This window comes from Oncorhynchus keta, chromosome 35, assembly GCF_023373465.1.
Source record: "Oncorhynchus keta strain PuntledgeMale-10-30-2019 chromosome 35, Oket_V2, whole genome shotgun sequence".
In the NCBI taxonomy this organism is placed as follows: Eukaryota; Metazoa; Chordata; class Actinopteri; order Salmoniformes; family Salmonidae; genus Oncorhynchus; species Oncorhynchus keta.
In genome coordinates this window covers 25,897,089-25,969,177 of record NC_068455.1, presented here as the reverse complement: position 1 = coordinate 25,969,177, position 72,089 = coordinate 25,897,089, and the positions used below count along the sequence as shown (strand labels likewise).

The following is a 72,089-nucleotide window of genomic DNA, read 5'->3' as shown; positions in this document are numbered from 1 at the left end:
CATATCTGGACAGCATTCCGTGTCAAAGTGACATGACAAAGTTTGTTAAGACATGAGCTGGTTTCTAATACTGGTTGACTTACTACAAGAACAATTTAGGATTTTTCTCAAATAAAATAATATTTACAAAGCAAATTCACTGAAGCATAGCCTACTGTATATGTAAGCTAGTGAGGGTGCCCAGAGTACCAGCATCCAGAATGACCCGGTCTTGATCAATCCAATCATTCAGTGACTAACTTGGTACTGTTATCACAGACTTACATGACATGTAATAGTAGCCCAGGCTACAGAGAAATGCATCATCCGTCTGCTGTAGAACCTTATCTGTGTCTGGCAGGCCTCTCTGGATTTATCTCTAGAGGTCACTGAGACCCGAATAGGCTTACCCAGGCACTGCTATTGAGCAATAAGGGGTGAGCCGAAATGGACACCCAATATAGGTGCACTACTCTGTAACACTCTGTACTCTCTACCCGTACAGGACAAAACACAGGAATATCACATTTACTTCAAAGAAGATAATTTACAAAGATCACATGAAAACGTGTTTTTGGAACACTTCGAGTGTTAAGCCTATCAGACCTATTAAACCCTACTAAACCCCACTCACCTCCTATTCCAAACCAGGTCTACAACCAGGACAGAGGGACATAAGTAACACTGTTCACTTTAGTGAAATACTGATTGTTTGACCCCGATCCCTCTTCAAAGTTTCTTCTTCGAGATTCCTTGAAAGAACAGATGGACCACGTTTCCATGCCGCCATCGGCTCAATGCTTGCTTTCTGAGACTTTGGGGTTGGGAGTAGGCTAGACGTTACCCCTCTGGGAAATCTAAGAATTTGGTCATATGGAAACATTGGCAGTGGTGTAAAGAACTTAGGTAAAAAATACTTTAAAGTACTACTTAAGTTGTTTTTTGGGGCATCTGTATTTTAATTTACTATTTAGATTTTTGACAACTTTTACTTTACTACATTCATAAAGAAAATAATGTACTTTTTACTCCATACATTTAGCCTTACACCCAAAAGTACTTGTTACATTTTTTTATGATTAAGACAGAAAATGGTCCAATTCACGCACTTATAAAAATAACATCCATGGTCATCCCCACTGCCCCTGAGCTGGTGGACTCCCTAAACACAAATGCTTCATTTGTAAATTATGTCTGAGTGTTGGAGTGTGCCCCTGGCTAGCTGTATTATTTTTAAAAACAAGACAATTGTGCTGTCTGGTTTGCTTAATTTACTTTCCCTTTTGATACTTAAGTATATTTTCGCAATTACATTTACTTTTGATACTTAAGTATATTTACAACCAAATACTTATAGACTTTTACTTGAGTAGTATTTTACTGGGCCTCAGGTTGAGGGCTAATTTATTCACCAGACATTTATCTGCTTGTTTAGAATGCCAGGTTCATGGGATATGGAGTGTACAGCCATAGCGACCCTGAGTTGAGGCAAAGGAATGCCCCACTCAAATTTGATAATGGTGTTGGAGTCGTGCGTGGCCACGCAGTCATGGGTGAACAGGGGCTATAGGATGGGAATTAGCTCTCACCCCTGAGGGGCCCTCGTGTTGAGGATCAGCGTGGCAGATGTGTTGTTGCCTACCCTTACCACCTGGGTGCGGCCCGTCAGGAGGCCCAGGATCCAGTTGCAGAGGGAGGTGTTTATTCCCAGGGTCCTTAGCTTAGTGATGAGCTTGAAGGGCACTATGGTGTTGAACGCTGAGCTGTAGTCAACAAACAGCATTCTCACGTAGGTGTACCATTTGTTCAAGTGGGAAAGGGCAGTGTGGAGTGCAATGGAGATGGTGTCATCTGTGGATCTGTTGGGGTGGTATGCTAATTGTAGTGGGTCTAGGGTTTCTGGGATGATGTTGGTCATGACAAAACACCCTTTCAAAGCACTTCATGGCTACAGGCCTGAGTGCTATGGGGTGGTAGTCATTTAAGCAGGTTACCTTGGCGTTCTTGGGCACAGGGACTATGTATGGCGGTCTGCTTGAAACATGTAGGAATTACAGACTCAGTCAGGGAGAGGTTGAACATGTCAGTGAAGACACTTGCCAGTTGTACTCAAGAGCATGCGCTGACCATGTCCTGGTAATTTGTCTGAATGTTGACCTGTTAAAAAGGTCATACTCCCCTTGGCTACGGAGAGTGTGATCACACAGTCGTCTGGAACAGCTGGTGCTCTCATGCATGCTTCAGTGTCACTGTCTCCATGCTCGGCACAGTGAAGGCAAAGCTTAACACTACAGCATACAATGACATTCTAGACGATTCTGTGCTTCCAATTTTGTGGCAACAGTTTGGGGAAGGCCCTTTCCTGTTTCAGCCTGACATTGCCCCCGTTCAAAGGTCCATACCGAAATGGTTTGTCGAAATCAGTGTGGAAAAACTTGACTGGCCTGCACAGTTATACTGAACTTTGACTGCAATCTTTTCCCTAAGGGAGGATTTAGCATTTGAATGTTAACTTGACCTTCCAATTACTTGTGAATGTTGTTCCTATTTCACAATATGCATCCTCATCTCACCTTAACAGTACACCCAAACTACCTGTTAAAGAACACACACTGTTATTGTGCCTTGAATAACTATCCTGGCTGGAGGTCTGCATTGCATGTTTAGTGTTGTATTGGCCATGCCAAGAACACCCAGTGGCCAGTTTGTTAGGTTAAAAAAAATGGTTTGCTCCTACATACAGTGAGTCAGGTGGCTTGCTATATAAAGCAGGCAGACAGGCATCAAGGAATTCAGTTACTGTCCGATTGAACATTCAAATGGGCATAACGAGTGACATAAGAGACTTTGAGCATGGTATGATCATCGGTGCCAAGCACGCCAGTTCCAGTATCTCAGAAACGTCCGACCGCCTAGGCTTTCAATGCACAACCGTGTCTTGGGTTTACAGAGAATGGTGTGACAAACAATAAACATCCAGTCAGTGGCAGTCCTGTGGGCAAAAACAGCTTGTTAATGAGAGGATGAAGGAGAATGGCAAGAATTGGGAAGGCTAACAGGCGGGCCACAAATAGGCAAATAACGGCGCAGTTCCAACAGTGGTGTGCAGAACGGCATCTCGGAACGCATAACTCGTCATTTTTTGTCACGGATGGGCTATTGCAGCAGACTACCACACCGGGTTCCACTCCTATCAGCTAAAAACAAGAAGTGGCTCCAGTGGGCACGCGATCACCAACACTGGACAATTGAGGAGTGGGACAACATTGCCTGCTCGGACGAATCCTGGTGTCTGTTGCGTCATGCTGATGGCAGAGTCAGGATTTGGTGTAAGCAGAATGAGTTCATGGCTCCATACTGCCTGGTACAGGCTGGTGGAGAATGTTTTTCCTGGCACACGTTAGGTCCCTTGATACCAATTGAGCAACATTTCCATGCCCCAGAGATTTCAGGCTGTTCTAGAGGAAAAGGGGGTCCGACCCAGTACTAGATGGGTGTACCTAATAAATTGTGTATATCTCCTGTGAGTCTGTGGTGTAAACAGTTTGCCTACGTGTCACACATACTGACACAAGGTCACAATGCTCTAAAGTTGACCCACATTTCCTTATTTTTTTGTCTCTTCATCTATCCCTCTCTTCCCACTAAGTAGTAGAGCTCTGTTGAACAAAACAAGATTAGTCTGAGCTGGGACTGCTGTCACAACAACATTAATTGCATCCACACATGGACTGCAATGGAAAAGAGGCATGAACTTTTTCACAAGTCTTAACATTAGAGCCAGATCAAGACAACATGGATACAGCCATGGAGCGGCAGGTAGCACAGTAGTTACAGCGTTGGGCCAGTAACCGAAAGGTTGCTGGATCAAATCCCAGAGCTGACAAGGTAACTGTTGTTCTGCCCCTGAATAAGGCAGTTAACCCACTGTTCCCCGGTAAGCCATCATTGTAAATAAGAATTTGTTCTTAACAGACTTGCCTAGTTAAATAAAGGTACAATAAAATAATTGTTAGGCTACATTATGAAATGACTATACATTTACAAAGCAATTGCCTGATTTGATAAAATAATGAAGTCTGATCTCAGGCAGGTAAGATGAGATCTTATGAGGTGAGCCAATTAATGCAGTCTGACCTAATGGTGTGTTTGACTATTGCTGAGTGTGGACTGCAGTGTTCCCATCTTTGCACTCAATAACTCTCAGCCTCGTGTGTACATCATGCTCTAGTAACATATTAGCTATGACACTGGGTGACTAGTTAAAAGCTCCTTTGTAATAAACATCTTAGAATATGATAATTTGGCAGAAACCTTTACCCAATGTGATCATCTTGAGCCGAAGTAGAATTAGTTGTTTGAATGACCAACTATTATCAGCCCTGCATTAGTTGTACAATGTGTTAGACAATCATTTAACCTTTCCCCTTTGCTAATGGAATACCCTCAGTTGCAGTTTGGTTAGATACTACTTGCTTTTATCATTCTCTCCCTCTCATACACACGCTCTCTCTCTCTCTCTCATACACACAGACACAGATCTGGGAGAGTGGGTAGCTGATCTAGGTCATTCCTATTGCTCTGGTGACTATATAATAAAATAAGGCATGAAAATAAACACAGCACATTTAAAGAGAGACTTCACGCAACACAAAAGCTTCGACCTAAAACTGTTAGGGTTGGATTTTCCACCCGGAAATTTTCCTCTGCTCCAAGTTGCGATTGCTTATGAAACCCGAGCAGGAATCATTGTGTGTACACACAATCACATGTACTGCATAAGTCAATGGATGACGCAGGGCGGCGGTACTTATCCAATAGTGTTGTTGTATGCAATGTTAATTGGTGAAGAATAAAGTTGAATCGAGATTCCTTGAAAGAGATTGTGAAATGATTGTACAAAAACACACACACTCAAAACACATCCAAGCATAAACACAGGCACACCCACATAGACACAAACATCCACAAGGGTACACTGACCCAGACCACACATATACCCATCTATTCCGAACAAAAATATAAAACATGTAGGTCCCATGTTTCATGAGCTGAAATAAAATATTCTAGCAATTTATCATACGCACAAAAAGCTTATTTCTCTCAAATGTTGTGCACAAGTTTATATCCCTGTTAGTGAACATTTCTCATTTGCCAAGATAATCCATCCACTTGACAGTTGTGGCATATCAAGAAGCTAATTAAACAGCATGATCATTACACAGGTGCACCTTGTGTTCGGGACAATAAAAGACTACTCTAAAATGTACAGTTTGTCACACAACACAATGCCAACACAATGCCACAGATGTCTCAAGTTTTGAGGCAGAGTACAATCGGCATGCTGACTTCAGGAATGTTCACCGTGGTTGCCAGAGAATTTAACGTTAATTTCTCTATCATAAGCTGCCTCCAACGTTGCTTAGGAGAATTTGGCAGTACGTCCAACCAGCCTCACAACAGCACACCACGTGTAACCATCCCAGCCCAGGACCTCCATATCTGGCTTCTTCACCTGCGGGATTGTCTGAGACAAAGCCACCGGGACAGCTGATGAAACTGAGCAGTATTTCTGTCTGTAATAAAGCCCCTTTGTGAGGAAAAAAATAATTCTGATTGGGGAGCCAGGACCAGCCAGTGGGTGGGCTCATGGCTGCGCCCCTGCCTAGTCATGTGAAATCCATAGATTAGGCTCAAATGTATTTATTTCAATTGACTGAGTAAATTGACTAAGTAAAATTGTTTAAATTGTTGCGTTTATATTGTTGTTCAGTATAGTACCAGGTCGGACCCCCCTTTGCCTACAGAACAGCCTGAATTCTTCGGGGCGTGGCAACGAGGCTCAATTGTTATCAAGGGACCTAATGTGTGCCAGGAAAACATTGCCCACACCATTACACCACCAGCCTATAACGTTAACACCAGGCAGGAAGGGGCCTTGAGTTTAGCTGATAAGAGTGCAACCCGGTGCTGTCTACTGCAATAGCCCATCAATGACAAGGACTGACGAGTTGTGTGTTCCGAGATGCCGTTCTGCACACCACTGTTATACTGTGCTGTTATTTGCCTGTTTGTGGCCCGCCTGTTAGCTTGCACGATTCTTGCCATTCTCCTTTGACCTCTCATGAATGAGCTATTTTTGCCCACAGGACGGCTGCTGACGGAATGTTTTTTGTTTGTCGCAACCTTCTCAGTAAACCCTAGAAACTGTTGTGCATGAAAAGCCCAGGAGGGCAGACGTTTCTCAGATAACTGGAACCGGCACGCCTGGCACCGACGATCATACCACGCTCAAAGTCACTTAGGTCAATTGTTTTGCCATTTTGATGTTCAATCAAACAGTAATTTAATTCCTTGATGCCTGTCTGCTTTATATAGCAAGCCATGGCCACCCGACTCACTGTTTGAAGGAGCAATACATTTGTGAATGGGGTGGTGTACCTAATAAACTGGCCAGATTATATATACATTATATTTGTACTATAGGGTTTAGAATTGGATCCCCCTAAAGATAACACAACTCTTTATTACCACTCAACAATGAGTATGCCGCTGGACAAACACATCTGCTGTAGGAATTCAGCACAAATTCAATTTATTACAATCCTGCTTCAGCTCGCTTTTTAGCATGCAACAGTGAGGGAAAACAGTATTTGATCCCCTGCTGATTTTGTACGTTTGCCCACTGACAAAGAAATGTTCAGTCTATCATTTTAATGGTAGGTTTATTTGAACAGTGAGAGACAGAATAACAACAACAAAATCTAGAAAAACGCATGTCAAAAATATAATAATTTGATTTGCATTTTATTGAGGGAAATAAGTATTTGACCCCTCTGCAAAACATGACTTAGTACTTGGTGGCAAAACCCTTGTTGGCAATCAGAGGTCAGACGTTTCTTGTAGTTGGCCACCAGTTTGCACACATCTCAGGAGGGATTTTGTCCCACTCCTCTTTGCAGATCTTCTCCAAGTCATTAAGGTTGAGGCTGACGTTTGGCAACTCGAACCTTCAGCTCTCTCCACAGATTTTCTATGGGATTAAGGTCTGGAGACTGGCTAGGCCACTCCAGGACCTTAATGTGCTTCTTCTTGAGCCACTCCTTTGTTGCCATGGCCGTGTGTTTTGGGTCATTGTCATGCTGGAATACCCATCCATGACCCATTTTCAATGCCCTGGCTGAGGGAAGGAGGTTCTCACCCAAGAGTTGACGGTACATGGCCCCGTCCGTTGTCCTGTCCCCTTAGTAGAAAAACACCCCCAAAGCATAATGTTTCCACCTCCATGTTTGATGGTGGGGATGGTGTTCTTGGGGTCATAGGCAGCATTCCTACTCCTCCAAACACGGGCATGTACAGTGGGGAGAACAAGTATTTGATAACCTGCAAAATCGGCAGTGTTTCCTACTTACAAAGCATGTAGAGGTCTGTAATTTTTATCATAGTACACTTCAACTGTGAGAGACGGAATTAAAACAAAAGTCCAATCACATTGTATGATTTTTAAGTAATTAATTTGCATTTTATTGCATGACATTAAGTATTTGATCACCTACCAACCAGTAAGAATTCCAGCTCTCACAGACCTGTTAGTTTTTCTTTAAGAAGCCCTCTTGTTCTCCACTCATTACCCGTATTAACTGCACCTGTTTGAACTTGTTACCTGTATAAAAGACACCTGTCCACACACTCAAACAAACAGACTCCAACCTCTCCACAATGACCAAGACCAGGGAGCTGTGTAAGGCTATCAGGGTAAAATTGTAGACCTGCACAAGGCTGGGATGGGCTACAGGACAATAGGCAAGCAGCTTGGTGAGAAGGCAACTGTTGGCACAATTATTAGAAAAGTTTGCCAATGACCATCTGGATGATCCAGAGGAGGAATGGGAGAAGGTCATGTGGTCTGATGAGACAAAAATAGAGCTTTTTGGTCTAAAATCCCCTCGCCGTGTTTGGAGGAAGAAGAAGGATGAGTACAACCCCAAGAACACCATCCCAACCGTGAAGCATGGAGGTGGAAACATTCGTTGGGGATGCTTTTCTGCAAAGGGGACAGGACGACTGCACCGTATTGAGGGGAAGATGGATGGGGCCAAGAGCATTGAAGATGGGTCGTGGCTGGGTCTTCCAGCATGACAACAACCCGAAACACACAAACAGGGCAACTAAGGAGTGGCTCCGTAAGAAGCATCTCAAGGTCCTGGAGTGGCCTAGCCAGTCTCCAGACCTAAACCCATATGAAAATCTTTGGAGGGAGCTGAAAGTACGTATTGCCCAGCGACAGCCCCGAAACCTGAAGAATCTGGAGAAGGTCTGTATGGAGGAGTGGGCCAAAATCCCTGCTGCAGTGTGTGCAAACCTGGTCAAGAACTACAGGAAACGTATGATCTCTGTAATTGGTTTCTGTACCAAATATTAAGTTCTGCTTTTCTGATGTATCAAATACTTGTCATGCAATAAAATGCAAATTAATTACTTAAAAATCGTACGTGATTTTCTGGCATCTCAAGGTCCTGGAGTGGCCTAGCCAGTCTCAGACCTAAACCCATATGAAAATCTTTGGAGGGAGCTGAAAGTACGTATTGCCCAGCGACAGCCCCGAAACCTGAAGAATCTGGAGAAGGTCTGTATGGAGGAGTGGGCCAAAATCCCTGCTGCAGTGTGTGCAAACCTGGTCAAGAACTACAGGAAACGTATGATCTCTGTAATTGGTTTCTGTACCAAATATTAAGTTCTGCTTTTCTGATGTATCAAATACTTGTCATGCAATAAAATGCAAATTAATTACTTAAAAATCGTACGTGATTTTCTGGCATCTCAAGGTCCTGGAGTGGCCTAGCCAGTCTCCAGACCTAAACCCATATGAAAATCTTTGGAGGGAGCTGAAAGTACGTATTGCCCAGCGACAGCCCCGAAACCTGAAGAATCTGGAGAAGGTCTGTATGGAGGAGTGGGCCAAAATCCCTGCTGCAGTGTGTGCAAACCTGGTCAAGAACTACAGGAAACGTATGATCTCTGTAATTGGTTTCTGTACCAAATATTAAGTTCTGCTTTTCTGATGTATCAAATACTTGTCATGCAATAAAATGCAAATTAATTACTTAAAAATCGTACGTGATTTTCTGGATTTTTGTTTTAGCTTCTGTCTCTCACAGTTGAAGTGTACCTATGATAAAAATTACAGACCTCTACATGCTTTGTAAGTAGGAAAACCTGCTAAATCGGCAGTGTATCAAATACTTGTTCTTCCCATTGTATATGTGCTTTCTTGAGCAGGGGGACCTTGTGGGCGCTGCAGGATTTTAGTCCTTCACAGCGTAGTGTGTTACCAATTGTTTGCTTGGTGACTATGGTCCCAGCTGCCTTGAGATCATTGACAAAATCCTCCTGTGTAGTTCTGGGCTGATTCCTCACCGTTCTCATGATCATTGCAACTCCACGAGGTGAGATCTTGCATGGAGCCCCAGGCCGAGGGAGATTTACAGTTCTTTTGTGTTCCTTCCATTTGCGAATAATCGCACCAACTGTTGTCACCTTCTCACCAAGCTGCTTGGCGATGGTCTTGTAGCTTATTCCAGCCTTGTGTAAGTCTACAATCTTGTCCCTGACATCCTTGGAGAGCTCTTTGGTCGTGGCCAGGGTGGAGAGTTTGGAATCTGATTGATTGCTTCTGTGGACATGCATCTTTTATACAGGTAACAAACTGAGATTAGGAGCACTCCCTTTAAGAGTGTGCTCCTAATCTCAGCTCGTTACCTGTATAAAAGACACCTGGGAGCCAGAAATCTTTCTGATTGAGATTGTTTTTATTCGGTCTCTCACTGTTCAAATAAACCTACCACTAAAATTATAGACTGATCATTTTGTCAGTGGTCAAACATTAAAAATCAGCAGGGGATCAAATACTTTTTTCCCTCACTGTACATTCTCTCCATGCGTGACTTCAGAGATCACACGCACACCTCATCGCTTTGGTATTTCCTTCGCATACACACATGCCATTAAGTTGACTATGCCCGAGCCACTATTTCCCAACCATCCCATGATGAGCACGCATTGTCTTCAATTCAGGTGCTCCTGGCATGCGATGTTAGTGTGAAATTACCAAATATTTATTTTGTTAACCCCACCCTCTTGCTCTAAACAATCTCTGAAGTTCCAGTGTTATTCATTTGGGGAGGAGTGTGTAGGGGGGTGTGGAAGTGTGTCAATGGGATGTTAGAACTATTCATTCATTGGGAAAGGGAACAAACAGGAATGGAGGATGTTCCATTAATTAGTCCCCCAGTCACACAAAACGTGAGACGTGTTGTGTTGTTGGGGGTTGGCGCGGATACCAAAAGTAAACTTGAAGCGAGGAAAGGAGGCCATTTTAGGCTATTGGCATCTAGGCCATCTCCTCCCACTATACTGTACAACCTCCCTCCCTCCTCTTCCAGTAACAGTTCCTCACCCAGGGCTATGCACATGTACAGACATCTGTTTGATTCACTATTCAGTGTGTGACCTAGTGTACAAAACATTAGGAACGACTGCTCTTTTCCATGACATAGCTTTCAGTCTATGATCCCTTATTGATGTCAGTAAGTGTCGATGAAGGGGAGGAGACAGGTTAAAGAAGGATTTGTAAGCCTTGAGACACAGATTGTGTACGTGTGTCATTCAGAGGGTTAATGGGTAACACAAAATATTTAACTGAACTGGGTATGGTAGTAGGTGTCAGGCACACCGGTTTGTGTCAAGAACTGAAACGCTGCTGGGTTTTTCAAGCTCAACAGTTTCCCGTGGGTATCAAAAATGGTCCACCTCCCAAAGGACATCCAGTCAACTTTACAACTGTGGGAAGCATTGGAGTCTACATGGGCCAGCATCCCAGTGGATCACTTTCAACACTTTATGGAGTCCATCCCCCAACAAATTGAGGGAGTTCTAAAGGGCGGGGTGCAACTCAACATTAGGAAGATGTTCCTAACGTTTGGTATACTCAGTGTATATGTGCCATTCAGAGGACAAACGGGCAAGACAAAAGTTTGAAACGGAGTATGGTAGTGTCAGATACACCAGTTTGAGTGTTTCAAGAACTGCAACGCTGCTGGGTTTTTCATGCTCAACAGTTTTCCGTGTGTATCAAGAACGGTCCACCACCCAAAGGACAGCCAGCCAACTTGACACAACTGTGGGAAGCATTGGAATCAACATGGACCAGCATCCCCGTGGAACTCTTTTGACACCTTGTAGAGTCCATGCCCCAACAAACTGAGGATGTTCTGACGGCAAAGGGGGGGTGCAACTCAATATTAGGAAGATATTCCTAATGTTTTGTATACTCAGTGTATATACACACACTAACTAAGTGTGTGTTAGGCTGAAAAACCTTAATGTTTCTCAAGTCTATCTGTGTGTGTAAGGCGGAATGTTTATCTCTATGATCATTGCCTGAACGCTTGTCCCAAGTCCCATTGGGGTCATGACAGGTCATGAGAACCATTAGGGGTGACGGTCAAAGCAGCTCACGACACTGCACTGACTATAGTTCAGAATCTGTGCTACCAATGATGCCAGCTAAAGTATATGTATCTAGACAGACTGTCACGAATACCAAGTGATAGATTTCACCTTTGGGGATCGATAAAGACTATTCACCAATCAACAACTCCTAGAAAGCAGCCTCACACACCAACAATCATTTTGAAAGCACAGCAATGCACATTTGCTCAATGCTCAATAGTATGTACGCATACTCAAATTTACAAAGCTGCACCAGTAACTCAGTCGAAGGTAGAAAACGACTGTTTAAAAAAAGAGTGGAGGGGAGCTCAATCTAATTTCACTTCTTGACACGTTTGTGGTCCATCCTTGTTTAACTCAAGTTTTATTTTGAGGATAATTCATGAATTTGCTTTGCTGCAAGGAGGCTATTCAGTCAATGGTTAAAACCAGATCACAGTGAAACAGTCAGGTTGGATTTTGTGACACTTGACTGGACATATTCAACCTTTACTACCAATCCATGCCACCCAGTCCACTGTAGTGGGCCATGAGTTGCATAAGGAAGCCTTGTGCAGGCCTTTTCTGCCAACTCAGCATGTCTCCCTGCCCTGGTTGACGGTCACAATGCTTTCATCTCTGAGCCATCCCTCCCTGGGCCTTTCAAGTCAGAGTCATCAAAGTTAGATTTGCGGTATGGCAGGGACAGAGCGGAAAAGCTATTTTTTTCATGGGATATATTTTGACTACTTAACGGTGCGTAGGGGTCGAGCAGTTTGGGTTCTCTACTGGCGACGGAGGGCAGCAGTGGAGGTAGGAGAGATGCCCAGACGGCAGTGAGATCATTCTCTCCAGCCAAATGCCATGTTGGAAAGTTGGTAAAAATGCTCCACATCAGCACATTTCGCTCCACCCATCCTTCTGGAAGAGGAGTTGAGACAAAAGAGGGATCAGAGAGTGAGAGATGGAGACAAAAGTGTTTCCCTCCAAAAAAGCTCTCTCCCTCTCTTTATGAATTACTACATGTTTTACAGTCTTGGAAGACCTTATTTACATTGGGGAAAATTCAGACCATTATGCAGCATTTTAATTGCATGGCTTTACAACTTGCAGCGATACATTTTTAGATACATTAGCCAAATTGGATGACAAGGCAAAGAGTAACATGTGTGCTCTCTAAAATGTTTGAATAATATTCCTCGACTTTTCCTGTTTCCTTAATGAAATGCCTATGTTAAATATTATTAGTCACTATCGGTAGCGACCATAAGTAATAACTATGTATATTTTACTGCCAATTTAGTTTATGTTCCCTTCTCTACATTTGTATCATTCCATTGTTTTATTTAGCCTAACTTTTGTTTTCTCTGTAAACGCTGTCACGTCCTTGTGGTTGTGGCTCAGGATCAAGTAATAGTGTATACTGTTTAACGAAGGCTAAATACAAATTTAAGTAAAAATGCAGACTTATTAAATCCTTATGGAGCACAAACCATTACTTTAAACTTGGCCCACGTGCAAGACTTGGCACATCACTGAGGGTAATTAAGGTATATTTGTCATACTATTCTCCATAATATAATTATATTGTAGGCTATACTACTTCCAACAAACTACATGTGGCAATTTTCTAAATGAATCAAACCACCTTTCTTTCGTTTGTGCGTAAAGGCTCTATTTTTCCATTAAGTGGGATTCATGATTATTCCCTAAACTTAAAATCTGACTCTTTTTAAATCTAAACATGAGTTCTGAAATGGAGACAAATGTGCATGTTTCATGGCTCTCCCTCTATATTCTGAAAGCATTCTGTAGTCTATATTCAAGTCTTGTCACAATCAAATGAAAAAGGTACACCATATTTAAAGGGATTGCTTCAGAGAAATGAACAGAAAAACTAAGTTAATAAAAACTCCTTGCTAATAAAGACCACCCATTAGGTTTGTTTTCTGGGGTCAAATTCAATTTATTTAGTGTGCGCAAGGGAACCATGCCCTAGGAAAGGCGTAAAATGTCCTACGTCTGAATCGGTCTCATTGGGATTTGTCCACACACCTATACGCATAAGTAGGCTACACATTTCATTCTTCAGCATTTCCAACATTCCCACACAATGTCACTGCTAATTACTTGGGCACGGGCTGAAGTTTACATAGTGCCAAGAAAGGAACACCAGAGCACCCTTGTCATTTGAACCCTGGATTGCTCATTAAACCAATAAAATTATCCATATGCTCAGAGGACCTGACAAAGAATGGTCAAGTGATGATGAAAAAAACTACCCAGGGTCAAAAAGCAGTCAGAAGCAAAAATGTTATGTTTTTCCTAAAAATCACCCTCTCTCCCCTGGCCCCTGCTCTTCACTTTACACACCAACGTCAGAGCTCAGATGGTGACGTGTGTGAGGTCGCTTCTCAGAGAGGCCTATTCAAGCACACAGTGGAGGGGATTACTCTGTGAAAGCAGCCCCACCTCGGCTTCTTTTGTCTGGACGGCTTTGGCCCGCTGAAGCAGTGCATGCTGGTAAAAATGCCCATTTTGGTTGCCCGAGGAAGTTACTGCTCGTCTTGCTGTGAATGAGTCAGTGTGGCAGTAGTTCAAGAGATATAACCTTTATTTAACTAGGCAAGTTAGTTAAGAACAAATTCTTATTTAAAATGACATGGGTTAACGGCGTTGTTCAGGGGCAAAACAACAGATATTTACCTTGTCAGTTCGGGGATTCGATCCAGCAACCTTTCAGTTACTGGCCCAATGCTCTAACCACTAGGCTACCTGCCGCCCCAATATATATATATATATCATGATTTGGTGATTCGATCAAATACTATTCCAATAAATTAATGATGGGATTGTGGTGAAACAATCTTTCACACATTGTTTGGAAGCTCGTTTGAACGTATTCAAAGGAGACACATCCCACATTTTCAAACTGTCATCTTAGGTTAAATAAAGCATGAATTCATTAAGCAGGTCAGTTAATTGGCAGATGGAGTATTCAAAATAACACAAAATTACAATTGTAAGCAGTAGGCATACAACTGCCAAAAAAGGTCAGAGGTAACAGATTAATACAATGCTCGGAGCTGATTTTAGACAGCCTAAACAGAAATGCATCCTATTGGTTATTTATGCATTTTCCTTTCTTTGTAATATCTTGGAAAAATAGTGATGTGCTACAGGAAGTGCCAACTTAGCTTGACCCACTTCCTGTGGCCTAGATCTGGCGTATCCACGGTGATGGTTTTGTTGAGCGAAAAAAAGGATCCTGCCAAAACAACAAGCGTGACCCACTGTCCAGACCTGAGAAAGATAGACTAACCATTCCCACATCAATCAGTTAGCTGTCTGAGGAGAAGTTATCAAACAACAAACACAACCTCAGGCCTGAATGAAATAAATTTCTCCAAAGTTCACTTTTTAATATCTCAGTTGACAGCTTGAAAGCGCCTCTTATGCAAGTATGATTGGTCACCCTCTCACTTTCTTTCCCTCTTTTCTTGCCAAACAATGACAAAAAGTAGGCCGGGGCGATCAGCTATGTGACCCTCTGACAGCACAGAACAGTGGTTAAGATCCAAAAGGCTAGGGAAGCTACTGCATCTCCATTGTCCAGATCCAAATCATCTACCCACTGCCCATGCACCCCTAACCACCATCCCACACAACTGTGCCATGAAGAAAGAGTCCCCTGTTCTTCACCAACTGAAATGTATGTCATTATTGTATGAAAACCACAAGCCTCAACTCCTCAAAGACACTCAATATCCCTCATTATTTCTGTATCTGACTGCACTCATTTTTTTCAGCTTTACTATACACATGACTATATGGTCAAGGCCTTCCTTTTGAATGATACCATTGAATCTTGAGATATGCTTGCATAACTTGGACGTTTGAGTAAATGCATTGACGTCAATAGGAGATTTGCAGACATTTAAGAGTTAGGAAGTTGATTTGTCATAGTAGATAATTGATTGTATTTTGCATTACATGTTACACATCTCACTCTGCAGCAACCAACAATGGAGACTAGAAGGCATAGCATAAACTTTCTTTAGACATCTAATATTTGGATTACATTTGTATGTCATACTCCACTCACGATGAGCTGGGCAAAGTAAAATGAGTTTAACAATTCTTGGTGGGACTAGTGAGGGTAGAGGGTCAAGCACCAAACAGGCGGGAAGGAAGAGCAAGGGAGGCAGACGGTGCCTAAAAGCCTCATGGTTTGAGGCCCCAGGAGGCAGCAGTGTTTTCGGGAGGTGGTCGGGGTGAATTGCACAGCACCTCCTCCCATTTCAAAAAGGCCAGGGCAGGAGACAGGTGGGCCAGCCAAGTGTGAACCAGGGGGATGAGAGGTCAAACGGAGAAAGCTACTTCCAAGAATTGGGGCTCCATGTTCTCAGGACTTGTCTTCACCTTTTTTTCCTCTTCCCTTCTTTATTTTTTAATCTGTCTGGACTGGAATGAAATAGTGGCTGTTTAATATCCACAGAAAGTCATACCAAGGAATACTTATGTCATACCAAGGAAGTAAAATATATTTGTGAAGCCCTTTAGAGTTGTTGGACATGACAGTGGATGGACATGTATTTTCGGGTGCTAATCATTATAAATGGTATGTCAGTTAATAAAATACAACTTTCCCCATACAACTGAGACCTTGTGTCCAACTGTTGGACTTATTTGTGGATAGCTTTTTCCAACATAGAACTGCATCCCCAGAGATCATAAGGCCACATGTTTTGTGTCAAGCACAGAGCATAACACAGACATGTTCAGTCTACAGGAAAATTAGGATTGTGAAGTAAAAAAAGAACACAGTGAATGACAGGAGCTTCTCATGGACACACATCAAAAACACATTTTTACTTTGTCATTATGGGGTAGTGTGTGTGTAGATGGGTGAGAACAAAACAATTTAATAAAATGTTGAATTCAGGCTGAAACAAAATGTGGAATAAGTCAAGGAGTATGAATACTTTCTGAAGGCACACACAAAAGTGCACATACGTGGATGCACAAATTGCATACACCACACAATCACAACATTTTGCAATCAATAGATAATACACACTGTATCCTTTCATAGCAGCTCCACCAATATATCTTCATAACTGTGTTACAGGACAGGTCACAATCGATCAGCTCACTTTTGCATCACAACCTCTCGACTCCCAGACGGTAAAAAAGTGTCATTCTGCCACAAATTAAGTTGGGAAATGGCTGTGAGCAGCTGCACAAAATACATGATTCAAACAGATTTTGAATCATTTGACTTTGGGATTCTTAATCTCAGTAGTGTCACAGAGTAGTTCCACTACCTCTACCTCAGTAGTGCCCCCTGCCTCTACTCCCACCCCTCCCTCTAAATCCCCCTCTACCTCTCTCACTCGACAGGTGTCCTGCGGACCTCCTCAGCGTCTTCCTCTCCTCGTGGTGATCGCGCTCTGCCTGCTGCCGCCTCTGTTGCTGCTCCGACTGAAGGAGATCATTGAGAACGGACAGGAAGAGAGAGGAGAGGGAGGCAGAGAGAGAGAGACAGAGATACATGATAGTATGATTAAGCGACCTTGTGCAAAAAAAAATAGCTTTTCTATTGTCAAACCTGTAATCAATGTTGACCTTGGCACTGCTTCCTCCAGCTCACGCTGTAGTCCAGGGGATTTACCCAGCAGACCCTCATCAGTCTCTCTGCACGTGACAGAGCCTTACCCAAACCTAGCTTGGCCTTGCACCATCAGTGTCCCGTGCAAAACCAATGGTATTGTTTTTTAAAACTGCAATATCCATGCAACTTATTGATAATTGAAGCATGTTTCGAAGGGTGCTGATACAAGATACAAATACAAGACACAAGAGTCGGTCGCTGACTGATTTGGGAGTTCAACCTTTATCTGGGGTTATAACACAAAGCCTAAACAGTAAAAAATTATCACGATCAAAACACGGCATTTCCTGTGGCATTGGTCCTCTTCTGCATGCACCATTACAGATTATACACAGTGGCTACACTGCAGTGTCAACTTTAACCGGTACGTTCGTATTTTGTGTAAACATCTACGTTTGGGAGAACAGACTGATGGAGGTAAAATGTCAATGACAAGCTCTCTGTTACTGTTACTGAACCCAGGATTAGCAGAAATCCAGATTAGTCAGTAGTCAAATGGAAAGTTGACCTCACCAACCCACACACTCACGTTCCTCATGAATCATTCTGACTGGACTACAAGTGAGAAGAAAATGAAAAGGACTCTGGATAAAAGAGACTGCTCCATTTGAAAAGACAGGACTGTGAAGGCAGCATTTGTTGTACACAAATCACACATTGTCCCTTTCAGTGGCTTATTATGCAATGGTGTCACTTTCATGGCTTACCTTCTTGAGGGTGAAGGTGAGACACCTGTTTCCTATACTGCTTTCACATAGGACTCCCGGTATTCTGCCTGTAAATAAATTGGGCAATGTTTCTTTCAAACAGCCCTATTTTACTTCTTTCTTGTCTGTATTCACCTTTTATATAGCCATTGCTTTTGCCGGGAAGGAGCAAGAGGCATTAAACTTTGACCCGGTTGTTGTAGTCAGTTTATAGTCAGACCCGCCACTGCTTTTCTCCGGGCGGGCAGAGAAAGCAGAGCAAGGTGGGTGGAAAGGACGGAACAGGCAGAGCAGTGACTGTATGCTTGCATGATAGTCCATATCTCCAATCATCTTTGCTGATAGTTGGTCTAATTTAGTATGTATGGTAAAGCTTCAACCCTTAGCTACCTCTTCCAATTCAAAAGAGCCAAAATGCATCAGAGGATAACCCGTCAGCCCGGTTTCGGTTGGGTCATTATAATTAAAAACGATGCATTCTAAAATAAACCACGCACATGCCTCACATGCTTGCCTTTGTTGAGTTTAGGCCATAAGTTAGCAGTTTGCCTACTTGTATTTGGATACTCAAAAAGTTGTCAGATATTTTCTGGTAGGCTAATTATATGAGCTAGACAAATAAATCCATGATTAATTAGTTAATGAAGGTCCTAAGAAACATAAGACTAATACAATACATTTTTTAAAGAATTGAATAGCATATTTTGAGTTGAATTAGGTTACTATGTTACAACCCATGGCTACACAGACCATTGTCTGAATTGTGGGTGGGCCTGGCTCCCCAGTGGGTGTCCCTATGCTCTCCCAGGCCAACCCATGGCTGTGCCAATGCCCAGTCATGTGAAATCCATAGATTGGGGCCTAATGAATTTCCTTCAATTGACGGATTTCCTTATATGAACTAAGTCAGTAAAATCATTGAAATTGTTGGATGTTGCATTCATATTTTTGTTCATTAGAGGATCAAAGGTCAAAGAGGGGTAGAGTGAATAAAGTAAAAATAAATAAAAAGGCATTTATGCCAACAATAACTTGTTTTTTGTAATTGCCCTGAAATCTTTGCAAATTGTAAGTGTTGAGAGTGGGGTGCACTACAACTACTGTGCTACTATTTACCATTTAGTCTTATTTCACTCTAAAATAATAGCTTTTTAATGAGTTTGAAGCACAAGAACCAAGTAGAGGGTGTTTTACATAATGGGAGGTAACCCTTGGGACACCCTTCCCTTCCTATATTTGACCCGTGTCCTCATCTTTCCTGCTGCATGTGTCCACCTGTCAATACAGTGATGGATGTGACAGCCTCTCTCAGGCTGTGACCAAGGCAGGCCATACGTCTCTGTCTGCTGCAGAGAATACAGCACAGTCAGACACCTTAAGACACAGTCACATGTTTCCCTGCTAATCATTGTAAGGGAAAAAAAATAACTACTCTATATACCATGTCCATGTGAGGGTTGGTTATTTGTGCTGATTGACAGTAACAATGTGAAAATGCTTGGCATTTGATGCAATCACTGTAGTACTACTCCATGCTTGCTTTAGATTGTGTGCTGTGACGTTCCGTGGCATCTATTCAAAATGTTATGGTTCAGAGGTTGTTCCGAGACTAGAACGTCGCAAGAAGCTCACTGGATAAAAGAAAAATGAAACTCGACTCACTTCTGCAACTTCTGCTTGCGGGCCACGTCCCCGAAGCTGCGGAACTCCTCATCAACCTTAATCTGGAAGAATCGGGGCTTCTGACCCAGTTTCCTGCCCTGAGCCTGGTTCTGGGTGGAGTCCTGGTCAAGCAGGGTCCCGTCACTCCTCATATATGAGGCGCCGCTGCTCCCTGACCTCGTCCACCCAGCTCTTATCGTCATCAGAACTTTATATAAAATATTTTGGGCACTCAGTTTCCCACACCAGTGAGCTCTAGACAGACACAGCTGTAGGCTATTCCGCAAGGGATAATAAGTAATCAGGTAGGCTTATCATATTACGTTTACACCTGATCAGAGCATGACATTTTTTTCCCTTTCACGCCGAGTGGTTATTGAAAGAGAGCTGTAAAGATTTTTTAAATAGGCTATGTTGAGGAACTATTGTCATTATATATGCCATTTAGCAGACGCTTTTATCCAAAGCGACTTACAGTCATGTGTGCATACATTCTACGTATGGGTGGTCCCGGGGATCGAACCCACTACCCTGGCGTTACAAGCGCCATGCTCTACCAACTGAGCTACAGTCATTCTCAATGGACTTAGTTAACTTGCTGTTTGAAGTATAGAAAATATTACCTTTGAGAAGCACCACAGTGCTAGTGAGTTAAGACAATCAGAAATACTATCAGATCCCCAAATGGGCATATTTAAATGCCTACATTTGCATGCAGGCCCAGTAGCCTAGGCCTACTTCTATGTATAATCAGGTGCACGTCCTTACTCAAAATTGACAGGTGTGTGTGTGTGTATATATATAAAAAAAGATGACAATTCCTAAATTGAACGAAATAAACCAAAACTTGCTCCTCACAAGTGTAGCCAAGGTTGTGCAGTCCGCAAACAACGTGTTCGCTCCGACAATAAGAACAGTAAAAGACTGTAATAATAATAATAAATCTATTGAATGAAATAACCATAACCTAGCAAACATTGTAGATTAGAAATTATGTGAATTAATAGTAAATGGTGATACTACTGGTGTGCCATCCCCGTAGCCTCCACAATTAATTAGTCCACTGAGACAGGAGTGAATCAGATAGGTGTCTTGTGTGCCATAAACAAAATATACACATATTTGTAACTGCTCGAAAAAGAAAAATATTGGTCGACCAACAGCCTATCGACCAAACAATCGACCAGTCAACTAAATGGGGTCCGCCCTAGATCAGTAGCATGTGAAACCCGAGTGTGTGTGCACATGTATTTGCTCCTACCTTGCCCTTCTTCCTGGCAGACAGTTCCTCCTCATTGTCTCTCTCCTCCATCAGTTTGAGAGGCAGCTCTTTGTTCACCTTCGGTCTCAGCAAAACTGAACATTCATACAACACAACACACAATAAATTAGCTATATACACTTCTTAAATAACATTGTCTGTATCACCATGTCCTTCAATAAACAATAAAACGTACACTACATGAAAATTAGTATGTGAACATCTCATTCCAAAATCATGGCCATTATTATGGAGTTGGTCCCCCCTTTGCTGCTATACAGATCATTCAGAAAATATTCAGGCACTGACTTTTTCCACATTTTGTTGCGTTACAGCCTTATTTCTAAAATGGATTCAATTCCCCCCTCAATCTGCACACAACACTCCATAATGAACACGATGGTCACTCTGACAGAGATCTAGATTTCCTCTGTGGAGATGAGAGAACCTTCCAGAAGGATATTCATCTCTGCAGCACTCCACCAATCAGGCCTTTACGGTAGAGTGACCAGACGGAAGCCACTCCTCAGAAAAAGGCACATGACAGCCTGCTTGGAGTCTCAGACCATGAGAAACAAGATTCTCTGGCCTGATGAAACCAAGATTGAACTCTTTGGCCTGAATGCCAAGCGTCACATTGAGAGGAAACCTGGCACCGTCCCTACATGAAGCATGGTGGTGGCAACATCATGCTGTGGGGATTTTTTCAGTGGCAGCGACTGGGAAACTAGTCAGGATAGAGGGAAAGATACAGAGGTACAGAAGGTACAGAGAGACCCTTAATGAAAACCTGCAACAGAGTGCTCAGGACCTCAGACTGGGGTGAAGGTTCATCTTCCAACAGGACAACGACCCTAAGCACACAGCCAAGAAAACTCAGGAGTGGCTTCAGGACAAGGCTCTGTGTTCGAGTGTCCCAGCCAGAGCCTGGACTTGAGCCAGATCGAACATCTTTGGAGAGACCTGAAAATAGCTGTTCAGCGACGCTCGCCATCAAACCTGACAGCGCTTGAGAGGATCTGCAGAGGAGAATGGAAGAAAGGCCCCAAATATAGGTGTGCCAAGCTTGTAGCGTATGAATACTTTCCGAATGCAATGTAACAGCCTCCACTCTTCTGGAACATTGCTGCGGGTACATGGTTCCATTCAGCCACAAGAGCATTAGTAAGGTTGAGCAATTAGGCCTGGCTTGCAGTCGGCGTTCCAATTCATCCCAAAGGTGTTTGACGGGGTTGAGGTCAGGGATCTGTGCAGACGTTGCTTCCAGAGGCAGTTTGGAACTCTGTAGTGAGTGTTGCAACCGAGGACAGACGATTTAGATGCGCTTCAGCAGTTGTGTGGCCTACCACTTCGCGGCTGAGCCGTTGTTCCTAGACGTTTACACTTCAAAATAACAGCACTTACAGTTGACTGGGGTAGCTCTAGCAGGGCAGAATTTTGACGAACTGATTTGTTGGAAAGGGGCATCCTATGACGGTGCTACGTTGAAAGTCACTGAGCTCTTCAGTACGGGCCATTCTATTGCAAATGTTTGTCTATGGAGATTGCATTGCTGTGAGCTCAATTTTACACAACTATCAGCAACGGGTGTGGTTGAAATAGACAAATCCAAGGGGTGTCCATATACTTTTGGTGATGTCATGTATTTTAGAAAGGCCTTTTTTCATCCTTGTCTGTCTGAATGTATTATATTTTTAACAGTCACAGAGTAGGATATCCCACCTTGATTTGTACTCTCTGCGTCCTGGACTCCTATCTTTTGGCAAATCTTGTCCTTGCGATACTCATCGTAGGCAAATGGATTGGCCATGGTCTTCACCTGGACATGTCACACAAAACGTATTTAGACACACAACTAACATCGACAATCAACTAAGAATATGCAGTTATACACACACAAATAGGAAGACAAACACACACACACCCCCCTACCTTATGGTACAGTCTGATGTCCATGAAGAAGCAGTGCATGTAGGCCCGCAGTAGATCCCACGAGGTGAGACAGACCTATAGTTGAACACAGGGCAGGTAACATTACAAATTGTATGTACATTAAACATGCATATTTCCTGAACAGCTACATTATACATTTGTAAAATTATTGATGATTTATTCATTTTATATATAGCTCTGTATTCATTAAAATTCATTAAATTAATTTAAATATTTGTACTCTTTCCAATTGGCTGACATGCCAAGGACAGTAAGGCTTAGTAATTAACTGTGAAGCAGGCTGTTTGAATGTGCTGGAAGAAAATGACATGACTGTAGACAACTCAAGTTTTTTGCCTTGAGGCTGTGTGACATCAAGGCTGGTTTCTGCTCCTTTCTGCTAACATAGCTATTTGGTAAGAAACCTTTTGAGAGAGTTTAGATAAAGTTGCGTAACATCAGTCTCCAGACATCATTCCTTCAACACTGAATGAACTTGTTAGTGACTGGCATGAGGCTTTTTGGTCCCTGTAAGACCACTTTAGTTCAGGAATGTGTGGTAGTTGTGGTACACAAGGACTGTGTGTGTTTGTGTGTGTGGTAACCAGATAGAGTAAGATTTCTGGGGAAAGAGGGGTTCTATCTGCCCCGCAGCAGGTCTGTTACATAACAAGAACACATTTCACAGCTGCAGTGAACTGAATTCCCCTCCCCCCTCGTCCCTCTCCTCCACCCCGGTCTCTCCTTCCCTCCCCAATAACCGCCTTTCTCCTCCAAGTCATTTGATCTCTTTAGTGCTGACCCAAGCATTCCTCTGTTTTTTCAACCCCCTCTGTTCTTCGCCCCTTCATCTTTCCCTATCCCATCTCTTCATTTCTCTCTCCATTCTGCCAGTGTTTCTCTTTTAGGCGGGACGGGTAAGCCTGGAGTGTATTCATTACGTCGATTCTGTTGCAAAACATTTCTTAAACGGAAGCAAACGGAACAGTGGGGGTGACCTACCTTCATTTTAACAAAATAAACTTTTTTAGTTGCAAAAATGTGTACACCCCTGGCCTAGCAGTGTTGCCCCAACCTGCCTAAATACAAATGCAAAATGGCCTCCACTGAATGAAAAGTGTAGTCTACACAGCCCTGGAAGGTTCCTAGGCCCCAAACCTCTAAGTAATAGGCACGTGTATTTCTGTAGATTTGAGAGGAACAAATAGATAATAGGTAATATGCCAATAGCTCTACCTCCACCTCCCTCTCACCCAGGTTCTCCAGGTCCTTGCGGGTGACAAACTTGTAATCATCGTAGATGGTACTCTCAGGGCTCTCCTTCAGCTCCTCTGTCAGGTTGTCCAGAAAAGAGCACCAGCGAGGAGCAGGCCCCAGTGCCTACACAGGGACAACATGTAGGGGAGGATGGAGAAACAAGAACAAGGGATGAAGTGAAGGAGGGACAAGGAATGAAGATTCATGGAACATTTGAAGAACTCTAATTCAATACATATCTACTGTTCTTGAGGGCTGGTAAGGGAGGTAGGTGTTGGCAACGTTCTTATGGCTAGGTGTAGTTTCTTGCACCTATCCAATCCTCTAAGGGCTCTGAGGATGAATCAACAAGAATTGCCTACGTTACCAGATTGGAATCACCCCTTTACTTAAGATAATTGAATGCTACTGAGTTCAATCCAAACTGACTTCTGTTTGTCTATAAAATCAGAGCTCAAAGTCTACGGAATGTTCACTTTGCTGGATTGATTCCCTGAGCTGACAAGGTAAAAATCTGTCGTTCTGCCCCTGAGCAAGGCAGTTAACACACTGTTCCCCGGCGCTGAAGACGCGGATGCCGGTTATGGCAGCCCCCCGCACCTCTGATTCAGAGGGGTTGGGTTAAATGCGGAAGACACATTTCAGTTGAATCCATTCAGTTGTACAACTGACTAGGTATCCCCCCTTTCCCTCAATGTAATCACTGACGAGCCAATGGCTAATGTTAACTTCAAAATGTTTCCCTACTGTTCTAAAAGACAGCTAGAGAGGCATGCGTTGAAGGCTTTGCACACAACTCGAGTTAAAAACCGAGGGAGAAATAAACTCTCAGGAACTGGAATCATAAACCAAACAAGTTGACAACTGTGTTGGTTACCATTGATGTTCATAGCACACAACTTTGTGTGATATTTGAGGTTACCCGAGTGAAAAATGTAGCTATTTATTCAGGGCAGTTTGAGCACTGCTGTGTGAATGTTTAATATCGGCCGCTGAAGTATTCTAAAACACCAATAGCAAAAAATATAACGCGTTTGCTGTTAACAGATAAACACATTTCCTAAGTTCAGTATTAGCTTTCTTTTGGCCCAAACACACGCTAGTTAAGACCTTGTTGTTCTGTAGCTCAATACCACAGTGATCTAATCAGTGGTTGATGAATGGGACAGTACTTAGAAACTAATCATGTGACAGGGTCGACATCTTTCAAAGCAGACTACTTTACAGTACACACACACACACATCTTCCTAAACAGAGACTACTTTACAGTGTACACACACTTCTCCTAGAAGAACTGAAAAGCTGGTATAGGGGTAGGCACAAGACGACCTGTTGCTGAAGAACATTCACAACCCAACAAGGGCAGCTTTCTAGGTGAAACCAGGTGGGCAGCTTTCTAGGTGAAACCAGGTGGTCAGCTATCTAGGTGAAACCAGGTGGGCAGCTTTCTAGGTGAAACCAGATGGGCAGCTTTCTAGGTGAAACCAGGTGGGCAGCTTTCTACGAATAGCGCCCTTGGTGTAGCTTTTTTGCGGACCATGAAAACCAGCCAAACCAAACTAAACAAATGAATGTCTCAAACATTAAAGCCCTCAAATAGAGATCGTCCTTTCGTGCCTTCTCTATACTGCCTTGGTCTGTTTGGTTTCAATTCTCACCCTGGAGTAAATCTCTCATGGGAAGATTTGACTTTCAAACCAAACCTGCGGCACACTGAGATAGGCAAAACTAGCCTGAGGGAGTGTGATCATCTTGGGGTCTTCATTGGCAGTATAGAGCATACCTGTGATGTTAAAATAAGAAAAAAAGCGTGAGATAAGATAACGATATAGACAGATCATTTTAAGATACTGAAGTTAGCAAAGTAATAAACTAAGAAAGTGGAACTGTACAAATGCGTCTGCTGGTTTTGTTCGACTCCAGTTAAAAACCCTAACTGCATGTACACGCAGAAAACAAAGTCCACATACGCATAGGATGACAGTAGTACGTTTGCAGGCAGTAGACTAGACAGGGACAAGTTGACAACAGCAAAAGAACCAAAAAGTCTTGCTGGGTTTTAAAATGTATGTTACCATTACTGACAAAAGCCTAGCTTGCTCATATCTTCACCAGACCACAAATCATTCATATAAATGGTTCTGGGGATTTGCTAAAGATGTGAAATTACAGGTGATTATATCCTGAATGTATAAAGCAGACAATGGGCATTTTTGTACAGCTCCATTCTTAGCAAAGTAATAAACTAACTCTAACTCCTTAAGAACTCTAAGACATCCTGCCACAATGACTACCGCTATGTGGCACTCACATCTGTAATCATTAAGTGCTTTGAAAGGCTGGCCATGGCACACATCAACTTCATCCTTCTCTCAACATCAGCAAGACCAAGGAGCTTATTGTGGACTTCATGAAACAAGGGCGGGTACACACCCCCATCTACAAGGCCGCAGTGGAGCCAGTCAAGAGCTTCAAGATCTTCTGTATCCACATCGCTGACTTATCATGGTCCTCTCACACCAGCACAGTCCCTCAGGAGGCTGAAACGATTTGGCATAGCCCCTCAGATCCTGAGGAACTTTTACAGCTGCTGCATTGAGAGCATCCTGATTGGTCATATCACCGTCTGGTATGACTGCTGCACTGCCCTCAACCCGAAGGCCCTACAGAGGGTGGTGAGGACGACGCAGCGCATCACTGTGGGTGAGCTCCCAGCCATCCAGGACATATATGCCAGGCGGTGTCTGAGAAAGGGCTGAAAATTGGCAAAGACTCCAGCCACCCGATACATGGACGATTTTCCATGCTCCAGTGCGGTAGACGGTACTGGTGAATCAAGGCTTAGACCAACAGACTACTAAACAACTTCTATCCCCTGGTCATAAAAATCACTAACAACTACTGCGCCGCCTCACACCAACACTGCTGCTAAAACTATTATTGATTACTACCATTACACTGCTGTTTACTGATTGCCATTAGTATCTATTTATCCTACTACTGGTTACTATTACTGAGTGTACAAGATATTAGGAACAGCTTTCTAATATTGAGTTGCACCCCCCTTTTGCCATCAGAACAGCCTCAATTCTTTGGGGCATTGACTCTACAAGGTGACGAAAGCGTTCCACAGGGATGCTGGCCCATGTTGACGCCAAGCTTCCCACAATTGTGCCAAGTCGGCTGGATGTCCTTTGGGTTGTGGACCATTCTTGATACACACGGGAAAATGTTGAGCGTGAAAAACTCAGCAGCGTTGGATTTCTTGACACACTCAAACCGGTGCGCCTGGCACCTACTACCATACCCCATTCAAAGGCACTTAAATCTTTTGTCTTGCTCATTCACCCTCAATGGCACACATACACAATCCATGTCTCAATTGTCACAAGGCTTAAAAATCCTTCTTTAACCTGTCTCCTCCCCTTCATCTACACTGATTGAAGTGGATTTAACAAGTGACATCAAAAAGGATCATAGCTTTCACCTGGTCAGTCATGAAAAGAGCAGGCGTTCCTAATGTTTTGTACACTCAGTATCGGTCACACACTGAATAGTGAATCAAACAGATGTCTGTACATGTGCATAGCCCTAGGGGAGAGAGGGTTACTGGAAAGAAGAGGGAGGTAGGTAGGACAGTATAGTGAGAGGAGATGGCCTAGATGCCAATAGTCTAAAATGGCCTCCTTTCCTCTCCTTCATGGCCAGTTATGAGTGAGAGAACACATGGGAAGCTATAAGTGCCTCAAGTAGAGTAGTAGCTGGCAGAGCACTCCGGACGCTTCAAGTTTACTTTTGGTATCCGCGCCAACCCCCAACAACACGTCTCACGTTTTGTGTGACTGGGGGACTAATTAGTGGAACATCCTCCATTCCTGTTTGTTCCCTTTCCCAATGAATGAATAGTTCTAACATCCCATTGACACACTTCCACACTCCCCTACACACCTCCCCAAATGAATATCACTGGAACTTCAGAGATTGTTTAGAGCAAGAAGGTGGGGTTAACAAAATAAATATTTGGTCATTTCACACTAACATCGCATGCCAGGAGCACCTGAATCGGAGACAATGCGTGCTCATCATGGGATGATTGGAAAAGAGGCACGGGCATAGACAAAACTTAAATGGCACGCGTGTCTGCAACAGAAATACCAAAGAGATGAGGTGTGCGTGTGATCTCTGTGATGAAGTCACGCATGGAGAGAATGTACATGCCAAAAAGAACTGAAGCAGGATTGATCAATTGAATTGGGGCTGAATAAAGGATCAAACTTTACCTGGATTCACCTAGTCAGTCTATGTCATGGAAAGAGCAGATGTTCCTAATGTTTTGTACACACTAGTGGTAATATATACCATAAATATTTATATATTCATGCTACCAGTCACTTTCCAGCCCTATTTACATGTATATCACACCTACACTCTCACACACACCCACCACTTATGCTGCTGCCATACTGTTGACTATTTATCCTGCTTCCAGTCACTTTCTCCTAATACCCGCCTATATGTACATCTCTACCTCAAATACTCCAGTATCCTTGCACATGTGTTATTGTCACTGACCCTGTATATAGTTTCCCATCAAATGTTGTGTTTTCTTTATTATATATACACACATATTTTATTAGTTATACTATTTTGATATTGATTATTCACTGCTGGGTAGAGCATGCAAGTTAAGCCTTTCACTATACTTGTGACAATAAAACATGAACTTGAATGAGCATCTTAAACAGTTTAACTCAAGTGCTCAGTAAAGATTGATGTAATTAGACATAATTGCTGGTAGAGAAGCTGTCAGTGGACAATGTGGCAGTCTTACTTAAAAAGCACAGTCCAAGCCCTCATTACAGTAGCACAGGGGTAAGCAACTAAATACAGCCGTAGGACAATTTTTGTTGGAGATACGGAAAATAATTAGTACACTGCAAATTGACCATAACTAAGCCCAAAATAGGGATTGTTCTTTTCAAATACAATAATTTCAAAACTTGATCACATTGAGATACAATCACATGTATTTTTGGGACACACACACACACACCTGGAAACAGATTTCCAATTTATTTCCAAATTCATGGTGATTTTACAGTTTTTTGTGACAAAACGAAATCACTTGTGGGCCGTTTCTGTTGCAGACCCTGCAGGAGTGTTAAGGACTTGTTGAGGTCAATGGCCACCATCTAGTGGTAGTTGAGGATACTGGTAAATGACTACCCAAGAAAATAACAAGAGTGTCTGTTGACCAACCCTCAGAGATAAACTTGGTACAGAAGCAATGTTTAGTGTATCTGGTGATCTCACCAGAATCAGGGTAGATGCACACATCATTGATGCTAGTCTGGGGCTCAATGGGGGAGAACACTTTCCCCTAGGGTGAAACAGACCAGAGGTATGGTTAGAATATCAATTATTCCACTGTGATAGTTGATGAAGTACAGACCACTAATTAACTGAGTGTCCAATGGCAAACACATTTTTATTATGAAAAATGCAAAGCTATTTCCCCAATACTACCACAACATTTATTGTAAATACTTAAAGCTGGAACATAACACTTTTTGGGCAACCTGACCAAGTTCACATAGAAATGTGAGTTATAGACCCTTCTAAGAAAGTCTAAGAAGCGGTAGATCTGTTTTATGTGTGCCATTTTAAGTGTATTTTTGTGTCTTTTAGTTTCTGTTTTGTACACCAGTTTCAAACATCGGAAAATAAAATATTTTTGGTTATGGAAAATATATTTCACAGCAGTTTAGACTGTACAATGATTCTCTACACTATACATTTCTTGTTTTGTCACAAACTGAAATAAGGCAACCATTAGAATTTTAGCAACCAGGAAATGCCTGAGCGATTTCTGCATATTGCACCTTTAATTCAAAGTGAGTTTGGAATAGCACAGTTGGCAATATTTTCTAACCAGCATAAATCATCTTTGCTGTTTTTGGAACATCCAAACAATAAAAACACTTAGGTTATTAAATGTCCAATCTGTCAAAATGGTACCAAATGTCTAGTTTAAAAAAACAATCACATATTTTTTTCAACATTTTTTCAACATTCACAAACATTTACCTGGTCTTTGTTCCAGAACTTGATGATCTTGGAGTCTGCGATCAGAACCAGGTCTAGGTGGTCCTGAAAGTTGACAGACTTGATAGGAAGGCCGTAGTAATGGTCTTTTACCAGCAGGGGGTGACTGGCACGCAGGTCGTAGAGGAGGACCTACAGTACCAGGCAGACCGATCTTCAATAGGGAAACTTGTGGGGAGGACTACAGTTAGGCAATAAGTCAAATTCAACATCTATTCCAGAGTTTTCCTCAATATCCCAGCTATTACGACACCTTCATTGTAAAAGTTCATACCTGACCAGTGCTGGTTCCCACAGCCATGGTGAGAGCCGTTAAACTTGAGTGCACTGACCGACGGCAAGCCCTCCACTCTAAAGAAACATATTCACATCATGGATTAGAACAATGGTGTTTTTCTAGATGCATCTAACTGTTCATGTTCTAGTGGTGTACTTACTTTGTTCCCTCTGTGACACTGCTCTGGGCACAGTCTAGCATCCCCTCTGTGACACTGCTCTGGGCACAGTCTAGCATCCCCACCCAACTTCGTACCCGACTTCGTACACGAGGGTCCCAGCATTCCACTTTCCCCTAACCACCGACAACACAAGGAACACACACAGGCAAACACTCAAAATGTTCAATCCATTCACTCTTTGGGGCACATAGGCTCCACCCACCTCAGCTGTTCCTGAGGCCAACACTTGATGGACAGGGTTGATGTCACACACATTGTGCTCCCTGTCAGTCATAGAAAGGGCAAAACGAGACATGATCACACTACATGCATACTGACGAGTCTTGTAATGACTGTGTTTACAGTATTGTATTTTAATGTACAGCTGAATTCACAAATAAAGTATTGTACATGTATAATTACACAGCATCTGTGTGAAGGGAGTTGAGGAGCCTGCCTTGCTCCAGATTGAGTCTGAATATCTTTGAGCTGAGAGAGACGAAAAAGGTCTGTCTTACTGTAGTGTCAACAGTAACACAACTCCAACTTGTCAAGTTGAAGCCAAGTCTAATGACACATAGGATATCAAGACAGTGAATGATCCAGCTTCTTTAGGCTTTTAACACTTACCTTGCCCCAAACAAAGTACAGGTCGCAGGAGGGGTAGTGGTAAGCAAAGTCCCTACCGAACTTGGGAATACGCGTCTGTAGTAGTGTCCATGCTGCGAGTGGAACTCCACGTGCAAGTTACAGTGGAGAAACACCAGCTACACACACACAATATCAGGTCACATTTATTTATTGAAAAAATACAAGTTTAGGTAACCCCCGCTGCAGGAAACAACCAAGGAAATCTGTCTTACCTTCGAGTAGTCGCTGGACTGAATATCAAAGGCCACAACTGCGAAGGGAAAAAAAACACTTTGAGAACTAGCTACAAGAAAAAAATAACATCTACCGGCAAAGACTTTGGCACAATGCAAAAGCTGTATTTATTGGTGTCCATCACAGCGTGGCAATTGGGTGTGTGTTTACTGAGAATGTGTGCCAGACTGCACCCTAGTTAAATATTAAAATGTGAGACACCATCACTGAGATAGCTGGATCCTCTTCTTATGGACCAGCCACTCACTTCACAACAAAAGGAGGGACGGATACTTGCAGGGATTCCCATAGCACATCGGAGTTCCAGAGGACCACAGAAGCAAAATAGTTTTAAAAAATGTAACTAGTGGGTCTATCACTTACCGTCTGAATCCAGACAGCGCTAAAACTTCTGGGTTTGTATGTGCCTGAAAGGATGTTAAAAGAAGTTGACAAATCCATACATAACAGTAATTACTCATAATACTGTCTACTCTAGTGATATATGCCAAATTTGATCTGAACGTGACAGCAAGCCAAATGGTCACCTGCTGCTAGAATGAACTGCCCATCCCTTGACACTTTGATAGAGGTGCTCACTGTGGGCATTTCAAAGTCCTGGATGAGCTCGATCTTGCATTGGATGTCTGAGAAAAAGCAGTTAGGGAGGTGAGGCGTAAAATAATAGTCTGGCCACTTTGCTAGCACACAAACACCTGTAAGCCATTAGTTAGTAAAGGAATACTCACCAACATCTTTATTTTGCAATGCCAATTTCTTCCCGATCTGAGAGGCACTGGGAAACAAATATTGAGACGTGTGCTATCACATACTGTGGTTATTAGAAGCTACTGCATACTTTGTGACCTCAAACACAATTTTACAGCAATATATAAACCTCTATGCTTGATGACATGGATGCAGCGTTAACCAGCTGCCTGACTGGCTAGTTGCTTAGCATGCCTTTGCTTGAAGAGCGCAATAACTAATGAAAAAAGGACTTAGCTACGCAATTTAATTGGTTATCAATTGGTGATCAAATAATATTAGCAGTAACTATCTGGCTTGCTTTTTTTATTGTAAGTTAGCTAGCTAAACTAACAAGAAAACTAGCAAGCTCACATTAGCTATTCATGCAACCGTGTCTTACCTCTGGAAGAGACTTTCCGTGGCTTAAGTTATACATCTTCACACTGGATATCTGCATTGTCGAGGCTGTCAAAGACACTTTCCTCTCATTACACCAATGTACAATATTTGTCAATTCTGAATATTCGTAAATATTCATGCCCCACGTTGCTACAAACAACAGGACGCGTTGGTCTACTTTTAGGTCTGTGTGGAAACGTGGACGCCACGACACAAAACAACAGATGGTGTTCCCATTGATTTCTGTAAAGAAAGTCTGTAGGTTTTGTTTTTGGATGTCATATAAAATTAAGAACATTGATAGAGCAAACGAACACACTTAAGCATGGTAATACAATCCTCCTGATAATCATTTTACATTCTAGTCATTTAGCAGACAAACTTACAGGAACAATTAGGGTTAACTTCCTTGCTCAAGGGCACAACAACATCCAGTCGGCTCGGGGGTTCGAACCAGCGAAATAATTCAACTGTACTGGTCACTCACACGTTCACTTACAACCAGCCTGGTCTCATAGACTAAACGTAACATAGTAAATGTACATCCTGGACACTTAAATTAGTATGAAATGTTATGTTTGGTATGGTTACATAAGAGAGATGGTTACTTAACCAACAATACAGTGTTAAGAAAAATATTTACTAAATAAGCGAAAGTTTAAAAAATAAAAGCGCAACAGTAAAATAACAATAATGAGGCTATTGTGGGTACCGGAACTGAGTCGTCGAGGTAGTTTGTGGGGGTAGTCGAGGTAGTTTGTACATGTAGGTAGGGGTAAAGTGACAATGCATAGATAGTAAACAGCGAGAAGCAGCAGTGTAAAAACAAAGGGGGTTGGGTCAATGCAAATAGTCTGGGTGGCCATTTGATTAATTGTTAAGCAGTCTTATGGCTTGGGGTAGAAGCTGTTAAAAATCTCTTAAGGATCCGCCCCTTTTTTAAAATTTTGCCTAAAATGACATACCCAAATCTAGCTGCCTGTAACCCAGGCCCTGAAGCAAGGATATGCATATTCTTAATAATAATATAAAGAAATAATACAAAGAAAAAAACAATGGTTCTTTTGTAATTTGTTTGTACCATCTTTGAAATGTAACAGAAAGGCCATAATGCATTATTAGGTTTTGGCCACTAGATGGCAGCAGTGTATGTGCAAAGTTTTAGACTGATCCAATGAACCATTGCATTTCTGTTCAAAATTTTATATCAAGACTGCCCAAATGTGCCTGATTTGTTTATTAATAACTTTTCATGTTCAAAATTGTGCACTCTCCTCAAACAACAGCATGGTATTAATTCACTGTAATAGCTACTGTAAGTTTGACAGTGCAGTTAGATTAACAAGAATTTAAGCTTTCTGCCAATATCAGATATGTCTATGTCCTGGGAAATGTTCTTGTTACTTACAACCTCATGCTACTTGCATTAGCCCACGTTAGCTCAACCGTCCCGTTGAAGTTGGAGTCTTTTGGATCTAGACTTGGTGCTCCGGTACCGCTTGCTGTGCGGTAGCAGCGAGAACAGCAATTTTTGGGTCCTTCCTGTGACACCGCCTAGTATATACGTCCTGGGTGGCAGAAAGCTTGGCCCCAGTGATGTACTGGGCTGTACGCTCTACCCTCTGTAGTTCCTTACGGTCAGATGCCGAGCAGTTGCCATACCAGGCGGTGAGGCAACCAGTCAGGATGCTCTCGATGGTGCATCTGTAGAACTTATTGAGGATCTGGGGACCAATGCCAAATCTTTTCAGTCTCCTGAGGGGGAAAAGGCATTGTCGTGCCTTCTTCACAACTTTCTTGGTGTGTTTGGACCATGATAGTTTGTTGGTGATGTGGACCCCAATGAACTTGAAAATCTCGACCCGCTCCACTACAGCCCTGTCGATGTGAATGGGGGCGTGTTCGGCCCTCCTTTTCCTGTAGTCCACAATCATCTCCACGATCATGGTGAATGTGTTAAGGGTCTAGCCTCATTGTCTACAGCTGGACAGCCATTCTCACCGATGTACCATAGCAGGAAAGTCCTCATTGACAGTCCACTACACAACACAAGGTTAGGTAATACCATGAGGGTCTAGCCTCCAAAGAATATTACAAACTAAAACAGCAAGGTTTTGCTGTTTTCTTTCTTCACAATTTACAAATCACAATAAAGACTACCATAATGACAGTCACTTTATCTAAGTGTGTAACTCACAACATGATATATAAACAGTCATCAACCAGAGGAAGATAACATACAATTGAAGTCGGAAGTTTACATACAACTTATCCAAATACATTTAAACTCAGTTTTTCACAATACCTGACATTTAACCCTAGTAAAAAATCCCTGTTTTAGGTCAGTTAGGATCACCAATTTATTTTAAGAATGTGAAATGTCAGAATAATTGTAGAAATAATTATTTCTTTCAGCTTTTATTTCCTTCATCACATTCCCAGTGGGTCAGAAGTATACATACACTCTATTAGTATTTGATAGCATTGCTTTTAAATTGTTTAATTTGGGTCAAACATTTTGGGTAGCCTTCCACAAGCTCCCCACAATAAATTGGGTGAATTTTGGCCCATTCCTCCTGACAGAGCTGGTGTAACTGAGTCAGGTTTGTAGGCCTCCTTGCTCGCACACACTTTTTCAGTTCTGCTCACAAATGTTCTATAGGATTGAGGTCAGGGCTTTGTGATGGACACTCCAATACCTTGACTTTGTTGTCCTTAAGCCATTTTAGCACAACTTTGGAAGTATGGTTGGGGTCATTGTCCACTTGGAAGACCCATTTGCAGCCAAGCTTTAACTGACTGATGTCTTGAGATGTTGCTTCAAAATATCCACGTAATTTTTCTACCTCATGATGCCATCTATTTTGTGAAGTGCACCAGTCCCTCCTGCAGGAAAACACTCCCACAACATGATGTTGCCACTCCCGTGCTTCACGGTTGGGATGGTGTTCTTACTTCGGTGGTCATTATGGCAAAACAGTTCTATTTTTGATTCATCAGACCAGAGGAAATTTTTCCAAAATGTAAGATCTTTGTCCCCATGTGCAGTTGAAATCCGTAGTCTGGCTTTTTAATGGCGGTTTTGGAGCAGTGGCTTCTTCCTTGCTGAGCGGCCTTTCAGGTTATGTCGATATATAGGACTCATTTTACTTTTGTACCTGTTTCCTCAATCATCTTCACAAAGTCCTCTGCTGTTGTTCTGTGATTGATTTGTACTTTTCGCACCAAAGTACACATAAGAGACAGAACGCGTCTCCTTCCTGAGCGGTATGACGGCTCAGGTCCCATGGTGTTTATACTAGCATATTATTATTATACCATATTATTGTTTGTACAGATGAACGTGGTACCTTCAGGTGTTTGGAAATTGCTCGCAAGTATGAACAAGACTTGTAGAGGTCAACAATATTTTTTCTGAGGTCTAGGCTGATTTCTTTTGATTTTCCCATGATGTCAAGCAAGGAGGCACTGAGTTTGAAGGTAGGGCTTGAAATACATCCACAGGTACACCTGCAACGGACTCAAATGATGCCAATTAGCCTATTAGAAGCTTCTAAAGCCATGACATCATTTTATGGAATTTTCCAAGCTGTTTAAAGGCACAGTCAACTTAGCGTATGTAAACTTATGACCCACTGGAATTGTAATACAGTGAATTATAAGTGAAATAATCTGTCTGTAAACAATTGTTGGAAAAATTACTTGTGGCATGCACAAAGTAGGTGTCCCAACCGACTTGCCAAAACTAGAGTTTGTTAACAAGAAATTTGTGGAGTGGTTGAAAAACAAGTTTTAATGACTCCAACCTAAGTGTATGTAAACTTCCGACTTCAACTGTAAGTGTATGTATACTTCAGACTTCAACTGTACATGCGCACATTTTCCAAACCAAATTCCAACATTTACTCTAGGGTGCCACGTGTGATAGCAGCATCCTGGAAAGACACTTGACCAGCTGGTGTGAGGAAGTAGTCCTTGAGGTTGCTGCGCTTGTCTATAGCAACTCTGGTTGCCCTGTATGTTGAGCTGTTTCTTGGGTCCAGGAAGCTGATGTCCCCTTGTACCAGCTGTCTCCACTCTCCAGTACACAGGTCCCCAGTGGGTGTGAAGCTTTCAATAAACGTGAGGTGGATGTATTGTGTTGATGACTGTGTTGTCAGTGTCTGTAGTGCAAAAGTAATTGTGGAGAGCCACATAGGCCTTCACAATGGTCTCAGCTTTCTCTGGGGCAACCTCAAGGGCTCATCCCAGGATCCTCCATCTTGCAGAAAGGATCCCAAAGCAGTTCTCTGAAATTCTTCTGACTATTGAGTGGTGGTAGTTGTAGATCTTGTTGGAGTCATCAAAGCCAGAAGAACCTTTGAATAAAATAAGCGTTTCCAGGCTCCTGAATTGCACAGCGGTCTAAGGCGCTGCATCTCAGTGCTAGAGGCGTCACTACAGACCCTGGTTTGATCCCGGGCTGTATCACAAGTGGCCGTGATCGGGAGTCCCATAGGGCGGCACACAATTGACCCAGCGACGTCCAGGTTAGGGGAGGATTAGATGTCAAATGTGTTGATTTTCTGATGTAGACCACTTATTGACATCTCAATTATTCGTTTTTGTCAAACTATTAGTGCTCTTCATTACGGCAATGGACCCAATGATAACAATATAGGGAAGAAATCTGATTTTTCTTTTCATGTCAAATCCACTTGAGCTAGCCTGTTAGATTAAGGTGTATGGTTCCTCATTATTTTATTAATGGCCATGATGACAAAACCATGTCCAGTAGCTACATGATCTAAATTACTTAATAAATTGCTTTATTCTATGCTGTGTTATAAAGCTGCATTGTCCTATATAGCCCATTTTATATGGAATGGGGTCCACATAATAAGTTACTATTTCATTTTCTATGTTTTTGGAGATTAGGGGACGCCACATGGAAGGCAGAGAGAGGTGGCACCAGGGTGCACAAGCCATGACAGACTTCTGGTTGATATCTGTTCCTCTGGACAGGACCAGCTCACAGTCTCTGGAGAAATTCAAGCACTCTGTAGCCAAAACCAAACTTGCCACCAGCTTCAAGTTCTCCATCCCAGAATTGAAGGTTAGGATTTGTGTCTCATAGCTACCAAGAGGCTCAAATAGACAAACAAAGTCACTTGGCTTGGAGTGTACCTCTTTCATTGACCTCCCAAGCATGACATAACATTAGAATTTTCTATGTACAGTAGCAACTCACATCTGACAACACAGCAACTCTATGGTAATGAATGACAACACTGCGATCCACTAGAAATTAAAGTTTAACGAGACCACAGTTGGACAAGTATTTCCACCTCACAGTCAATATTCCACGCAATACATCCGCGATGGCTGATGGTGTTCAGGTCAGCAGTGGTCAGACTCAAGAGTATTATATATTTACAGGACAAAGGTGTTCAGTTGCCTTCTCTGGTGAAGTGGTGGGCTCAGATTTCACTCTTCAAGTGGTGGTTTAGAGTCTTTCAGAAGGTTTTCCATGAGACCCATTTCACTCAACTTGATCGATAAGGTCTACTAGCTTGTCCTACGTTTCAATTGTGGGAAAAAGCTAACTGAAACCTGCTCCTTGTTTTGAGGCTAAGTGGAATGTTACAATGTAATCACCTAAAATTTGATTTGATTTGTTATATGTTTACACTTCAAGTGTTACGATTGTAACGTTTCCACTTCTAATCTCCCAGGTTGGTACATTAGACGTCCTCCTGGGTGTGTCAGATGACCCCTCTAGACTGGACACTCACTCAAACTGAGAGGTAAAAGCCATTTTTAGTGTCATGTTGGCGTATTTTGTGCTTGTGTGTTTCCTCACTATGTTATAGGCTAGTAGTAATTTACTCTACTAACTCAATACCTCTTTAAGTTCTTCTTTCATGATTCATTTATGCTAGGAGGATGCTGACATTTTGTTTCCTGCTTTTCCATTGGCTTGAATGAGATTTTGGCCACCAGATGGCAGCAATGGTGTGTGCAACGTTTCCGACTAATCCAGTGAAGAATTACATTACTACACAATATGTTGTATCAAGTCTGCCAGGAGTTTGCCCAAATGTGTCGAATTGGTCAATTGATACATTTTCACCTTCCAACAGGACAATGACCGTAAGCACACAGCCAAGACAATGCATGAGTGGCTTTGGGACAAATCTCTGAATGTCATTGAGTGGCCCAGCCAAGAGCCCGGACTTGAACCCGATCAAACATCTCTGGAGAGACCTGAAAATAGCTGTGCAGCGACACTCCCCAACCAACCTGACAGAGATTGACATTATCTGCAGAGAAGAATAGGAGAAACTCCCTAAATACAGGTGTGCCAAGCTTGTAGCATTATTTATTATAACAAAGAAGACTCGAGTCTGTAATTGCTTGTAAAGGTGCTTCAACAGAGTACTGAGCAAAGCGTCTGAACACTTATATAAATGTGATATTTCATAATTAGATTTTTATTTTTTAATTAGCAGAAATTTCTTAAAACCTGTTTTTGCTCTATTATGGAGTATTGTGTGTAGATTGATGAGGGAAAAAACTATTTAATCCATTTTAGAATAAGGCTGTAACGTAACAAAATGTGGAAAAAGTCAATTGTTTCTGACTTAAGAAAGTTCTGACAGCTGACATTATACAGCTAAGAGACTAGCAATAGTATGCTCACTGTTCTCCCCTCATCTCCCCACCACATCTACCCTCATCAGAGGGGAGATCTTTTTGTCGGTATCTCTGTGCATTGAAATTGCCATCGATAAAATGCAATTGTGTTCGTTGTCTGTAGGTTAAGCCTGCCCATAACATAACCCCACCAACACCATGGGGCACTCTGTTTACAGCATTGACATCAATAAACCGCTCGCCCACACAACGCCATGCACGCTGTCTGCCATCTGCCCGGTACAGTTGAAACCGGGATTCATCTGTGAAGAGCACATTTCTCCAGCGTGCCAGTGGCATTCGAAGAGGAGCATTTGCCCACTGAAGTCAGTTACGACACCAAACTGCAGTCAGGTCAAAACCCAGGTGAGGTTGACGAACATGCAGATGAGCTTCCATGATACGGTTTTTGACAGTTTGTGCAGAAATTATTCAGTTGTGCAAACCCACAGTTTCATCAGCTGTCTGGCTGGCTGGTCTCAGATGATCCCGCAGGTGAAGAAGCCAGATGTAGAGGTCCTGGGCTGGCGTGATTACATGCGGTCTGCAGGTTGTGAGGCCGGATGGATGTACAGTACTGCCAAATTCTCTAAAACAACGTTGGAGGCGGCTTTTGGTAGAGAACTTAACATTAAAATCTCTGGCGACAGCTCTGGTGGACATTCCTGATGCTCTTGATATTCCACACCTGTCAGGTGGATGGATTATCTTGTCAAAGGAGATGGGGATGTAAACAAATTTGTGCACATTTTTTTTTTGGTGCGTATGCAACATTTCTGGGATTTTTGATTTCAGCTCATGACACATGAGCCCAACATTTTACATGTTGCGTTTATATTTTTGTTAAGTGTTAGTAGATTGTCCCTGCTATCACTGCGGAACACTGTTGAGATATTATGCTCTCTGTCTCCCTCTGTCTGCCAGGTGGCCCTTGAAATGACAGGATTGAGCGCTGTGTTTCCGCAGGGCTACTACTCCTACATCTGTGTCCAGATCAGTGTCATGCCTCTGGATCCTAGCTAGTAAGTAGCCAATGAGGAGTGGGCCCCAATCCCAAATTAACCTAGTTCCCTGTTAACTTCAAAAGCCTAAATAAGTATTAACAATATGGTGGGCCTCTACCTTGCCTCTACCTGGTTAAGATTGAGAGATCATCATATTGTTAATACATATCTAGTCCTTTCAGTTGGATGAAGGGAAGTCAAAAAGGCTCTCGGGTTAGGAAGGAGGGATTGGTTTGGGATTGGGATTGGGTTGTCAATGCATCCTGAACTCCCCATGGACGAGAATAAACCCTGTAAAAATACCAAAAACTTTTAAATAAGTGGTTGATCTTAGCAAATATTTTTTTTAAAGATTTAGATATTGTTAATATCAAGATAACCAAATTTCAGATACACTTTTTCAGCTTTGATGATCTTCAATGACTACAAGCAAGCAACCTTTTTCAGATGTTGAGAATCCATTTCTAGATATGATCTACAGACCAAAGAAAATATATGTACTGCTGATCCTTGATTTGGCCCCACTTGGCCTACATGGTATTATGTGACCATATGAATGTATACAAAATCTATTGCAGGTCGGGACCAATGATATGCAACAGAAAATAGATCCATGTTGTGCCTACAGAATTCACCATCAAAGTGTGGATTAACTACCAAGTCAACAGCAACAGTTCTATTTCTTGCGCCCAAACCTGAAATCCACCCAGTTCTGGACTCGATCTGAGAGGATTGGTATTAAGCTAAATCCTCATGACACCAACTAGGGGTGTGATTCTGAGGTATTGCTGATACATGACTGTGGATCTGTGATGTTGTAATACTGATCTTTTTGCCTCACAAAAACCATAACAGAAATGTCACATATTTTTACACTTTGTGACTGCAATAGAAGTTTTTGTATGGTAAATGTGATGTTGTCACGCCCTGACCGTAGAGAGCCTTTTAATGTCTCTATTTGGTTTGGTCAGGGTGTGATTTGGGGTTGGCATTCTATGTTTCGTTTTCTATGATTTGGTGTTTCTATGTTTTGGCCGGGTATGGTTCTCAATCAGGGACAGCTGTCTATCGTTGTCTCTGATTGGGAACCATACTTATGTAACGGATGTGAAATGGCTAGCTTAGTTAGCGGTGCGCGCTAAATAGCGTTTCAATCGGTGACGTCACTTGCTCTGAGACCTTGAAGTAGTAGTTCCCCTTGCTCTGCAAGGGCCGTGGCTTTTGTGGAGCGATGGGTAATGATGCTTCGTGGGTGACTGTTGTTGATGTGTGCAGAAGGTCCCTGGTTCGCGCCTGGGTATGGGCGAGGGGACGGTCTAAAGTTATACTATTACACTTAGGTAGCCCTTTTTCCCTCCTTTCTTTGTGGGAAGTAGACTTTGTTTAGGGCACATAGCCTTTAGCTTCACGGTTTGTTTTGTAGTGTTTATTGTTTTGTTCAGCGTCTTTTTTTTCTAAATAAAGGAATATGTACGCTCACCACCCTGCACCTTGGTCCTCCTTATTCAACAGCCGTGACAGATGTCCTTGTGTTATCTATAATTGTTCATGCTGAACATGTACAGGTAACTGACAAAATAATGGAAACACGAGTAGGCCGAAATGAGGGACACAAATTATATTGAAAGCAGGTGCCTCCACACAGCTATGGTTCCAGTTGATTAAGCAGCTAAAATCCCATCATGCTTAGGGTTATGAATAAAAATTCTGGGCAGGCCATTTTTTGCCATTATTTTGGCTACCATGGCTATGTGCCCCCATAGCATGACAATGCCCCCATCCACAGGGCACAAATGGTAACTGAATGGTTTGATGAGCATGATGCCATGGCCGTCTCAGTCACCAGATCTCGACTCAATTTAACACTTATGGGAGATTCTGGAGCAGCGCCATCACCAACACACCATCAACCAAACACCATTTGTGGAAGAATTGTGCCACATCCCTTCAATAGAGTTCCAGACACTTGTAGAATCTATGCCAAGGAGCGTTGAATCTGTTGTGGCTTGCGGTGGCCCGATGCCCTATTAAGACATTTTATATTGGTATATAGGAAAATTCCCTTCGTCAGTTGTGGAAAGATGAGATCGGTTTAGCACCTGAGCACGAGATATCACTGTACATTTAATCTGACCCAGTGGACTGGAATCTTACAGTATGTCAGAGCGTCTCAAATTGTGCAATTGTATCTGTTGTTAGCAGAGCGCGTCCTAACTCAGTTTTCTGGAGACGTGTGTAATTGCGACGCTGTCCCGTTATCAAAAGTTATCAAAAGGGCAACAGCAGATATTGATGTAATTTAGTGGTTATGCTTTGACATTACCTCTGACAATAACATATTCATTTCCCAGACTACGTTTTTTTATTTTCTTATGTGTTGTCAAGACAGATATGTATTGTAGTGTGCCATGCGCTCACCAACAAGTTCTGCATCAATTCCCACTCACACAGTGACGATTCTAGCATGTAAATCTTGGTGGGGCAAAAAATACTACTAATAATATGCATGCCAGCAAAGCCACTACACAATACTGAACAATACATGAATTGCACCATAACGGTGACAAACGGTGCCCACAAACTGTTAGGGACTACATAAAGCTGTCCCAACAGCAGTCCAAACACATTACCACTGCTACACCTGGCTATCAGCGGAGCCTCTTGCAGCGAAACAGTTCATTCAGCCTCATTTTCTGTCTATTAAAAAAAACATAGCTGGTATGTGTAACGAATGTCGTCGAGAGAAGGAGAAGAGGACCAAGGTGCAGCGTGGTAAGTATTCATCATGCGTTTAATAAATACGAACACTTGAACAAAATGTCACGGTCTTCCTCCTCTTCATCTGAAGAGGAGAAGCGAGAAGGATCGGAGGACCAAAATGCGGAGTGGTATGTGTTCATGATGAATATTTAATTAAAGAAAGTTCTGAACACTGAATACAAAAACAATAAACCAATAACGACCGTGAAGCTATAAATGAGACCTGTGCTGACACAAGCAACTAACATAGACAATCACGCCATAAACAAACAGTGAAACCCAGGCTACCTAAGTATGATTCTCAATCAGAGACAACTAATGAGACCTGCCTCTGATTGAGAACCATACTAGGCCGAAACATACAAATCCCCAAATCATAGAAAAACAAACATAGACTGCCCACCCCAACTCACGCCCTGACCATACTAAATAAATACAAAACAAAGGAAATAAAGCTCAGAACGTGACACAAAAACAACAAATGAACAGTTCTGCAAGGTGCAATACACAAAACAGAAAACAACTACCCACAAACCATAGTGGGAAAACAGGCTGCCTAAGTATGGTTCTCAATCAGAGACAACGATTGACAGCTGCCTCTGATTGGGAACCATACCAGGCCAAACACCTAGAAATATAACACACAGAATCAAAACATAGAATGCCCACCCCAACTCACGCCCTGACCAGACTAAAATAGAGACATAAAAAAGGAACTAAGGTCAGGATGTGACAGTACGGCTGACTTGGTTAAATAAATGTGGTTTCTACTGACAATTGAGATGTGGCGGTTCATTTCTTTACCATCAAATGCAGAGAGACAAACTTATCACACAAGTCAGAGTTATACTTAAACTACATTTTTATTCACTTATTAATAAGGGTGCAGGTCAATACAACACACACATATAAAGTGAATCGATTGAGTGCTCTACAATAATGAAGGCTGGTCGAAGAATCACCCTCAGATGATTCGTTGAGAGCCCCGAAACCAAAGTATTGTAATGAAACTGGCAAGGAACAGGTCTCGAACCCTCAACCTTCTAGCCCAAAGTCCAGCACACTATCGACTGGGCCGCAAAAGCATGCTCGTGCGGCAGAGTAGATTTCCACGCATATAAACCCTGGGTCACTTGATCACTTGATCAGGAAGGTGGTCCTTCATGCAAAACTTTGTCATCAGACTTTGTCATCAAAGTCTGGCATTCTCTGGATTTATGTTGCTTTCAAGACAAATGGGAACTCAGAAAAAACAAGGTTGAATCATGATGTCAGTGATCTTCAGGTCGCAGGTCTAGAAAGAGGCCCGGGTTCCCGACTTGGAATTCTGAGTTGGATGTCCGTTCAAAACCTATTTCCCACTTCCTGAGTTTCCAGTTGTTTTGAAGGCAGCAGAAGTCATGTTGGGTTGACAGCATGGCTAAATATTGAATGTTTATAATTTTAATCTTGAAAAATAGACCTTTAACCCCAGACTTTGACCACACACCACTCCAATGAATAGCAGGCTAGTGAAAGCTTTACAATTCTTGCAGTTAGCTACTGATTCCTTCCAAACTGCTCAATGTTGAATTTGCGATTTCAACTTGTGTTATGTTTATGTCCAATGCACCAATATGTTTTATCTCTAATTTCTCTTCAGAATTTCTCTTCATATAACAACGTTTGAAAAGGATTTGTAAGTAGATTTTCGACTTGATTCGTGATGACTGGACTGCTAGCTTGCTAGCTAAGATTTTGAAAGTATGATGTTGACATGATCAGTCCATTCAAAGCTGTGGTAGATATAACGTGATTTGACGTAATTTTATCTGTGACCAATGACCTTGAGCCTTTTTGGATGGGCACTTCTAATGTAACTCCATGGCAGCACCCAAGGGGCTTGAATTTTCGAGCTCTCCCTGTAGATTTTACGATGACATAGTGTCCCCATGAATGAGAGAACACTGAGCCAAACATGGCGCAACTAGAGAACATTACCAACCCGATGTTCCGTATTTTCCGCTGGTTGCCTCACCCCCACAGACAGCACTGACCTAGGCTGAAACACCTGCATTTTCGAGATGCCTTGCTCCAGAAAATAAAGAGACCATGTTTGTATGTGGCTTTATTAACTAAATTATAATTTTTTTTGACATTGTTTGCAAACTGATATGTGACACGTATTATTGTCAAAATAGAATGCAAAACAGGTAGCCCCAACTGCCCTTAATGACGGGTCGTCACTGTACTCACATCATATCACCTCACTTCAACCATACGGAATAATTGTGTTAATTGCCCATGCCGGTTTGGTAAATTCAAAACTTCAAGCAGAGTAATATCCTCCCACAGAGGATATCCGCCCACAGAGCTGAGGCGCAGCAGCAGTGTGTGTCAGTGTGAGTGTGTGTGTGAGATAGAAAAAAAGAGCGAGAGAGAGAGAGAGGAGAAATGAGAGACAGAGAGCGAGATTACTTAATTGCTGCTTTGGTAATGGGAGAGCACGGAGCGGGGTTTTGCGCAATGGCTTTCATCCTTTTTAAAATTAGTATACTTTATAGGCTACCTGCACTTTAAACTGTTCATGCACATGAAACACAAGTCTGTTGATTGCATTTCGACATTTTCGACGCCAAAAATAGCCTACGACAGCAGGAAAGATGTGGACTATACCCAAACCCCGATATAGGAACTGCAACAGCTTGGACACGAGGGATGAAGCCGAGATAGCCGTGAACATTGGCGGGGTGAAGCTCGTTTTATACGGGGATGTGCTTAACCGCTACCCGGAGAGTCGACTTGCAGAACTTATCAACTGCTCAACTCTGAATTATGACATTATCTACTCACTTTGTGATGACTACGACCCCGGTAAAAGGGAGTTTTATTTTGACCGGGATCCTGACGCTTTCAGATGTATCATTGACGTGTATTACTTCGGTGAGATTCACATCAAACGAGGAATCTGTCCCATTTGTTTTATTAAAGAGATGGAATTCTGGAAAATTGACCAAAGCTATTTGGACGAGTGCTGTAAAAGTGACTTGACTGAAAAGGAGGAAGAGCTGGCTGAGATTGCCAACAAAGTGAAGCTTATCTTGGATGATCTAGATGTAGTCCCTTCTGTCAACCGCTCAGTGCGGTACCAAAAGTTCCTTTGGAAACTCATGGAGAAACCGGAGTCCTCATTGCCTGCGCGCATTATCGCCATTGCATCTTTCCTCTTCGTCCTTGTGTCATCCTTGGTGATGTGCGTGGGTACCATTCCAGAAGTCCAAATGGAGGACGACGAGGGAGACCTTGTGGAACACCCAACGCTGGAGGCCATCGAGACAGCCTGCATAGGCTGGTTCACCGTAGAATATCTGCTGCGTTTTATGTCCTCCCCAAACAAACTGCACTTTTTCCTATCCTTTATGAACATAATAGACTTCATGGCTATCATGCCCTTTTACGTGGTGCTGAGCCTAACTTACCTGGGTACGGCCATGATGGATCTGGCCAAGGTCCAGCAAGCGGTCCAGGCGCTTCGTATCATGCGTATTGCCCGGATCTTCAAACTGGCGCGTCACTCCTCCGGGCTACAGACTCTCACCTATGCGCTGAAGAGGAGTTTCAAAGAGCTGGGGTTGCTCCTTATGTACATGGGCATAGGGATATTCGTGTTCTCAGCACTGGGCTACACCCTGGAGCAAAGCCACCCGGAGACCCTCTTCAGTAGCATCCCACAGTCCTTCTGGTGGGCTATTATCACCATGACGACCGTAGGCTATGGAGACATTTACCCCAAAACCACGCTCGGAAAGTGCAACGCAGCCATCAGCTTCCTGTGTGGGGTGATAGCCATCGCGTTGCCCATTCACCCCATTATCAACAACTTCGTTATTTTTTACAATAAGCAGAGATTGCTCGAGACTGCGGCCAAGCACGAGCTGGAGCTCATGGAGTTGCAGTCTAGCGAGGACTCAATGGTGAAGGCCACGCGCAAGTCGGGCGCATTGGGCGCATTGGAGAGCTCTATGCGCACCTCGCGTAGTGATAATTCTATACCACTTATTGAGGAATCAACCAGGACTTTGAAGTCGAAAAAGTATTGCTCCGAAACAGAATCGTTTTAACTTGACATAGACATAGGCCTATTGTGTAGTGACGTGTTTCAATTCGATGAGGTATTTCCTCCTGTTGCTTCTACACAGTAAATCAAGGATAGTTGAAATCACAGTGTTAAAAACATTTGGGTTAAATTGACTCTACTGGGAGTTTTAACCCTCAAGAGAGTGATATGCTCTGTGGAGTTAGTGTTTATAACTGGAGTTGATTGGGATAGAGTACTTTTAACTCCCTTAGGAGCAACCAGACACAAGGAATTAAATATATGGAGTTGTCTACGATGTGGGAGGAGCATCATTGGCATATTTCCCAGCTTGCTCTGTTGTAGCTTGATTTATTAAATAGTTTGTTTCAATATCTGTGTTTTTGCATGCACATTGGTTGTTTTTTTATCTTATGCTACACAAATATAAGAAACTTAGATTTTTCTAAACTAATCCAATCGGTAAATGGTTGGATTTCTAGCAACCAGTAGTGAGATAGTTGTTCCAGTTTATATGGTGTAGTTGGTAGTCTCCATTGTACTGTATTTTCTTCCCTATTATGACAGGTGTTGTATAAGCAAATTATGGCCTTTTATTGTCCCCAGCTCAAGGTGCACCTGTGTAATGATCATGCTGTTTAATCAGCTTCTTGATATGTCACACTTGTCGGGTGGATGGATTATCTTGGCAAAGGAGAAATGCTCACAGACAGGGATGTAAACAAATTTGTGCACAAAATCGGGGAGAAGAAAGCTTTTTGTGCGTAAGGAACATTTCTGGGATCTTTTATTTCATGAGACATGGGACCAACACTTTACATGTTGCATTTATGTTTTTGTTCAGTATGTTTACCAAGGACACAACGACCTTTCAACGACATCTAAGCGCCACTGAATTGATATGTGAATAAAACTATACATTTGGTTTTATAGGCCAATAATAACAATCATTATAGTCTCACATACCCAACTTCTAATCACAAAATCATGACATTGATGTTTATATAACTGTTCTCTCTGATTTTTTGTCATGCAAGCTCCATATATTGCCGCCTCCTCCTCAGTGCATCTGTTGGTGTCTGTCTGACACTAACTGAAGCTCACTAATAACTGCCTCTACACATTCCCTTTCACAAAACACTTTCCCCTTCAAAAAGTATTCACACCCCTTGACTTTTTCAACATTTTGTTGTTTCAGCCTAAAATTGTTTTTATTACATTGAGATGTTGTGTCACTGGCCTAAACACAATACCTCATAATGTCAAAGAGGAATTATGTTTTCGATAATAAGTATTCAACCCCTTTATGGCAAGCCTAAATAATTCCAGGGGTTTGCTTTTAACAAGCCACATAATAAGTTGCATGGACTCACTCTTTGTGCAATAATAATGCCTAATATGATTTTTGAGTGACGACCTCATTTCTGTTCCCCACAAATAAAATGATCTGTAAGGTCCCTCAGTTGAGCAGTGAATTTCAAACACAGATTCAACTACAAAGACCTGGAAGATTGTCCAATGCTTTGCAAAAAAGGGCACCTATTGGTAGATGGGTAAAATAAATAAAGCAGACATTGATGATCCCTTAGAGCATGGTATTAATTCAAATCAAATCAAGTTTTCTTTGTCATGTGCGCAGAATACAACAAGTGTAGACCATGGAATTACTTAATTTCGAGCCCTTTCTTAGCAATGCAGTTAAAAAAGTCAGAAAATTAACAAATAGATAAAAAGAAAATAGTAACACAATAAAATAACGCAATAAAATAACAATAAAGAGGCTATATACAGGTTATATAGAGGGAGTACCGGTACTAAGTCAGAAAACAGGGGTACGAGGTAATTGGCGTGTTTGATTGAGGTAATGTACATGTAAGTTTGGTTAGATGATGTACATGTACAGTAGGTAGGGGGTGAAAAGCAGAACGTCTGGGAAGTCGTTTAACTTACTGTTCAGCAGTCTTATTTATGGCTTTGGGGTAGAAGCTGTTCAGGAGCCTTTTGGTCCCAGACTCCGGAACTGCTTACCATGCGGTAGTAGAGAGAACAGACTGTGACTTGAACATTTCTGTCTAGCAATGATCAACAACCAACTTGACAGAGCTTGAAGAATTAAAAAAAATAATCATGTGCAAATATTGTACAATCCAGGTGTGAAAACTCTTAGAGGCTTACCCAGAAAGACCCACATCTGTAATCACTGCCAAAGGTGATTCTAAGGATTGGGTTACACAAAGCAACTTTCACACAATTTTAGTTGCAGTTGCAAGTTGCAAGCAACTTTGCTGTTACATGAAGCAACTCAAATGCGATTAAAATGGCATGCAACAGCCAATCAAATTGAAGCTGCTTGTTTAAGAATTATAAACTCACTCCATGTCATCTGCTGCATTACATTGTGTTTTCACAAATCATTTGTTTATCCAACTGTTGTTTATTGTAACAGCAAGGATATGGAAGAAATGCAGCCTGTACAGTTTAGTTAGCTTGCCAAAATGAAATTTCAAACACCAACACAGTTAACCAATCTAGCAACGAACTAAGCTTACCAGCAGAGTTCAGGGCGGATAATTTCAGTTAAAACTGGTCAGGGAGAGATTTGGGTTCTCCTCAAAATTAAATTTATTGACAGCTAAATCATTTACATTTACATTACATTTAAGTCATTTAGCAGACGCTCTTATCCAGAGCGACTTACAAATTGGTGCATACACCTTATGACAACCAGTGGAACAGCCACTTGCATCTAAATCTTGTTGGGGGAGGAGAAGGGGGGTGAGAAGGATTACTTACCCTTACTTACCCTATCCTAGGTATTCCTTGAAGAGGTGGGGTTTCAGGTGTCTCCGGAAGGTGGTGATTGACTCCGCTGTCCTGGCGTCGTGAGGAGTTTGTTCCACCATTGGGGGCCAGAGCAGCGAACAGTTTTGACTGGGCTGAGCGGGAACTGTACTTCCTCAGTGGTAGGGAGGCGAGCAGGCCAGAGGTGGATGAACGCAGTGCCCTTGTTTGGGTGTAGGGCCTGATCAGAGCCTGGAGGTACTGAGGTGCCGTTCCCCTCACAGCTCCGTGGCGAGCACCATGGTCTTGTAGCGGATGCGAGCTTCAACTGGAAGCCAGTGGAGAGAGCGGAGGAGCGGGGTGACGTGAGAGAACTTGGGAAGGTTGAACACCAGACGGGCTGCGGCGTTCTGGATGAGTTGTAGGGGTTTAATGGCACAGGCAGGGAGCCCAGCCAACAGCGAGTTGCAGTAATCAAGACGGGAGATGACAAGTGCCTGGATTAGGACCTGCGCCGCTTCCTGTGTGAGGCAGGGTCGTACTCTGCGGATGTTGTAGAGCATGAACCTACAGGAACGGGACACCGCCTTGATGTTAGTTGAGAACGTCAGGGTGTTGTCCAGGATCACGCCAAGGTTCTTAGCGCTCTGGGAGGAGGACACAATGGAGTTGTCAACCGTGATGGCGAGATCATGGAACGGGCAGTCCTTCCCGGGAGGAAGAGGAGCTCCGTCTTGCTGAGGTTCAGCTTGAGGTGGTGATCCGTCATCCACACTGATATGTCTGCCAGACATGCAGAGATGCGATTCGCCACCTGGTCATCAGAAGGGGGAAAGGAGAAGATTAATTGTGTGTCGTCTGCATAGCAATGATAGGAGAGACCATGTGAGGTTATGACAGAGCCAAGTGACTTGGTGTATAGCGAGAATAAGAGAGGGCCTAGAACAGAGCCCTGGGGGACACCAGTGGTGAGAGCGCGTGGTGAGGAGACAGATTCTCGCCACGCCACCTGGTAGGAGCGACCTGTCAGGTAGGACGCAATCAAGCGTGGGCCGCGCCGGAGATGCCCAACTCGGAGAGGGTGGAGAGGAGGATCTGATGGTTCACAGTATCGAAGGCAGCCGATAGGTCTAGAAGGATGAGAGCAGAGGAGAGAGAGTTAGCTTTAGCAGTGCGGAGCGCCTCCGTGATACAGAGAAGAGCAGTCTCAGTTGAATGACTAGTCTTGAAACCTGACTGATTTGGATCAAGAAGGTCATTCTGAGAGAGATAGCGGTAGAGCTGGCCAAGGACGGCACGCTCAAGAGTTTTGGAGAGAAAAGAGAGAAGGGATACTGGTCTGTAGTTGTTGACATCGGAGGGATCATAACTTGTACGATAATTTGTATAGATCTGCTGTTGTGCTAGTCTCTGTTCTGTCAACCCTGATTGCAGGTTGTGCAGCGCAGCACTGAAAGCTGTGTTGACATGACAACTGGGTCAGAATTCCGAACCTTCCGATAGATAATGTGGCAAAAGTGTTTGTTTTGATTGGCTCTATCTGCCAATTTAAAGACAGTTGTCATTCTCCTCTGAAGTCTGTTTGTGAAGACAGATTGAGTTCGTTGAGCGGGTTGAATATGTCGCGCAGGTAAACGAGTTTTGCAACCCATTCCTCGTCATTGAAATGTGCTGCCAGTGGTGACTTTTTTTCGGAAAGAAATCGCTGCTGCGGCTCTCGTAACTCAAACACTGGCAAGCGATCTCCCCCTGGATAGCCATATTACTTCTGTATATAAGAGAAGGTGTTTGTGCTCTGCGTCCATTTCCTCACAAAGCTGCCCAAACATACGCGAGTTAAGGGCGTGTGCTTTGATGTGATTGATAACATCATTCAATACGACGTTAAATTCAGGTGAATTGTTTAAATATCTCCTAAGAGTTCACGCAAATGTCCTTAGCAGCAGGTAGAATCAACTCCTTGCCAATAGTGAAAGGCTTCTTTAGCAATACAGCTAGCCACTAAGTATGATGCTCTCAGTGTAGCCACATTTGTTGATGCGTTGGCTTTCAAGACTTGCTTCTGTCCTTCTTGTTCACGTTTTCTTCGTTCAAAGAATTCAACAGGTTTGTCTTTAAGTGCAGGGTGCTTGGATTTGATGTGCTGAAACAGTTTTGAGGGCTTCATTGCCTCGTTAGATAGCCACATACCATGCAAGTCACCTGTCGCGATAAAGCCATAGGACTCATACATTTTAGGTAGAACTCATCATATTTTCATTTTTTTGCAGACCGGGCTGTCTCTGCATTATCGACATTGTCATTGGGCTTTTATCTCCCTTTCCCCTTCCGAAGAAGCTCTCCTGTGACGTTTGTTTTTATTCGTGTCAGCTAACGTAGCTAGCTAGTACAAAGTTGGCAGGCAATACAGCTCACGCAGACCGCGATGAACTCGTGGCGTTACTCAAATTCAAAATCTGTAAACTGTTGTGGGCATGACAGAGATATTGAGAAAAGGACCAACAGACTACACCAAGTTCAATGTAATTACTGCACAAATAGCCTATAATTGTATATAATTATCATTTTATTTTACAGATAAAAAAAAATATATATATATAATATATTTATTTATTTATTTATTTATCCTTTCCGTGCAGCACTGCATCACAGTGATAGCAGAGATCCTGGTTTGAGTCCAGGCTCTGCCGCGACCGAGAGACCCATGGAGCAGCGCAAAATTGTCCCAGCGTCATCCGGGTTAGGGAGGGTTTGGCTGGCAGGGATGTTCTTATCCCATTGCACTCTAGCGACTCCTGTGGCGGGCTGGGCGCAATGCACGCTGACACTGTAGCCAGGTGTACTGGAATTATCTGGGAAATCAAAGAATTGTACTAAAGGCTGAGACAGTATGCTAAAGGCCAGAGTGAAGGGCAACATGATAGATAATCACCCCAAATAATGAAATATATATAGTTTTTTATTATAATAACTTTTTTACCCCATTTTTCTCCCCAATTTCGATCTTGACTCATCACTGCAACACCCCAACAGGCTTGGGAGGCAAAGGTCGAGTCATGTGTCCTCTGAAACATTACCCGCCAAACTGTGCTTCTTTAACGCAGGTGCCAGCCGCAGCAATGTGTCGGAGGGAACTCTGACACATTGGAGACCGAGGTCCGCCTGTAAATCAAATCAAATTAAATCACATATTTAGCAGATGTTATTGCGGGTGTAACTAAATGCTGTTGTTCCTAGCTCCAACAGCACACATTGATTTGCCGAAGGGAGGGTGGGGGAGGGCCTTGTAGGCATTTCAAAAAGTTGAGTAGCAGTGGTTCAGTGTTTTCCCAGTGTGAGTACTACAGTCAATGTGTTGGTATAACTTTGGTAGCGTTTTCCCAGATTTGCTTTGTTGAAATTCCCAGCTACAATAAATGTCTCAGGATATGTGGTTTCCAGTTTGAATAAAGACCAGTGTAGTTCTTTAAGGGTTGTCTTGGTATCGGCTTGAGGGGGAATATACACGGCTGTGACTACAACCCGGAGAAAAATGTCTTTGGCGGTAATACGGTTGGCATTTGATTGTAAGGTATTCTAGGTCTGGTGAACAAAAGGACTTGAGTTTCTGTATGTTATCACAATCACACCATGAGTAGTTAATCACGAAACATACACTCCACCTTTCTTCTTCCCGGAGAGTTCTTTATTCCTGTCTGCGTGATGTACTGAGAACCCAGCTGGCTATATGGACGGGGACAGTATATCCTAAGAGAGCCATGTTTCCATGAAACAGAGCATGTTACAATCACTGATGTCTCTCTGGTAGGAGATCCTCACCCTGAGCTCATCTACTTTATTATCCAGAGACTGAACATTACCGAGTAATATACTCGGAAGCGGTGGATGGTGTGCACGCCTCCTGAGTCAGACTAGAAGTCAACTGCAAATACCTCTTCTCCGCCGGCGGTGTTTTGGAGCAGCCTTTGGAATAAGTTAAATTGTCGGATGTATTTAATAACACAACCAATTTTCTGGGCAAATAATGTAAGAACTAACACATAAAAAACGAAATACTGTAAAGTTTCTTAAGAGCTAGAAGCAGAAGCAGAGCTGCCATATATGTCAGCGCCATCTCCTTGTGGCACCCATCCCACCACAAGGAGTCTCTAGAGTGTGATGACCCAAGTAAAGCACCCCCAGCCAAACCCTTCCCTAACCTGGACGATGCTGGGCCAATTGTGTGCCGCCCTATGGGAGTCCCGAACACGACCCGCGTGAAGCAGCCTGGGATTGAACCCGGGTCTGTAGTGATGCCTCTAGCACTACGATACAGTGCCTTATACCGCTGCACAACTCGGGAGCCCCCCCAACTAATTAGTTCTAAAGGGAAATAAATACATAAATAAAAGTTGTCAAGGTGATGAGCGGTGCCCTGTTTTCTCCAGACGTGACGCTTGGCATTCAGGCCAAAGAGTTCAATCTTGGTTTCATCAGACCAGAGAATCTTGTTTCACATGGTCTGAGAGTCTTAAGGTACCTTTTGGTAAACTCCAAGCGGGCTGTCAGGTGCCTTTTACTGAGGAGTGGCTTCCGTCTGGCCACTCTTCCACAATGTCCTGATTGGTGGAGTGCTGCAGAAATGGTTGTCCTTCTGGAAGGTTCCCCCATCTCCACAGAGGAACTCTAGAGCTCTGTCAGAGTGACCAAAAGGTTCTTGGTCACCTCCCTGACCAAGGCCCTTCTCCCCCGATTGCTCAGTTTGGCCAGGTGGCAAGCTCTACGACGAGAGGTTCCAAACCTCTTCCATAGAAGGATGATAGAAGCCACTGTGTTCTTGGGGACCTCCAATACTGCAGAAATGTTTTGGTACACTTCCCCAGATCTGTGCCTCGACACAATCCTGTCTTGGAGCTCTACGGACAATTTCTTCAACCTCGTGGCTTGCTTTTTCCTCTGACATGCACTGTCAACTGTGGGACGTTATATAGACAGGTGTGTGACTTAATGTCCAACCAATTGAATTTAGCACAGGTTGACTCCAATCAAGCTGTAGAAACATCTCAAGGATGATCAATGGAAACAGGATGCACCTGAGCTCAATTTATATTTAAATATATCTCAGCAAAGGGTCTGAATACTTATGTAAATAAGGTATTTCTGTTTTTATTTTTAATACATTAGCAAAAATGTCTAAAAACCTGTTTTTGCTTTGTCATTATGGAGAGTGAAGGGGTCTGAATACTTTCTGAATGCACTATACAGTGGGGCAAAAAAGTATTTAGTCAGTCACCAATTGTGCAAGTTCTCCCACTTAAAAAGGTGAGAGAGGCCTGTAATTTTCATCATAGGTACACTTCAACTATGACAGACAAAATTTGAAAAAGAAATCCAGAAAATCACATTGTAGGATTTTTAATGAATTTATTTACAAATTATGGTGGAAAATAAGTATTTGGTCACCTACAAACAAGCAAGATTTCTGGCTCTCACAGACCTGTAACTTCTTCTTTAAGAGGCTCCTCTGTCCTCCACTCGTTAGATGACGTTATTACGCAAACCTTGTAACGTGAAGAGTTTTCCTAGTAGATGTTATATATTGTACATTGTACGTTGTATGGAAAATATCCAGATCAAAGAGAATGTTTTGGGAAAGATGAAATGTTAAGTTAGACAACTAACTTAATAAAATCTAGACCTTGCCTCATTAACTTGGTACGCCCAGAGAATTGCCCTAAAGGCGGTTACGCCCACTTCTGACCCAAGGGTATAAAACCTGTGAGTATAGAATTTACAGAGAAGACTACGTGACCCAAGCTGCAGCCAAGGTCTAAAAAGTCAACGAACCCAGAACGCAACGCAAGTTTTAAGACTTTTCTACCCAAGCTACGGATGAGTAGCTGTGTCTAAGCGGGTGAATTCAAGTCGAACCACCTAGCCTCCATCTCCCATCGAATCGTGGTATCTAAAGGGTTTCATTCCTATGCTGTGAGCTCTGATCTACAGAGCTGTCTGTCCTCAGAAGACCCCTTCCAGAGCAAAGGGTGAGGGAACAGACTCCTAAGCCAAAAGGACACTGACATCGGGAGGACGGTCAGAGAGGTGCGCAGGAGTAGTGCGTCGTCAAGCAGCCTGAACGGTCCACGCAGAGAATCCTCTGAGATCATCCCCACGTAATTACATCATTATATTCTGACCCATAAGAGTGGCAGTTATGGGCAAGGCTAGGGTTAGAATAGCATAGCTGACAAATTCACCCAAATGTATATTTCTCTCGTGTACTTTCTTTTTCTCTCTCTCTTTGAAATCCCCATTTTGGGTAACACGCGCCATAGTGTGTTGACCCGTTATGCTAAGTTCTAATCAATAGCCTATAATGTGTTTTGTCTATGTTTATGTTTTATCATCATTTTAGCTCTTTAGTAAATAAATATTCAACTAAGATTAGTGTGTTACGAACTCATTGGTGAGACCCGGGTCCGTGCAGATTCACGGGCTATACGACGTTCAGAACGAGATTGGTAGAGGTAACTGGTTAATTGGCAGCTGTTGTAAAATCGATCTTCTGATATTCTTTGAGTTCATTTGGGAAATAGAAACTCAATAAAAACTAGTTTTCCCATGGTGCCCCAGGTTAATGAGTTAATAATTGCTTGATTCAGTTAATCACGCAATTAGAAACTTGTAATCATTTGATGAGCAGCAGTCGTCACATTAACTAATACAACGTCATGACACCAGTAACGCGTCAAAGTGATACAAAGGCTTTGTTTACACAGGCAGCCCAATTCTAATCCTTTGCCTAATTATTAGTTGCTTGTGTAAATGCACCCTAAGAACTTTTACAGATACATTTTCTCTGATCCATTCATTTTGGTCTGAAGTTTTTGAATGTCAATTTCTGTCAATTACACAGCTACAGCAAAGTCTCTGGGATGTCAGATGAGCTTCCTTTATCTGGACAGAGAAAGAGAAAGGAGTTGTGGAGCAGACAGTCCAAACTGAAGAAAGACAGATGGCTGCAGTCCAAGGTTTTAATTGGCTAATTACTTGGACCAGAGATGGCTACCATATTTCTCCCCATTGATTAATTATTAATTAATTAATTAATTTCCCTCCAAAGGACAGTCTTACATATAATAACAATGATATCAATATCACATAATTAAATGTTTTTATATGTCTATTTTCTACCTATGCTGTGTTTACACAGCCACCCTGTGTCACACCCTGACCTGAGTATTCTTTGTTTTCTTTATATATTTTGGTTAGGTCAGGATGTGACATGGGTGATGTATGTGTTTTTGTACTGTCTATGGGTTTTTGTAGGTTTATGGGGTTGTTTACCATCTATGTGTTTCTGTATGTCTGTTGTTGCCTAGATTGGTTCTCAATTAGAGGCAGCTGTTCATCGTTGTCTCTGATTGGGAACCATATTTAGACAGCCATCTTCTTTGGGAATTTTGTGGGTTATTGTCTATGTCTAGTTGCTTGTGTCTGCACTGTTTATATATAGCGTCACGTTCGTTTGTTGTTTTGTAAGTTTGTTTTAATGTTCTTTCTTCATTAAATATAGAACAAGAGAGGCAGCCCAAGAGGCAGCCCCAAACATTTCTTGGAGGGGGGCACATGGAGCAGTCGGCGAAGTTGAGTATTGAGTCTGAGATTGTCGAGGAGTTATTGGATAGATTAGAGTAGAGTGAATGGAGGGGAGATTATGAGACATTCGAGTAGTTGTTGACGAAATTGGAGGAGAGTGAAGAGAGAGAGAGAGCTGTTGGTTTGACGTAGGATGCACGGAATTCGCCCTGAGGAGCGTGTTAGCTGTCCAATGCCACCTGTGTCAGTTCCTCGTACTCAGCCTGAAACTTGTGTTAAAGTTCTGGAAGATTTGATGCCGGCTATACACACCAGGTCTCCAGTACACCTTCACAACCCGGTGTGTCCTGTTCCTTCTCTCCGCTCTCGCCCTGAGGTGCGTGTCCTCGGCCCAGTACCACCAGTGCCAACACCACGCACCAGGCTTCCTGTGCGTCTCCAGAACCCTGTATGTCCTGTTCCTCCTCCCCGCACTCACCCTGAGGTGCGTGTCCCCAGCCCGGTACCACCAGTTCCGGCACCATGCACCAGGCCTATAGTGCACCTCGGCAGTCCAGTACGCCCTGTTCCTTCTCCCCGCACTCGCCCTGAGGTGTGTGTTTCCAGCCCGGTACCACCAGTACCGGCACCACGCACCAGGCCTACAGTGTGCCTCGCCAGTCCAGAGCGTCCGGCGACAGTACCCAGTCTAGAGCATCTGGCGACAGTACCCAGTCTAGAGCGTCCGGCTACAGTACCCAGTCCAGAGCGCCCGGCTACAGTACCCAGTCTAGAGCGTCCGGCTACAGTACCCAGTCTAGAGCGTCCGGCTACAGTACCCACTCCAGAGCGTCTGGCTACAGTACCCAGTCCAGAGCGTCCGGCTACAGTACCCAGTCCGGAACCTTCTACGACGGGTCGCAGTCCGGAACCTCCTACGACGAGTCGCAGTCCGGAACCTACCACGACGGGTCGCAGTCCGGAACCTACCACGACGGGTCGCAGTCCGGAACCTACCAGTCCGGATCCGCCAGAGTCTCCCTCCAGTCCGGATCCGCCAGAGTCTCCTCCAGTCCGGATCCGCCAGAGTCTCCCTCCAGTCCGGATCCGCCAGAGTCTCCCGTCTGTCCTGAGCCGCCAGCCAGCCAGGAGCCGCCAGAGCCGCCAGCCAGCCAGGAGCCGCCAGAGCCGCCAGCCAGCCAGGAGCCGCCAGAGCCGTCAGTCAGCCAGGAGCCGCCAGAGCCGTTAGCCAACCAGGAGCTGCCAGAGCAGCCTGTCATGCCGGCGATACTAGAATCTCCCTCCTGTTCGGAGCTGCCAGAGCCGCTCCTCAGTCCAGAGGCTCCTTTCCATCCAGTGGCGCTCTCTACGATGAGATGATCTTCAGTCTGGGGCCCGCTGCGAGGGTCCCCGCCCCAGAGGCGTCACGTAAGTGGGCCAAGACTGAGGTAGAGCGGGGTCCACGTCTCGCACCCGAGTGGCCGCCGTGAAAAAGGCCCACCAGGATCCTCCCCTTCTGAGTCCGCACCTTTGTGGGGGGGTACTGTCACGCCCTGACCTGAGTATTTGTTTTCTTTATATATTTTGGTTAGGTCAGGGTGTGACATGGGTGATGTATGTGTTTTTGTACTATCTAGCGGTTTTTGTAGGTTTATGGGGTTGGTTACCATCTAGGTGTTTATGTATGTCTGTGGTTGCCTAGATTGGTTCTCAATTAGAGGTAGCTGTTCATTTTTATCTCTGAATGGGAACCATATTTAGGCAGCCATATTCTTTGGGTATTTCGTGGGTTATTGTCTATGTCTAGTTGCCTGTGTCTGCACTGTTTATATATAGCGGTTTGTAAGTTTGTTTTCTTCATTAAATATAGAACATGTATTCATATCAGGCTGCGCCTTGGTCTCCTCCATTCGAGGAATGTGACACCCTGAGAACCCACATTTTTGTTTTTTTACTGTCCAACCTGTTTTATATGTGACACATATCAGATTTGCACATTCACTCTGACAGTGTTTACGTAGGCAGTCCAATTATGATATTTTGCCCAATTATTGGCAAAAGAGCTGATTCGATTGATGAAAAGATCAATTAATATCTGGAAAAAACAGAATTGGGCTGCAAGTCTAAATGCAGCCACTGATGTAGCCACTGAAGTAGCACACACATACAATGCTCATTTTCTGGGACTGATCCTTTACTTTTTGGGTTAGTTGTCGTGGTAATGACAGATCATCTAATAATATAATAATAATAGATTTTATTTATATTGCGCTTTTCATTATACAGATCATCTCAAAGACACAAAATAATGTGTTTTTTGAGCTGGAAAATGGTCTACTACTTCAGAGCAAAAAAAAAACGAATCTGAGCGTTGACTGAGAACATGATATGGAGCATCTGAATAGTATCAGGAGGGAGATCCACATATGAATGTGGTATAAATCTGAACTCAAAAGATTTGATTCCATGTGATTTGTCTTTACTGTTTACACATTAGGAAAAAGATCAGATAGGTATCAGATATGCCAAACAATTGGCAAAATTATATGTAGTAGTCTTTTACTGTGAATTTCAGCTGTGCTTGAATTGAGCCCTGTGTCACCGAGTCACATACTACTTGCATTCTTACAATACCACTATATTTGCGCACACAATCGAATAATTGCCATATGTGTACACACTCTCCACCACACAATTGCTTGACTGATCAGGCTAACAAAAAAGCTGGATCTGTTAAGAAGGTTTGACTCTGAGCATCTCTTTTCTGTCCTTGTTCAACTAAAAGCACACATCAACATTATGGATTGCTCCCAAGAATTACCTTTGGTGACAAGCACATAAATATTCTGCTTCCCACAGTGTTCATTTGTTGGTCACCAATGGCACATTTCAGCGAGCAGATCTTTATCCAATAGTTTTATCTGAGGGACAGAGATAAATCATGTTATGTCCAAATGAATGTAATTGAGCCAGAAATAACTCATAAGGAGTGAAGACACGAGTAGAGAACTACCTCTTTACACAGACATTTTGTTACGGATTTACAGTACCAGTCAAAAGTTTTCTTTATTTTTACTATTTTCTAAATTGTAGATTAATAGTGAAGACATCAAAACTATAAAATAACACATATGGAATCATGTAGCAACCAAAAAAGTGTTGAACAAAACAAAAAAATATTAGATGTTTGAGATCCTTCAAAGTAGCCACCCTTTGCCTTGATGACAGCTTTGCACACTCTTGGCATTCTCTCAACCAGCTTCATGAGGTAGTCACCCTGAATACGTTTCAATTAACAGGTGGGCATTGTCAAAAGTTAATTCATGGAATTTCTTTCCTTCTTAATGCGTTTGAGCCAATCATTTTTTGTTGTGAAAAGGTAGACGTGATATACAGAAGATACCCCTTTTTGGTAAAAGACCAAGTCCATATTATGGCAAGAACAGCTCAAATAAGCAAAGAGAAATGACAGTCCATCATTACCTTAAGAGATGCAAGTCAGTCAAATACGAAAAATGTCAAGAACTTCATTCAAGTAACAGACACATCTCAACATCAGCTGTTCAGATGAGACTGCGTGAATCATGCCTTCATGGTCGAATTACTGAAAAGAAACAACTACTAAAGGACACCAATAAGAAGAAGAGACTTGCTTGGGCCAAGAAACATGAGCATTGGACATTAGTCTGGTGGAAATCTGTCCTTTGGTCTGATGAGTCCAAATGTGAGAATTTTGCTTCCAACCTCTGTGTCTTTGTGAGACACAGAGTAGGTGAATGGATCATCTCTGCATGTGTGGTTCCCACCGTGAAGTATGGAGGAGGAGGTGTGATGGTGTGGGGGTGCTTTGCTGATGGCACTGTCTGTGATCTATTTTGAATTCAAACCATACTTAACCAGCATGGCTACCATACGACATCCCATCTGGTTGCACTTAGTGGTTCTATTATTTGTTTTTCAACAGGACAATGACCCAACACACATCCAGGCTGTGTAAGGGCTATTTGACCAAGCCAAGAAGGAGTGCTGCATCAGATGACCTGGCATCAGCAATCACCCGACCTCAATCCAATTGAGATGGTTCGGGATGAGTTGGACTGTAGAGTGAAAGAAAAGCAGCCAAGTGCTCAGCATATGTGGGAACTCTTTCAAGCCTGTTGGAAAAGCATTCCAGGTGAAGCTGGTTGAGAGAATGCCAAGAGTGTGCAAAACTGTCATGTATCATATGTTTAACTTCTTGATACTACCCACCCCGCATGCAGGAACGTAATCATAGCCTCAAACTAATTAGCATAACGCAGCGGACATAAATATCCCTAGAAAATGTTCCTATTCATGAAAATCACAAATGAAATATATTGAGACACAGCTTAGCCTTTTGTTAATCACACTGTCATCTCATATTTTCAAAATATGCTTTACAGCCAATGCTAGACAAGCATTTGTGTACGTTTATCATGGCATAATGCTATGCTAGGCTCTGCTAGCATCAGGCAACATTTTCACAAAAATAGGAAAAGCAATGAAATTAAATAATTTACCTTTGAAGAACTTCGGATGTTTTCACTCAGGAGATCCTCAGTTAGATAGCAAATGTTCCTTTTTTCCAAAAATATTATTTTTGTAGGCGAAATAGCTCCCGTTTGTTCTTTACGTTTGGCTGAGAAATCGACTGGAAAATGCGGTCACTACAATGCCAAACTTTTCCCAAATTAGTTCCATAATATCGACAGAAACATGGCAAATGTTGTTTAGAATCAATCCTCAAGGTGTTTTTCACATATCTATTCGATAATATATCCGTCGGGACAATTGGTTTCTCATTAGAAGCGATTGGAATAATGGCTACCTCAGTACTTTACGCAAGATTTTCTGCAGGAGCCATCATGTGACCACTTGCTCAATGTGGTCCCTTACGGCTATTCACAATGCTGTAGACACCTTGGGGAATACGTAGAAAGCGTAAGCTCATTCGTAGACCATTCGTAGCCCATTCACAGCCATATAAGGCTGGCATAAAGTCATTGGCATGCAGAGCTTTCAAAAAATGGGGCACTTCCTGGTTAGATATTTATCTGGGTTTCGCTTGTAACATCAGTTATGTTGCACTCACAGACAATATCTTTGCAGTTTTGGAAACATCAGAATGTTTTCTATCCAACGCTGTCAATTGTATGCATAGTCGAGCATCTTGTCGTGACAAAATATCCCGTTTAAAACGGGAACGTTTTTTTATCCAAAAATGAAAATACTGCCCCCTAGTTACAAAAGGTTAACACTTTTTTGGTTACTAGATTATTCCATGTGTTATTTCGTTGTTTTGATGTCTTCACTATTACTCTACAATGTAGAAAATAGTAAAAATAAAGAAAAACCCTTGAATGAGTAGGTGTGTCCAAACGTTTGACTGTATGTCTCTTTAAGCTGCAACCTTTACTGCTCTAATCACCTACCTTACCTCTATCTCAAGGACTAGGGCATATTTTAACACAAAGACTATTTTCACAGATGTCCTTCAAAAAGCAAAGCACAGGTTATTTGTCCATTTCCTAGTGTTCCTAATCCATTATGTATTGAATTAGTGGACATTGTCTGCCACATAGCTAAGAGAGAATGGCCAAGACAGTCAATGTGGAGTGAGGTCGGTGTAAGCTGGGTGTAGACAGAAACAATGGCTTGAATATGCAAGTGCACATCTTTCTCCACAGCATATGGAAAGAGGTTATTTCTGTTTCAATGGAGAATGTACTCTGTCTCTGCAAGGAAAACAGTCTTCTGGTTATACTGAAAATCAATCAAATATAATCATGATGACCTTATTAAAGGATGTAAGCCCAGGGGCTTAATTTACTAAATATTCCTAAACACAGATCAGATTGTAAGTACTTTGAAACCACGCCAATATAAACATTGAACTTGGTTATCCTGCAGCAACAATAAATGTTATGTGGATTATAATGAATGGACATTTTTGCAGGGGTTGATATATTTTTCATAAGGGGAAATCAAGTCATAAATCTCAAAGTGGAAATTGAAAACTTCTGAAGCATACTAGCTCACTGACTCATTTGAAGAAATCAACACACTATGGGGTCTGTTTCTAGCTACAGCTTCAAATACAGTACAAAGTTTGAATTACAGAATCGCCTAGAATGTCATTGTTTGCTGTAGCGTTAAGATTTCCATTCACTGGAACTAAGGGGCTGTCACGACCATGTGTAGAGAAGAACCAAGGCGCAGGTTGAGTTCCACATATTTATTTCTAAGTGAAACTTAAACAAAACAAAACAATAAAGAAAGAACAAAACGTGACTACGTGGTGCACATGCACGAACACAAAACAATATCCCACAAACACAGGTGGGAAAAACAGCTACTTAAATATGATCCCCAATTAGAGACAACGATTACCAGCTGCCTCTAATTGGGAATCATACAAATCACCAACATAGAAAATAAACTTAGAACACCACATAGAAATAAATAAACTAGATCACCCCCAGTCACACCCTGACCTACTTCACCATAGAGAAACAATGGTTTTCTATGGTCAAGGTGTGACAGGGGCCTAGACCGAACAATGAAAAATAGCCCCAGACTATTACTCCTACTCCACCAAACTTTACAGTTGGCACTATGCATTGGGGCAGGTAGCGTTCACCTGGTATCTGCCAAACCCAGAATCGTCTGTCAGACTGCCATATGGTGAAGCGTGATTTATCACACCAGAGAACATGTTTCCACTGCTCCAGAGTCCAATGGCGGCGAGCTTTACACCACTCCAGCCAACACTTGACATTGCGCATGGTGATCTTAGGCTTGTGTGCGGCTGCTCGGCCATGGAAACCCATTTCATGTACCTCCCGACGAACAGTTGTTGCGCTGACATTGCTTCCAGAGGCAGTCTGGAACTCGGTAGTGAGTGTTGCAACCGAGGACAGACGATTTTTACGCGCTACACGTTTCAGCACTTGGCGGTCCCGTTCTGTGAGCTTGTGTGGCCTACCACTTCATGGCTGTTGTTGCTCCTAGACCTTTCCCCTTTACAATAACAGCACTTAAAGTTGACCGGGGCAGCTCTAGCAGGGCATAAATTTGACAAACTGACCTGTTGGAAAGTTGGCATCCTATGATGGTGCCATGTTGAAAGTCACTGAGCTCTTCAGTAAGGCCATTCTACTGCCATTGTTTGCATATGGAGATTGCATGGCTGTGTGCTCAATTTTACACACCTGTCAGCAACGGGTGTGGCTGACATATCCGAATCCACTAATTTGAAGGGGTGTCCACATACTTTTGTGATTATAGTGTATTTGTTTACTGCGGCAGTTCGTTTGGAGAGAAAAAAATGCAGTCTTAAAAACAAAAAGGCGCTAGTCAGTTATCCTTATAGTTATTGTATTGGTGTTAAGATATTTACTGCACATATATGGATTGGAATAACATTTATGACAATCGTTTCAAGTGTTATAATCTATGTATGAAATTATGTTGCTGGAATTGATATGTGAGAGTATTTGAGTTGAGAAGGGATCTTCTTATCCCAGACACAAGTTTTACTCACATAGTTCACTTAACTGCCAGTTGTGAAAAATACTGCAAAGTGTGCAACCACTGCAGTCTAACAATATCTATTATTTTTATGCGGTGCACAGCAACTCTTCAACTGTTGAACTTTGAAGAAATATCAAATCATTGCCAAAAATTATATACAGTGACACACTGGCATACAAACTCACACACCAAGACACATTCTCTCACTCTCTCTGCCAGGTGCCACATGGGGCCATCTCTCCCGTGAAGCATTAAGTGAGGGACCAAGAAAGAGAAAGGCAATATAGAGGGAGTGAAAGAGAGTGTAAGAGGGAGTGAGAGAGAGTGTAAGAGGGAGCGAGAGAGAGTGTAAGAGGGAGCGAGAGAGAGTGTAAGAGGGAGTGAAAGAGAGTGTAAGAGGGAGCGAGAGAGAGTGTAAGAGGGAGTGAGAGAGAGGCAGAAAAGGGAAATGAATAAAGATGAGAGGGAGAGCGACCATCAGCTAACATACCGAAACTCTATGTAGCTACGACATTAAACATGGTTTTAATTAGAGCAAACAAGTCTGCGGCTGCGTTTATACTGCGTTTATTTTTGACCAATCACATCATATTTTTTCACATCAGATCTTTTTCAAAGCTGATCTGATTGGTCAAAATATAAATTTGTGAAAAAGAGATCAGAATTCGGCTGCATGTCTGGGTCCAGAACATGTATTAATAGCCCAGAGGCCTGAGCTGTGCAGCAAAGGGGATGATGTGTGTAATTATCAGGGATGAGTATAGGATCTAAGCGAACTTCCTGCACATTAGACCGTGGCAGTCAATGTTTCATGCCCTTTCTCCATCTTTTAAATAAAATACCCTTCTGAAATATTTACGGGGAGGATTTACTGTAGGAGGAATCTCTTCATAGTACGGAGGTTAGTGATGTCTTAACATGTCGCCAAGGACAGGAACAAGTGGAAGGGAGCCTTATGTCCCAAAGTGGATGAGGAGGATTAAATAAAGGAGTAACAGAGGTGATGTGTCATTTAATGTGAGGTGATATGTGATCCATATAATGTAATGTTCCTTCTACCTATTTGCTACTGTACGTTTTGTAGAATGTTAGTTCTTGACCGAATTGCCATAACATTATTTGTAACTTGTGGTGTATTGAATATGTTAATATACTGCTGGAATCCCTTGCATTGCACAGAGATTTCAGTCAAGCTTAAGGAAATATTGCAACTCTGGCACAACAGCCATTGGGTCACAAAGTTACAGTAGCAACTTTAGTATGGTTCCCCCAAATTGTAAATATGTATTGTAAAATCTTGAAAGTGAACACACAGTATGATTGCTTCACTTTGTCGCTCACATGCCTGCATGCACAATGATGCACCCGACACATCAATATGAAAGCACACAGGTAAAATGCATGTGTTGCAATTGTATAAGCCTACGTAAGGCCTCTGCAGTTTGTGAACCCTAATGTCAAAGTGTGTAATCATGTCAGATTATTTGCTATTTGATCCATGGTTTCAGCTGAGGAAGCTGTGGACCTTTGCTCTGTGCAATAAGCGTTGTCTAACATGTCTTAAAGATGTTTTATTTTGTAAATGCCACATAAGAGAATTAACAATAGTATGGCCAGGTCAGTCAGCCTTTTAATCATTTAGATGATAATGGGAGCTAAAACCTCTGGAAGGCAGATGGGAGAATCTCCATGAAGTCAATAGACATGCCCCAACAGGCTCAGGCAGTAAATGTTCAAGGCTTTGATCTCTTCAGGTACACTTTGAGCTCCATGGTAACATTACTTCATTCAATTGTGTTGTGTTTGGGTATGTCAGTCTAAATCTGTCAGTGTTAGTAGTTGAAAGAACCCAGAAATGGTCTAAAATGTGACAGGGGGAAATGCTAGTCTTGTCTCACAACTTTTCCAGCTGTGATCTTCTCTTTTCCGGTAGGATGTGGAAGCAGATGCACAATATGTATTGGTGTGTTAAAAATGACCCTAACATCACACTTACAGAACATGTGTTGAATAACGTGGCTGTCATAGAGCGCTGAAGTGCTCCCATCAAAAGAACAAAAGCAAAGGGACTCAGAGGGAGGCAGACTGATCAAGATATGATGGCCATCTGAGTCTCATGAGATACTGTTCTGTTCTGAACTTGAACACACACAGAAATCTGGCCAAAAACTAAAAGCTAATGTAGCTTGTTTAACATTGTTAACATTGTAAACAGTTTAGCCCACAAATCCAAGCTTGTATTATTGTGGTGTGAAGAGAATAATATTTTTTTATTCATTCCCCAAAAATGGGTCACAGTGATTGAACAGGCCTCTGATATATAGCTAGCTCTGTTTCAGAAAAAAAGAGGCAAAAATGTGTTTTTACCAACTGAATCTACATTAGTCACTTGATTATAATAAGTGTGCTCCCTCTCACTGTTCAGCATTTGTTATTGTTAAACTCAGCTAAAAAATGAGAGAGATAGTTAATAGGAAACACCGAGTGCTAGTTCTAAGGCAGAATATGACCCTAGCCTGATCATAACTGCACCATGCTGCATACTGATGAATTATGTGACCTCATGGGACTAGTCCCTATAGTCCTTACTTGCAAGAAATCATATAGCAAAAGTGCCCATATTTAATCAGTGTATACTCTACATTGACATTAACAGTCTACTCTTCCCCCAACATTTTAGAAAGTTGGATCTGATGGTGAACGTCTTGGGGGTGCAGTATGTGTTTCGTACAGAGGAATGGCTAATGTTGCATTGCAGCCAAGGTGTGTGTGAAACAGATGCTCCTTTCTCTGTTGTCATGGTTATTAAAACACAGACTGACAGGCACACATTTGGATCCACAATTAAGCATACACTTATGTAACGGTACTGATCTCTCTCAGTGTGTGAATGCCAGAAGGAAATCATCATACTTTCCTTTATTCTGGGATTTTAAACATGTTCTAAAAAGAAAAGTATCCTTGCCTACAGTTTATTTTGCACACTCCCAGACATAATCGTTCTAATTCTCCCTCTTCCTCTCGCTCTCTCTCCTTCTAGACTCTCCTGCCCTCTTCTAGCAACCAGAAGCAGTGGTCTGTTGTCATGACTTCAGTCTTTAAATAAGATTCTCCCCCTCATTATTCCACCTCATTAGAGCCTTTCTTTTGGAGATCGGTTCTTTTGGTTCCTATGATGATGAAAGCACTTCCTGTACTGTTCATGGTCAGAAAACAAAGAGCAGTTGCTTTTCCCTAACCGACCCTGTGAGATTTTTTGATCACACTTTTGTGGCTGAGAATTGCAAACTTCTAGTCTATTTGAGTAAAAAGACATCTGAAGTTTGTAATTCCCACTTTGAAATGTGATTTGCCCTAATGAAAAATGTCTCAACCCATACAGAAATGTTCATGAATTGTAATCCACATTTCCGGTTTCTGCAGGATTGTTTAAAAAAGCTTTCATAGATTGGAAAAACCTTTTGAGATTGAGAATGGAGAGTGATAAAATAAACCTATTTATGCATACAGAAATTACATTTCAAACATCTGTTGCGCCCAATGAACCTTTTTCTACTCTCCCTCTTATGCCGTTTTCATGTACATCTCCATGAAAAAGTATCTACCTCACTGTAGAATTGTTAAGTTCGGTGACCACTATCAAGTTCAAGTTATCAAGTTCAAGTTCAAGTAAGCTCTCATCTTGGCAGTGGATTGACAAGAGCAGATGCTGCATGGAAATTCGGTTGGTGCTTGGCTTTTGAGAATTTATTTAGAAGCCCAATATATTAGAGAGGAGGGAAGAGAGCCAGAGAGGAGAGCTGTGGGCATCATTTCATGACCATCTGACTCCCCTCATACGATCCTCTAATTTATTAATGCAGCGTCTGTGAAGCAATGACTCAAGGGGAGCAGAGAAGATATGGTGAGTCTGCCTGGGGAAGATATAAAGATGCCATGGTGATGGTGTCTTCTGACATGTTGATTGTCTATGTGCATGTGTCACATAAGAAGCAATTGCTTCACATCACAGGATAATAAGTGGAACTGTTCACGTAAGGCCAGCTCTACATTGTGTTTGTCTGTGGGTGGAGGTAACCAGGAAATAGATACTGGATAAGATCAAAGTTGATTATTTGTTGGTTTATTGACCTCAGGCTTACCCCAAAGGGACAGGTAGTAGGAGGAGGCCAAGTGTATGAACATAGACACACTATTCTATACAGTCCAGGGGAGAGTATACTATACATACACAAAGACTAATTCTAACCAGTAGTGGAAAAAGTACTCAATTGTCATACTTCAGGAAAAGTAAAGATTCCTTAATAGAAAATGACTCAAGTAAAAGTCATCCAGTAAAATACTACTTGAGTAAAAGTCTTAATGTTATTGATTTTAAATATACTTAAGTATCAAAAGTAAATGGAATTGCTATGTACTTAAGTATCAAAAGTAAAAGTATAAACCATTTCTAATTCCTTAAATTAAGCAAAGGAGGCGGAACCATTTTCTTGTTTTTTATTATTAACGGATAGCCAGGGGCACACTCCAACACTCAGACATAATTTGCAAACAAAGCATTTGTGTTTAGTTAGTCCGCCAGATCAGAGGCAGTAGAGATGACCAGGGAAGTTCTCTTGATAAGGGTGTGAATTGGACCATTTTCCTGTCAAAATGTAACAAGTACTTTTGGATGTCAGGGAAAATGTATGAAGTAAAAAGTACATGATTTTCTTTAGGAATATAGTGACGTAAAAAAAAGTTGGGGTGGCAGGTAGTCTAGTGGTTAGAGTGTTGGGCCAGTAACCAAAAGGTTGCTGGATCAAATCCCCAAGCTGACAAGGCAGTTGTCAGTTGTCCAACACTGTTCCCCAGTAGGCTATCATTGTAAATATGAATTTGTTCTTAACTGACTTGCCTAGTTAAATAAAAGGTTTTTAAAAATGATAAAATAAACAATTAAAAATGAAAAAAATAATATATAATATGAATAGTAAAGTACAGATGCCCCAAATAATGACCTAAGTAAATATACTTTAAAGTAAATCTGTTGCACATTTTAAAATGTGCAGCATGTTAATGCATTTAAAATGAACTAATTCACTTGTGGAACTTCATTCCCTTAAAACTAGTGAAAAAAACACAGAAATCACTTTGCAGTAGTCACTGGGGAGTGCTGAGTTAGAAGCGTTTCCAAAGCCTGACAGGAGATATCAGATATCAGATATCAGATGGATCCCCACTGAGGAGACTCAACCATCCTCAAGGATATTTTTGGCATTGTGTCCAAATCTGGAAGGAGTGATAGTTATGCATGTAGGCTACTGAAAGCAAATGCTTTTTGTATACCAGGATACATTTATTTCTACCTAGCCAGGTTTCCATTCATTTAGTGACAGAGTGTCATTTCAATATGCTAAAATCTGCATAAAGAAAATATTTGCATTATTTACTTTTGTCTGCAAAAAAATCAGTGTGGTGACAGTGCACACAAAATGTACTTTTTATCTAAATCTAAAGTTGAATGTGTTTCCATTGCATTTTCAAACCTACCGATTTGTTGTTGCATTAAAGTTGAAATATGTAACTTAAAATTCACATAGAAATGTGAGATCTGTAATTCTTATTAAAATCAAGTCTAAGAAGCTGTAGATCTGTTGTATGTGCAGTGCATCTGTTGTTCTGTACAGTGCATCTTTAAATAGCAAATGTGACAATTTTGGTCTTGGCACATGCGCTCTAGCCAACAGCTCGCAGATACTGAATGGGTAGGCTGTGCAGGTAGGCTAGTCTACATGATGAGATTATGGATAAGAGCAAGAATATTTGTATTTGTCAAATGGCAGTCAAGCATTGATCATCATGTCACCAGAATAACACTCTCAAACTGCATGGTTTTGTAGTGGAAGGACCTCACACACACACACACAATATCATCAGGGTGATTCCTAGTTTACTTCGATATGATGGTTAATAGTGTATGTCAACATTTGTGCATAAAGGTGTTTCCACCACCATTTATGCATGATGCATTTTAACAACACAAAAAGATCCCACCATGTTGAATGAACAAATGACCTGTTGGCATTTATAAAATTGCACTGAAATGTCCTGTTTCCATCACAGCTGTCATGATATTTTTTGATTTGCCTATGGTATGACATTACTTGCATAAAAACTGGATGGAAACGTGGTTAAAGCTGTAGAATGAAAAAAGCACCAGACAAAACACATTTGGGCAATTTGGTAATGAAACTGTTGTTCAATATATCAAATTATAACATTTTTAAAAAGCCATATTTTGTTAAACATTGAGGGATATAGTCGGACCAGAAAGCTATCACTCAGGTATTTCTGAATATATCAGCAGGTGGAAATGTGTGGGGTCAAATAACAGAGCCAGTAGCGGTGCGTGGGTAAAATCACTGTGGAAGCCAAGCTAGCAACCCCTGTCCACTAAGCATATTGCATGTACAGTTACAGACATGACCTACAGCATGGTCAAGCAAGTTAATGTTTCTGACATTTTCGGACCACTAAACAACTATTGATTTAGAACCATAGAGATTTACCGCAAACACAATACACCATAATGAAAAAGCAAAAACAGTTAAAAAAAAAAAATGTTAGCAAATGTATTAAATATAAAAAATGGAAATATCACATTTACTTAAGTATTCAGACCCTTTACTCAGTACTTTGTTGAAGCACCTTTGGCAGCAATTACAACCTTGAGTCTTCTTTGGTATGATGCCACAAGCTTGGCACACCTGTATTTGGGGAGTTTCTCCCATTCTTCTCTGCAGATCCTCTCAAGCTCTGTCAGGATGGATGGGGAGGGTCGCTGCACAGATATCTTCAGGTCTCTCCAGAGATGTTCGATCACGTTCAAGTCCGGGCACTGGCTGGGCCATTCATGGACATTCAGAGACTTGTCTCGAAGCTACTTCTGCATTGTCTTGTCTGTGTGCTTAGGGTTGTTGTCCTGTTGAAAGGTGAACCTTCACCCCAGTCAGAGGTCCTGAGAGCTCTGGAGCAAGTTTTCATCAAGGATCTCACTGTACTTTGCGCCATTCATATTTCCATCAATCCTTACTAGTCTCCCAGTTCCTGTCGCTGAAAAACATTCTCACACCATGATTGCTGCCACCACCATGCTTCACCATAGGGATGGTGCCAGGTTTCC

At 42.4% G+C, this 72,089-nt stretch overlaps 1 protein-coding gene and 1 pseudogene across 1 annotated transcript; one reads left to right on the top strand and one right to left on the bottom strand.

Annotated features, from left to right (window-relative positions):
• Positions 1 to 21,750: 21,750 nt before the first annotated feature.
• On the bottom strand, positions 21,751 to 33,314 carry LOC118369071 (nucleolar protein 10-like; annotated as a pseudogene).
• A 10,600-nt stretch (positions 33,315 to 43,914) lies between these two features.
• Positions 43,915 to 49,667, top strand: LOC118368177 (potassium voltage-gated channel subfamily F member 1-like). The gene has a single exon (XM_035752024.2). The coding sequence runs from the start codon at positions 45,600 to 45,602 to the stop codon at positions 47,055 to 47,057; it is 1,458 nt and encodes a 485-aa protein (XP_035607917.1). The 5' UTR covers positions 43,915 to 45,599; the 3' UTR covers positions 47,058 to 49,667.
• Positions 49,668 to 72,089: the final 22,422 nt, after the last annotated feature.

Coding starts and splice junctions, on each gene's coding strand:
- LOC118368177 (XM_035752024.2), top strand. CDS start 45,600: ATGTGGACTATACCCAAACCCCGATATAGGAACTGCAACAGCTTGGAC.